The sequence below is a fragment of the Orbicella franksi genome, chromosome 12, assembly GCF_964199315.1.
Source record: "Orbicella franksi chromosome 12, jaOrbFran1.1, whole genome shotgun sequence".
Taxonomy (NCBI): domain Eukaryota; kingdom Metazoa; phylum Cnidaria; class Anthozoa; order Scleractinia; family Merulinidae; genus Orbicella; species Orbicella franksi.
Window position 1 is genome coordinate 6,570,799 of NC_138156.1, and position 70,463 is coordinate 6,641,261.

A 70,463-nucleotide genomic window follows, 5' to 3' on the forward strand; every position below is an offset into this window, starting at 1 on the left:
TAAAAGATAATTATTCAACCTTGACTTGTTTCCGAGACGTCATTTGGCGTAACGAAACGAAGGAACTAATATGAAACGGAAAACGTTTAAGTGTCATTTTCTAAAAGGTATTTTTTTTAACAAGAAGTGAATGTGACGAGGCAGTTTTAAAGCACATTCCATCACACGTATTGTGATCTCATTCCGAGTAAAATCAACCAATGTATGAAATCATTATACAATGCAGAGAATGAGAAACTAGTTAACTTGTCAGAGAGAGGAATGTCCCTTGTCCTGAGCAATACAGAACGCCCCAAACCGACTTAACTTGTACCAATATCGCATGGTTCGTGACCTCAGTGACAGGGGTGGCCGGTGGAAACCAGTGGGTGGTGTCGAAATATTCAACGAGAGTTCCGCCCTTCTATGCCCAAAGTAGTGTCAAAGCTTTCTCAGACAATCAACAGTCCGTGCTAATAACTACAGGGTGATTCGTTTCTTTCCATTATTTTTGAGCAGATTTGAAGTCCCGTATATAGGAAAATGTCGCTAAATGTTCTGTTTTTTCTGTGAGAATCTGTGAGGCGTGACCTGTGTCTTATAATCTAAAACTGCTCGATAGACTTTGTGAAGATGTTGTATTGTACGTTTAAAAGGTCACTGGGGGCAATTAAAAACGATAAAAAGTTCGATTAAGAGTTGATCTTAGAGTTGACTAGTTAGAGTCTTGTTTCTAAATTTTCAAGTTACCCCCACAATTAAACTTATTCAACCCTGCTGCGTTTTATATTATCTCTCAATCACTGCGCCATTATTTCGTAGGTCAGTCAGTACTGTTAATGTTACGTGCAGAATTTTGAGCAATTTTTTTGTCAATACAGTACGTGAGATTTTTTTATGACGGTACTCGAGTGTAGCTCGATTTCCGTCACACTTGACACCGGGAAAACAGAACTAGGGGGCAAGCAGATCTTATTAGATATCCCGCGGACGATATTATTGTTTGTAGTTGCTGTAGTGACCTTTTGTGTATGAGAGATCAGTGGCAGTCGAGAGACAAAGAGAAGAGACTTCAAGTGAATAATCCCTGAACAATATCACAAAGTTAAATCAATGTTAAGGTAAGAAAAATATTATGTAGACTAAAATATGACTAACGCTGAATATCATTTGACGTCAGTGGCATCTAAGTAAGAGCAAGGAAAACAGTTGGTTGTTAACCTCATCTGTTATGGTCGCTACTAGAGTGCACGCATTGTTTTAGCCTGTGTCACGTCACTGTTTTTCGATTGTACGTACGTTACATACTGTGCCTCAATTCTGTGTCACGTACTCTTCTTGCTTTCTTGCTTTCATTAAGAATTGACATACGCTGATCTCAGAAAAAGATTATCAGAAATGTACGTAAAAGAGCTTTCCTGCTGCTGCTCAGCAACAAAGTAGGCTTTTATGAAATACCTGCCGAAAGATCTTTTTGCATTTTCAGTTCCATTTCTTTCCTGTCCGCAGATGAAAATTGTAAACGACTAAGAAATAACTTTTGTCGAATGACTGCAAATAGTTAGGGGCGGCTGGAGGCATAAGAAACGTTAACTCTGACAGGCACAGTTCGTCCATGCTCAAAGGTCCCCAAATGCTATGGGGGGTTGCTGAATACTAAAGTTGACATCCCACGAGGATGCTTAAGTACTTTTCAGCCGGGTTGCTTTATGTTTTGCTACCTCAAAGTTATCTTTTTTGCATTCTACACAGTTAAACGGTTAGCAGTTTCACTTGTTTGGCGGCTGTTCCTTTCTCCTCCGCAGGTGCTACGGTCAAGGCAGCACGAAAGAGGCCTCTGCGAAGGAGAAAGCAGTTGCTCAGTTTTGGTGATTCAATGTACTTGATCAACAACAAGGGTCCAACAACACCTCGGTGAAAAAGTGGACATGCCGAAATTCACAACTCTTAACTATAAACTGGGCCACTGGAGAAGATCAGAGCCAGGGCAATCATTGAAATAGTTGTTGCCTTTCATCACTTGGCAAGGTTACTGCATTTTACAACAAATCAACTGGAGAAACGTGAAAAGGCGCGCGGAAAATTAGCGCGAAATCCTGAACACTGGTCGGACGTGTGATAATGTTCCTTACGCGTGCCGTAAAGATTAAAACTTTTATGTGTTACAAGTCACGTTTTTTTTTTTTTTTGCGATAGCTAAACACTTTCAAATTGAAGCCGAGAAACCTCATAGTCATCAAAGAATAGTTTGCTTGGGTATATAGAAACACCGTCACCTCTATAAGTAAAGCTCCCCTCCTAAATAATGAGTTCTCCCGACTCTCATGATCAGTGGAATCGACTTTTTCAAACTCCAGCCAATTCGGCAATTGTATCAGTGCACACTGAATGTTAACCCAAGGCAAATTGTCAGACAAAAAAGAAACAACTGTTCTTTTGAGATGCCGACGTGTTGTTACAATTCTCTGCCGTCACGTTTATGTTCCATGGTTGTTGTGGCTTTTTGAAAGGAAAAACAATGGTTAAACGTGAGTCTGTTCAACAACCTAATCACGCACACACCAACCCGTGTAGCCCCGGTCCCCTCTCAAACACGCGCCCGCTCTAAAGTAACGTATTTTAGTAATTCAGACACTGTAAGTCCCATGTTTGGTTAGTTTGCTAGCATATGAGATTATAAAATAAACGTTGAGAAAGAAGTGTAAAAAGAAAACTACGTGATCCATTAATCGGCGGTCTAAAACGTGACTGGAACTAATCCTTTACGGATATCGGATCAAGTGACTCGACGTCACGAATCGTAGCGAGGGTAATTTTCATATTTATTCGGTAGAACTGACAATTTAAATCTCAAAACTGACAGCCTGCCTTAGCGTACGCATTAGCAGCCTGGCAGCGATATTTGAAATCCCGAAGTTGCAAGGTAGATAGCTGTTCAGCCGAAAACGTTGGGCCAATGGCTATCAGCAGTTGGAAATTATTGCAGCCCGTCTTCAGGGTGAACCAGCAAACCTATCGATACTTGTCGGGTATACGGAAGAGAGAGACGATGGCCCTTTCGCGATCGAAACGTGCGAGGGGACCTGACCGCGGAAGTAGAAGGTCTAGTGCCACAGGATTTCAAAAGAACGAAATTCGTCTTTCGCCTGGAAAAGACTCGTACACAAATGAATTCATCGTCACAGGTAAGCGATAAATAAGAGAGGACTCCGAGTTCATTGGACTCAGCTCAGAGGGTACCTGTTATCTCCAATTGGAAAATTATTTCTCTCTTAGTCTTCCCTTGTTAAGAAGTTTCTCGTACTGTGCTTGACTGAAAATATAATGACAGCTTTTTCTATGTTTACGTTTTTAAAACGGTCTAGTCCAAGAAAGTGATTTTGTTAGTTTAATTAAAAATATTTTATACACTCAGCTCGATGAAGATTTTACTCCCTTGTGGCATACTGTGATTAAATCATTAAAACTGCAGATACTGATACCCTGTACGGTATTCAAAGCAAAAATTTCTCAGTCCAGCAAAGCAGAAAACATAGCATAAATTATATTGCTAAACTCTCATGTGAAAACATGACATTGGGTCTAACTACACGTGAGCAGTTTGAATGCCTACTACTTTACATAAACGGTGCAGTGACAAAGTACGAAATATCGAGAAAATAGCAAGAAATATCATTTTCGACTTGATAGAACTTGTTTAGCTATATATGAAGGCGATATACAAAAGTTGACTGTATTTGTTTGATGCGGGCATGAATTGGTGCATGTTCTCGGTTCAACAGAGACAACAATAGCGTGACTGTTATATGCATCAGAAGTTCAAGGCCCCGTCCACACGCAGTATCCCAATATTTTTCAATCCGCAACTTTTTCTTTCCGGATACGGCTTCCGTTCACACGCATCAGGCGAATTCGGCAGCGAATCCGGGTATTTTCTCTACGTGCCGGGACGGGGAAATTTTTGAAGCCGGAAAGAAAAAGTTGCGGATTCAGAAATATCCGGATACGTGTGGAGTCTTGACGGGGCTTTAAAATTTCTGTTTTTCTTTTCATTTTGAAATCGTCCGATGAGATTGTGGGAAAAAAATTTAAAGCAGTTGCAGAGATACTAGGTAACCAAAATATGCACATCCAAGGATTGTTTGACAAACACAAATGATTGAAAAAATATCATTGCACAGGCATAATTATTTGCCTACGTGCAGACGTCAATGAGCGGGCAGCGAAGTTTCATATCGGAATTTTTCTTAGCTTGTTGTGTCACAATTTGGAATGGTCCGGGTGACAATGACAGGGTGTTTCATTACATTGACTTTTTGCACCTCAAAAACACTCTCCTCTTTTCTCTCTATATCCAATGAGGTTAATATGTAGAGCAAGTTTCTTAGGAATTTTTAAGCAGCGAAAACTGTTTTGATTTCTCTTAGGCACAGAGAGAAGAAATTGTCTTAAAAAAATGATTGGCTTATTGATTGACTGATTTTGCTTTTGGTTACTGACTAAAATTACTGAAACATATTTCTATTGAGTTATACTCATCAGAATACACCATATATCCCTATTTTAGCGTCAAAAACCGTCTCCATATGTTTTATTTATTCCACTCCATCACCCCTACACCATACACCCACCCACCCCCCCCCCCACCCCTGCCTGATTGTGCTAACAATCAGTGAGCGTGACTGAGGTTTTCAAAACGGAGTATCTCTTTCGATATTGAACGTCCCTCTGTCTTGTTTACCATGACAGGTATATTAATTAGGAATATAAAGCTGGCTATAACAAACTTTGTCAGACTACAATTACACTTGCACACATTTATTCCGTAAGGGACTGGGTTACCAGTTCTTTAGTAGGACTTTATTAAAGTGACTGACTCTTAGCTTCACAGAAAGCTACTTTACAGGTCTAGTCACAACAGTCATTGTTTCACCCCCGACATGTGTAACCTGTTTTAGACTAACTTGGAAAAACAAGGATGTTTTTTTAAATCTGTTATCTAATGATTGAGAGAAAACATATAATTTATATATTTTTTATTTTGTTTACTAATCAGAGATCTTCTAATTAACAGGTTCAAGCTTATCCGCTGGAGTTTCCAATGTTGGATCATCGCCTGTTGATTTGCCTGGAACCAGAGCCCACGAGCTTCCCTTATCAGGAACCAGAAGTGGATTAGAATGCAAGACATGTTTAAATCTTATGCTTTTTGGCAAGAAGACAGCAAGTTCAAGAGCTGACCGAAAGGACTTCACTAAAACAAAAGAATCGCTCTGTGGACTCTTATTCAACTGTTATGTAGTCTGCTTGTTCGTGTTCGGTTCAAATGTTCCTTTACTAAGCTAGGGTTTACAAACCGTTTGTCCTTTATAACTAGGTTCTTAGGATCAGCGTTGTGATTCCTTGAGGAAGGTGGGGGAACTTCCCTACGGATAGGGTATAAAGGGGATAACCTAGTCCTGTATGCCCTAGATTTACAGGGTATGACATTTGAGATGTTACAGCCCGAAAACGTGCCTTTTTGGTTTAAAATAAGTTGTCTTTTAAAAAAAGATCGGCTATTGGGAAATATACCTTTAAACTTGCAAGGGAGAAGGAAAATTGTTCTTAGAAACATTTGATGACCAGGAGAAATTCAATCAAGACTCGGTTATCGAAGCAACACGATGCGTATGTTAAAGACAGCACTTTGTATATGTGTAAATAGTTAAAGCCGGTATGATCGGTTTATTAAATATAACAATATTGTAATATAGTCTCTATTTCTCGCCGTCAATAAAGAATTGAAAGACGAATAGATTGGCCTAGTTTTGAATAAACTAATTCAATCACTGACACAGTTTGTGCGGCCACGCTTCTGACGCTTCCTCCGAAGGGTAACTCTTTACTCCACCATGTAACACGCATCATAACCCACAATCCCCCACTTTGCCTTGACAAGCGACTAATACTCGAGACATCAGCTTCACAAATTCACTAGGGGTTAATTTACCTATAGCAGTTTCAAGTCGATAAATAGATCTATATTACAACGGGCGTGTAAACGAGGATGGCAAACGATGAAATGCGCCCGTGATTTTCTTTAATAACTACCTCAGGCTGGTACAAGGCGAATTGCGAACAGATTGACAAAGTTACACGAAACTATTATGCTAAGTGCGTCTCAGCTTAGCTTCAGTTTATAACTTTAAGTCTTTATTCTTTATTCGCAGCAAACAGGCTTTAACGTATACCTATAGTGCGTAGTTCAGACGCAAGCACCTAGGGACCTAGTAGTCGCTTTTGATAGATTCTGTACGTGGGAATTTTCAAGCAGACTTGGCAGATTAAGGAATTTTCAAACAGAACTCTACCACGATGAACTTAGAAAACCATCGGTGACACTACGCACTCACAAAATAAGCGAAATTTCTGCACCAAGAATATAAAATAGGATCGTTTTCAGGCTGAATTTCAAGTAATGACGACAACCAAACTTTGTATTTTAACTTGCCCGAGCAGAATGCAGAATGTAGTAAGCTCCCGCGTGTAATAACTGAGAGCAGAACTGGCAATGTTAACTGACATTGCCCGCAGGCAAAATTTCAATAAGCTACTAAAATAGGCCAATTTATCATGAGCAAATTATATGCAAGTGCACCATGTAGACGACCTTAAAATCCATTGAGGCTTAACACGTCTTCCCAATCTAAAAGCTCGGAGTTAATGTATGGTGACGGATCATTTTATTATTTCCTTTCACTGCGTTGTACATCAATTGTATTTTAGTCTTGCCCCAGTTATATTTGTAGGCTGATAGCTCGGAACTTTGAACGATTCTCAGCCATCGGTTAAACCCCATACAGCCCCCTGCCCTCTCCCCCTTGCATTGCCTCGCAGGCTTTTCTAACCAACTCTACGACCTCTACGTTTCTAGTCTTTGTAAGGTGAATGTTAAAATTTTGTTCATGATACGGCGCACTCTGGACTGATAATTACAAAATTGGAGGCGTTGATGTGCTTTTAAAGCCGGTTATGGAAACAACTAGCCATAAATAGTCTCTTAGACCGACATAACTGCATCGCCGGCAGCAATTTGGAGAGGGGCCAATGATTTACAAATATCCTAACATAATTTATTGCAACTTAATACTCACAATGCAAACGTTTGATTGTCAACATTATAGCAAGTCATTGGACTAAATCGTCAAGTTAAATAGAGCATTGTAACCGTGATACTGGGTTGTGTGCGTGAGCAAATTTGCAGCATTTTCTGGAGCATGTCGAGCCTGTAATCCTAGAAAACCACAGGTCTGCTAACAGACCAGAAAAAATCATTAAATCTGGCACTTTGTTTGATCATTTCGATCTAGGCAGGAACTTGCACGTGATTTTTAAATTATGCTAGGTTTAAAATTGGCATGCGGCTTTTCTTGGCATTGCCAAGGTCGCTTGTTAGACAAAAGCACTGGTCTTAAGGTACAGCGATATGCTAAAACGGCAGACGCTGTTTTGTCTTCTAAGTCAGTTTAGAGCGAAAACGCCTAGCATAAGTTACCAAGCAGAACCTCCCATTCACAAAACAGGGTGTAAGTTGAAAATCAACGTTGTTTAGAATCTTGATCCAAATCGTTGAGTTTTTGATATCCTGATTATCCCAGTTGTAGGCAACAGAACAAAGGCTTCGTCTTAACCTGTTTCACTGGTCAATTTAGAGTCAATGACTGACTTTTAAAATCCATACGCTGAAAGTTAGATGACTCTTTATGGCTATCAATGTTTGGGAAATGTTCCAGCCCGTCTTCAGGAGAAACCGGCATAACTTCTTGTTGGTGATACGAAAGCGGGGCATGTTGACTGTTGCAAGACGTTATCATGAGAGAACAGCCACCCAAACTACCGAGCAGTTCGGTGCTGTAGGATCTCAAATGAAGGAAACTGCTCACGACAGGGAAGACTCGAACAGGAATAAACTAGCTATAACAGGTAAACTTTGTTATTACAGACCTGTATGGCTGCAGGAACCTGCACGAGTTGTATGGACATTTCGTCCACGTGGTTCATACTTTCTCATTACCTTAGACGAATTACTCCACCAATATTCAAAGTTCAAGATGAGAGACTTATTCAGAGTATTTCAGTATATATGGGACATAACCCTAACAGAAATATTGGAAACGTTTAAATAAGAATTAACCTCTTGACTCTGATTTCGCGTTTCGTGACATTTGAAGAGGTTAGTATTGAGATAGTCGACGAACGACACGATATCTTCAGCATGTCAGAGACAGAAGAAGGCCCTCCTGAAAGTGACGAGCAAACATGTTATTTTTTCGTTTATTGATATCAGCGATCTTCCATTCAACAGGAGATAAGCACTTGCCAGGAGTAAACGAAGAGTCTTTTGAATGGACCAGAAATCGTTTGGACAACAGTAAAGTTCAACAGTGTCGATGTTTACATCTTGACGAGGACAAATCAAGCCCAAACTCTGATCGAAAGGACTTAACTAAAACAAAAGAATCACTTTGTGGAATTTTGTTTTATTGTTATGTTTTTTGTTTGTTGTTCTTCGGTTCCAATGCTCCTGCAACATAACTAGAGGGCCTATGAGGTCCTGAAACAGATAAACCGTGGAAAACTAGCCTTGCTACCCCAGGGAGAATACGGTTGTTCCCTGCAAAGATATCATGTGATTGCCCTCAATATATGCGCCGCCCCTAGGCTCATTGTAAATGTTATTTTTTAACTGTCACATACAGATTTATAGATCTTGTTTTAACAGTACAAAACCGATTTGTCAGTATAGAATATCCATTTTTAAACACCGTAAAAACTGAAAACTTCAGTTTTTAATCTTCTAGGAAAGAAAACATACAGTTATCGACCTAGTCAAAACAATTAGTTGAATTGATTGCATGTGTAGCAACTCAGAGGATGAACAGAGTGTGTGTGAAATTCAATGGCTACAAGTAGTTTTGTGAAATATAACAGCAATGTAGCCTCACTGAGTGATAAATTAAGAATACTTCGCGCCTGTTGGAGATTTTCCGTGAACAAAGAAGTGGGAAAGAGGAGCTTAGAATAAAAAGTGAAATGAGCCCATATCGCGTGTGTGCTGCGCGCAATATTTTCAGAGGTAGACAGGCAAACTCCCTGAGAGGAAGCATCTTAACATATCCTAGGTCTTGGACTGTAAATTATCTCGTAAAAATAAATCACCATTTGTAAATATACACAAATGAGAATTATAGCAGTCTATATGATCTGGGAAGCCGATATTAACAATGGGAATCCTTAGGCGAAGTAAAATAACAAATACAATACGATAGGACGTCTACATGAAATCGATAACTGGAAACCGTGAAAAATTGTTCAGTGGGTATAAAGATTTTTATTGGTCCGGATTTAAAACTGCATTTCCAGAACTGAAACTAGTTCTTTCATCAATAGCAAAGGGTTACACATTCCATAGTTTAGGTCAAATCAAACACAAGTAAAAGATTTGTGTTTAGAGTGACAATATATTAAAATACAAAAAGCTAGCGGCTGTTAGACGAGAAAGAAAAGGGAGTAATGCGTTCAGGCCTGCAGTGGAAAGCGTCCTTTGATATTTTGCCTTCCTTAACCGCTCTTAATATTTCAAATGTTACTATTGTTGGGAAAAGTCAAATTAATTCAACCAAGCAACCGCGCCATTGCAATTTGCACGTGCAAAAGTTGAGGCGTGACTTTTCTTTTGCAATCGATCGCGCAACTCATTTGTATTTTATCCTCTGTTTCTCGTGGTCGGACTGTTTGGCTTCTTGAACGAAAGAACTACGAAAGTGGCTGACAAATCAAGGTTAATCCTTGTGACTGCCCGGGAAAGTTCAAAGCAATGTACTTGAAGTCCTGATATCGACCAACAACCCACCGAGCTCATTCATTTCTCAAGAAAAGGTAACTGATACTAGAATTATTTAACTTGTTCGACGTGTTTCGAGAATAATAATGGCTGAAGTCGTACAGTAGAGGCGAGATGAATTAAACATGTAGTTCTTTAACAAAATGTTACACTCGGTTCTCCTGACTAAAGAGTGAATTTAAATTTTTTCCACAAGGAACCATTTCCAGGTCAAGATGTTATACCGCATTCAGCACCAAAGTTCGGATTTTTGAACTGATTTTGGCCAACACGAAATCTTTTGCGGCAAATGAAATTAGAGTTAACCCCTTGCTGTGTATTAAGTCTGTAAAATGATTGTCAGCTTTCAAAGACCACAGAACGTTCTGCGACATTTTTTCTGTTGTTTCTGGGCGGCTTGAGTATAGACTTGGAGACAAGAACTCAAGCTCGCTAAACAGATTACGCTTGCTCGATTATCCAGTTTCTCATAAGAATGTTTATAAAAGCGACATGACTCTTAAAATTTCAAGTATGGGAGGTCAGCACTCTTCAGCGGGTTTTTTTAAAATTTGCCGTAGCATCAAATGAATTCTATACACTGTACACATGCAATATCCACGAGGGGTCAGAACTGTGTTACAGTTGTTAAATAGGTGATATTTATTCATTTTCCTCTCTGTTTGTTTCACTTTCAGATGAGAGAAGTAACTAGATAAAGAACAGGACTGGCTAAAAGATGGCAACAGCATTGAATTACGCAATGGTAAGCCATGTTGAGAGACACCTTCAGGTTGCTTTCTGATATGCTTCAAGTGCAAAGTATGTGACAATGAATGTTAAAGATCAGCATATTTTTAGAATTTAAAAAAAAAAAAATAGCCAGATTCTTGAGCTGTAGACTTTGTCTTGTTTTAAAGAAATTCAGAGAAAGTTCTCAAGTCACATGTCATGGCAATGTTTGATATCAAAAGGAATTAATGTGATCTAGAAGGAAAGGTGTTAAAGTACAAATCAAACTCAATTTGTATTTGTTTTTGTTTTCGTTTTTCTTTTTCTTTTTTTGCAAATCAATCAGTACAAGCAATGATATTTGCTGGTATGACGTAAGAGTTACTGTCTCCAGAGGCGACGCTTAAGGACCCCAGGATCGTTGCCAGGGATATCTATATTCTTGCCTTTCGATGGATATTCTTGAGTCTGGCTAGATAGTATTTAACTCATTTTCTGCCTTGTTTGATCTTGGTTATTTCACTTCTAGATGATCAAGTACAGTGAAAGAAGTATCTTGATGAGGCGCAGGGGAGGCTAAAGAAAACAACTGCGAAGAATTACGCGAATGTAAGCTCTAGAACTCATGTACACATGCTAGCCTGCTACCTGTGATCTGGTGCACTGATGTGTTGCAAAATATCAGATTTGATCCATTTTGGGAAAAGTGACCCTAATTTCTCGCGTGAACGGAAGACTATATTTCGGAATTCGTATATAGAAATAGAGGGGATTTAGTTAATTTATCGCCATGGCCACGTTTTGATATCACAAGAACGAGAAAAGAGGTTAAAAGTGCAACTGAAACCAGTGTCTAAACTTGTAGAGATTTGAATCGTTTCAAATTAAGCAATCGTGTACAATTTTACAAGTAAAAGAAAGCAGAATTGATAGCTAAAATTCAGACACGTTAACTGTCACTAGGAGATAAACTGGTATAGCCTACTGGTTAAATCACTCATTTCTCGTTTCATGTCTCGAGTTGGTTTCTCCGACGGTTGAATTAAATTTTAATCTCGGTTCTGAACAATGTTAAACCCATTTCTTAGTTTACTTAGGCAAGAAGGATTCCTGAGTTTCAGAAAAAATTGTCTGTTTACTAGATAACGGCCAGAAATAATAAGTAACTCGGCAAATGTTCTTCGACTGATCCTCGTCGCGATATTTAATCTCGCAGATCACTCATGGTTTGGTTTCTTTTTTAAAATGTTTATTTTCTGTTGCTACAAAGACGACGATTTAGCTTGTGGATTTTTGACCTGTAGGCGAGATTTTTGTCAGCAAAGTGCTTTACTAACAAAAATATGATCGGAATGTGAACGAACATGTGTCGGAGGTCTTCCCAAAAGAGTTGTCCATTTGCTCTCATTTGAATTTTCTTCATCAAGTGATTATAAAAAAAGCTTTTACTTCTCTTGCATCAGCCAAATAAGATTTTTTTCGCTGAATTTGATAAACATGTTCAATTCTGAAATAATTTTTGAGCGTCGTCACGTTCCATCACACGTCATCCCCACGTGCAGTAGCTTAGCAGCCTCTTAGGTCTCTCTAACTAGCGAGGATATTTATAAGTTTATCTTTTCGTAAATAACATCATATGCTATGTATAAGAGAATTTTTCCCGCGAAAAGACTAAGTTTTTTCCGAACTTTTTTCAGTCACTTTTAAAAGCAAATAATTTTTTCCCGCCGAAATACTTAAGTTTTTTTCGATTTTTTTTCAGTCACTTTAAAAAGAGCAGAATTTTTCCCTACCAAAAGAACTAGTGTTTCTCTCGGTAACTTTGAAAAGCGCATTCTTTTTTCCACGGAAACCTTTTTCGCCAAAAATCTTGTCTATGCTGCTTTTTAAAATTGCAGCTTCAAATGTATTCCTACATACAAAGAAACCGGAGGATATCAAGGATATGTATTCATCAGTTTAAATCTTTCCGTAAATAACGCCTTCAGAAGGTCATCAGCTCGGGCAATTTGTTTTGATGTGCCACGCTATAATCTGCCCAAATTTTCTGACTTTCTTGTTGGACTGTGTTGTATTGTGATCAACATCTATTTTTCCCTTGGATTAGTGATCTTTGCCATGAGCTTGTGTACAAAATAAAGACGATCGATATAGGAGATGCTGTCTCCCTCTACTTCCAAATTCTCAGAACAAACATTAAAAGACTGTAAGAAAATCCGTTAAGAGAATTTATGTTTTAATCTTGGCTCTGATGCAACAGTTGGCCAAGAGGATGACAAATAATCAGTTTATTCCTATAGATATTAAGACGAAAGAAAGAACTATAGAGATTGCTGTTTTCACACAAATCACATTTCTGTGAGGAAGGACAAAATTAAATTTCAAGGTTTGGACAAAGCTATTTTGGAAGTTCGTCGCCGACCAAAATGTTTTTTTTTCTTTTTTGTAAATTTACAATTAGTATTTGACTTATAAACAAGTTTATTCTGTCCGCATTTTAACACATCTGTTTATGTTTTCCTTCAGGCTTTGTTAGTACCGCTTGCTGATGTGGATGGATCTAGCAATACCAAGAAGAAAGGATTACAAACAAGATGAAGGAAGACAAAAACTCTTGAAGAACATGGAAAAAATACCAGATAGTCAGAGATTAATTTTGGAGGTAATATTTGTAATTTGTAGTCGCCGGGGAGAATTTTATAAGATTTATGTTCAATAGGATCTAATTGCCTGGTTTTTAGAACCAAGCTCTTCTGCCCGAAATTTAAATTTCGCTGTTGCAAGCCTCAATTAAAACATTTGGAAAGAAATTTATTCAGATCTTTTGTGACTTGAGTCGACAAAAATTCAGCCGAATAGGTCGTACCAAAGTTTATGCGTTAAAAAGAACTTTAAAAAGACTGTCTCAAAAATATAGAACATTTTTGCTCAATATTAGGTTAATTACTCGTTCTATACGTGATCATAAATTTGCTTCCATGCTTTTATCGCATATTCTTTTGCTCTATTTTTCGGAGGCAGTAATTTGCTCTACAGTAACGTCGAAAACATGTCGTGAATTTCACAGTGAAATTCATGGCATGTTTTCAACGTTATCATAAAGCGAATTACTACCCCTGCAAAATAGCGTAAAAAAATATGCGATAAAAACATGGAAGCAAATTTTTCGATTGCGTGTGTTTTTATATTATTTTATGGCGGCAAAAATTCGCTCCTTGTTCAGAGTTTTCAATAATAAACAAGTTTATTTATTCACTTCTTTAAACTTAGCTCTTATTTGATTTAATAGCCAAGATGTTGTAAAATAGCAAGTTCGTTTTGGAAAGCAGCAGTATTCGTCGAATTACTTTTCACGATTTTTGCTTAGCTTTTTTCATCAAGCTTGTATTTAATTTGAAACTGATGCCCGGAAATATTACATGTAATGTTGCTGTATGATAATTTCTTGTAATCAAGAGTTGTAAATAACTTTGCTTCTTATTTAACAATTGTAATTAGTTTATTAGTACTTAAGAGACCAATAAAACAACTTTTATACAACAACTATCATCTCTTTTCTTTATTGTCTTTTATTGAGCGTAAGAATAAACAAAAAAAATTGCGCTTTTAAAAGGGCCTGGAAACTAGTCGGAATGTAGGCTATCTCTTTTACTATTTTTTGACTATGCAGGGTTGCCACGAAGAAAAAAAATTCTGCACTTTTGAACACAGACTGGTTAGAAATCAAACATAAACTCTGACTTTTGATGGGTAAAAACCGTTTGCAAACTGCACGATTTTTTCCCGCCAAAAGACTTAGTATATTTTTGATTAAAAAACCAGGCACCATTCAAAAGCGCAGACTTTTTTTCTAAGGACAATTTTCCCGCCAAAGAAGTTTTTTTTCGAAATTTTTCTCAGACCCTTTTAAAAGCGCATCTTTTTTACAGCAGAAAATTTTTCCCGCCAAAAGACTTAGTTTTTTTTTCGAAATTTTTCAGTCACTTTAAAACGCTAAGAATTTTTTTTCCCACCGAAAGATTTAGTTTTATTAACTTTTCTCTCGTTGACTTTGAAAAGCGTATGCTTTTTTCCGCGGAGATTTTTTTTCGCCAAAAATCTTCTCTAAATTTATTTCTAAACGAATACATTTATTTCAGTATCATTGAACTTCTTGATTCTTCTGGCGTCCTTTCTACCTAGCTGAAAGAAAAAGAAAAATATTTGAGTCTGAATGGCAATAATCTGAGAATAAGTTGTAGAGTGACAGTGTGAGTGGCATAAGTGGTAACCATAATCACGTATAAACATGCTTGTTATGTCCTTATTTACATTTTTAAGCTTAACACAATTTTAAAAGTTACGTAGAAATTTCAGTTGAGATGACCAAACTCTTTAAGGAATCGAAGAAGTCTTGAAAAGTCGCTAAGTAACCCCAGCTAAGTAGTGAGAGGAAAAAATAAAATTTCCTATTCACACCAAGAATAGTGCGTAATTGTGATTTTATTCATCTTTATCCCTAAGCTTAAACCTTTCAGACTTGGATTTGAAATATCAATTCCCCCAACGTATTCCCATACAATCCTGTTAATGAAAGTACTAAGAATTTGATGATACATCAAGAAAATGTTGCCTTGATCCTGGATCCAAGCATTGCTATACTTACAAAGGTTTTCAGAATTTTGTGTGAATCAAGACAATATCAGAGCACTACTAGATCCTCAGTTTATACTGATTGTTATGACAATGCCCACTTTGTGAATTTGTTTTACATCAAGACAGTATTGTCTAGCATTAACTTGCCTCTCTCTCTGTAAACTGTTGGTAGTTTTTCGTTTATATTAAGTTCTAAGAATCCGGTGACGACTTCATGACGAGTTTAAGCTAGAAAATAAAGTCTTGATGTACAACAACTATAACTATCCGATAAGTTCCCGATCATTATCCGATGAGTTCCCGATCATTATCCGACGAGTTCCTGATGACTATCTTCTAATCAGAAATAACTGGAGCGATTCTTAAATTTCATGTTGCGTCAGCTTGAAGTCTTTTCGAAACATCCTAAACAAAAAGAATTCGTTCTAGATTTATAATAACAAAAACTAACCTGTCATTGCTGAAATTGGCTCCGTCATCCATCTTTGTGTTCCAGTGTCGTCAGTACGTTTATTTTTTTGCATCTTGTTTGCCTGAAAAGCAACACAAAAACATTTCGATTAGTTACTTAATTTATTTTGGTCACATTTTAATTTTGCTCAAACAATCCACTACGTCAAAAGCTAAACCAAATGATATGTTGCATGAAAGGGTAAACTGACCTGTCACAGACGTAACTGGCTCTGTAATCCATCTTCGTGTTCTGGTGTCGCCATTTTGTTTATGTGCATCTTGTTTGCATGAAAAGCAATGAACGAATTTTGATTAACCACTAGATTAATAAATGCTGCAAAGCAGGTTGTTTATCAATACCTTCAGTTGGACTTTTGAGGAAGGAAAAAGACACAATCTTCACGACCATGAAATGAATTCAAACCCTTGTCATGAGATTCACTTCCGGTATCTGGACTTTTTGTCAAGACGTTCAAGAAATCATGCAAATAAGTTCTGGCGATTCCAGTCCAGAAGCTCGTATATCAGACCTCTAAAATTGGTGCATTGGTACCATTCTCTAATACAAGATGTCATCCAACTACCAATGGCTCCCATTTGTGTAATTAACATTCCCCGATTTCTGATGTAGGAAAATTAGTTTTAACTATACTGACATAGCGAATTCCAGGCCAAAGTGTAACCCATCATCAGATACAAGAGAGTAATAACTTTAAATCCTATATAAAAGAGTATCCAGCTTCCTGTCAATTTCATGTCCACGGTGTCAAGTTTCGTTTGTGAAACTGCACAAAATCTTGGCAAACTACACAAAACCTCCAGCATTTAAAATTCAACTTAATGGTGTCTCAAAGGATACAACACTATATCAATCGTACGCTCGAAGTTTAAGGTCCAAGGAGTAACAAAACATAAAGGTTTTAGTTACATACCACGAGCAAGAAGACTCTTGTGTCACTGTACATGACTGTGCTTGTCAACTTGCTTCCCGACCTCGCCGTTACTGTTCCACCAGAGAAGCCTTTAATTCCACTCCAGATCCCAATTTTTAAGTTCCAGTTACAAGAGTTTTCGTCTGGGACATGCAAAGCAGAGATTTTATAAACTAAAACTGTATTTCTAGAGCGAAGTTTGAACAAAGTTGCCCAACGAACTTTCACTGGCCTCCTCGTGTAAAGGTGACGATACAAAATGAATACTTAATGAATGTAGAAAATTTGCAATGCAAATCAAACATTCTCTCTCTAGGTATTCGAGTAAAGAATGGTGCAAGACATGAAGCGCTTACGAACAGACGAAGCGAAAAATAAAATAAACTCTCACCTTAATGCGAAGTGCAATTTCAATTTCAGTTGATAGCACCCATCATTGACATCATTTACTGACTGAGATTATTTTACCTAATAGAGACCATGAGGAGCTTTGCCCACGAAAAAAATCTATGCAAATTAGGTTAATAATAAGCCATGGGTGTGTTGAATCCACCCATGGCTTATTATTAACCGTAACTGAAGATCGAAGTTCGCAAGTTTTGTACGATCGAGGTGTTATTTGTCACATTTGCGGTAACACATAATGACACTAATTTAGTTACAAAGCCCATCCAGCGGCATTATTTTTCTCATGTGGTCCGCAGCTTTGTACATTGTCACGTTTCATGAAATGGCCGTAATAATATTTATTAAATGTCCTGAAATCTCAAGTTAACATATAAGAATGAGGTAAGACTCCAAACTTTCGTGTTTGCGGAACAAATACCGCTAGCAGACCAGCTTCCCTATGGAAAAAGAAAAAAAGAGGCAGATATTATGTTAAGCACGAAGATGATTCCTTTCTCAAAATACAGAAACAACTCAAAATACGGACCTCTCAAACAAGGCAAGAAATGCTAGGGTGCAAGCAGGTGAAATAAATAAAGCAGAAAAGGTTAGCATTATCATTCTGCTCGACAGATAACAACAGTTCAATCAAGAACTGACTAGCCAAGTAAGACGGAATTAGCTAAAGCGCGAGGTTAATATTCTGCCCGACAGATAACAACAGCTCAATAAGAACTGGCTACCCAAGTAAGACAGAATAAGCTAGCGCGCGAGGTTAATATTCTGCTCGACAGATAACAACAGCTCAGTGAGAACTGACTACCCAAGTAAGACAGAATAAGCTAGCGCGCGAGGTTAATATTCTGCTCGACAATAACAACAGCTCAAGAAGAAGTGACTACCCAAGCAATACAGAATGAGCTAGCGCGGCAGGTAAAAATTCTGCTCGACAGATAACAACAGCTCAATAAGAACTGACTACCCAAGTAAGACAGAATAAGCTAGCGCGCGAGGTTAATATTCTGCTCGACAGATAACAACAGCTCAATAAGAACTGACTACCCAAGTAAGACAGAATACGCTAGCGCGCGAGGTTAATATTCTGCTCGACAGATAACAACAGCTCAATAAAGAACTGACTACCCAAGCAAGACAGAACAAGTTAAGCCGAGTTAAGTATATATTTAGCGCAAAGTGAATCAGATAGTTTGCTTCATTGCGACATATGACAACCGTTCTCACAGAACTCTCTTCTCTGGTTTAGGCTAGGAACGTACGAAAATATGAAAGCTCTCTGATATCAGCATATTTAATAATTTCAGTGCAACTTACCACTGCAGTCTTTTCCTTGTTGCATGGCATTGTGGATCGGAGGATTGATGGCAATGCCGCGCGGAAATTTCCCGCCAAAAATAATTTAGTACGACATGAACAATGATCATCGAGACAAAAAAACACCAAATGCATGCCTCGTTGTCTTAACCCAAGAAAACGTCATTTATTCCAAGACCTGGCTTTAAGGATTCGGACTCGTCTATACTAGCTATATAGCTAGAAAAATATTGCAAGGTAAACTGCGAAATCTTGACATCATTCTAACATAAGAATGTGGCTCAAACAAAAACATAGAATATACTCGAAGTCATGTTCATCAATCGAAAGTGCCGTGCGCCATGTATCCCTATTTCGCTATGCCAAAATTAAGACTAATGATCTAGTAATTACTGATTTCAGTCTTGTTCGGCATTCATACATATGTTACCACAGTAGATTTCTACTGGCTGTTTTCGCCATAATTGTCATAATTATTTTGGTACAAACCGGCTTCCCTTGACGCGACGGTGTTGGCAATGTTTCCACAAAGAAAAATGTCATAAAATTATAACCATCTCTTTTAAGCCCCACAGTGAGCTATTCTGGCGGTTTAGCAAGGAGAGTACTATAACAAAGATGCGACAAACGCATCACTGGCTTCAAGCATGTTCGCAAAGGCAAAACTGCGTGACAAATAAAAGCATGTATGGGGTCCTGTTTCATGTTACATTTCCTGGCGTGCGATGATAAGTCGTGTACAAGATTAAAAGACCTCCTGGAAATAATTTTTTTAGAGGGTAAGGCTCCTCATGATGTAGTTTTATTGACCATTTATACGTCATGGCATCTCAGGTGCATGTAAATTTAGCTCGTAACAAGTGCCAAGGAAACAGGGGCAACTTACCAAAGAATTTGTTACAACTCATCAAAAACCAATTCTGAGGGTCCCAATAGGTTTGGCGGGATGCGGGATTTGGCATTTCTTTTCGCCGTGATATGCGAGATTTGAGCTAAAAACAGGGGGGGAGGGAGCGGGAATTACAGTTACCAGCGGGAGTGGGATTTCGTGTTTTTTGGGGGGTTGGGAAGCGGGATACGGGATGTCAATTCTTACTTGACCACATAAATACTGCAAGCTGGCGGAAACGAACCTGTTGTGCGTATAGCTGTGTCAGGTTTCAAGTAATGAATAGCAACGGCTCTGTACCCTGTCAGGCTCTGTCAAACGTATCCATTATCGCTAGACTACATTAGTATCATGAGATTGTATGAGGTGGCATATTGTAAAATATGGACTGGAGTGAACTGGCGTGGACTGGCGTGGACTGGCGTGGACTGGCGTTGAGTGGACTGGATTTGTAAAACATGGAGTGGATTTGTAAAAGGTGGATTTGTAAAACATGGATTTCTAAAAGGTTGATTTGTAAAGGTGGATTTGTAAAACATGGATTTGTAAAAGGTGGATTTGTAAAAGGTGGATTTGTAACAGGTGGATTTGTAAAACATGGATTTGTAAAAGGCGGATTTGTAAACGGTGGATTTGTAAAACATGGATTTCTAAAAGGTGGATTTGTAAAACATGGATTTCTAAAAGGTGGATTTGTAAAGGTGGATTTGTAAAACATGGATTTGTAAAAGGTGGATTTGTAACAGGTGGATTTGTAAAACATGGATTTGTAAAAGGTGGATTTGTAAACGGTGGATTTATAAAACATGGATTTGTAAAAGGTGGATTTGTAAACGATAGATTTGTAAAACATGGATTTGTAAAAGGTGGATTTGTAAAAAATGATAATTTAAAATTAAAGCTCGCGACGAGAACAGTACGGAATTTTTTTTTCGCGCAGATCAAATCGGAAACCGTGCAATAAAAGCTAAAGATTGTGGCACCCAGGGGACAATAAGCAACAAGAACGTAACAGTATTGAAAGAAAACTGGATGTTATCCTACAATATAATTGGCCAGACGTTTGTGCAAGCGGCTAACAAAATCAACTGTTATTTAATTCCGTAAATCTTTGCTTTTAACTATCGCTACCCCGGCTACCAAAGATTTCTGTCGGGCGTCGGGAATACTTCTTTTCGTTTGAGTATTGGCACTGTTGACAGCTTGGCGCTGCTGTCAATTACATGCATCCATAAACAAAAAGCTGGAGTAAATGTTTTGACACAATAGGGTTTTCAGATCCCGCTTTCCCGCCCATATTTTCCTGTTAATCCCGCCATCCCGCCTCTTTTTTGCCTGGAAATCCCGATCGCGCCCACTTTTCAAAGACGTTTCTCAGTTAATTATCAATTTGCTAATTAATGATTAATTTAATAATTAACATAGAAAGTTTTTAAAAATAGATATCGCATAAAAGATCACAAAAGGATTCAATGGGTAGCAGATAAGTCAGCAGGAACTAATGATTGTAACGTTTCTTTCTGCAAACCGTTTACTGTTTTGTTTTCTTTTGTCCACGTATCGGTGAAAGAGAAAGATTGTTCATTCCCATATTCAAGAGATGGCCCGTAAACACCCTTGACAGTTTCTTTCAAAGCTTTCAGCGTCTTCACTTTCCTTGAAATCTGGGCTCGGAACTTTTCTTTCCGAATGAAGGCATTCCCGCTCGCACATCCTTTTCGTAATATATGGCGACGCAATTTATAATCATTTGTCATTGGTGGATCTACGGGAGGGGCTCGCCCCCCCCCCCCCCCACCTTATTTTGGGCGAAGAAAGAAGAAATGACTGAAGGAAGAAAAGCCGGCAGGGCAAGTTAAGCAAAATCTCCTTCCCCCCCACTTTAGCTCAAGGTCTGGATCCGCCACTGAATGTCGCATACTTCATTCGGTAAATCACTATCACTGCCACTGCTATCCAAGCCAAGTGCTTTGGAAAAGGTCGAAAGACTAGGAAAACTAGAAAGGATCGAGGGTCAAGATTACAGACGCAAGCTTCGAAAATGTCGGAAATGGACAGATGTCATTGATTTCAGAGGCCAACACAAATGATCGCAATAGCACTCAAAGACGGCATACAATATAATCTCATGTTACTAATGGAGTTTAGCGATAATGAATACGTTTGACAGAACGTGACAGGGTACAGAGCCGTTGCTATAGCTGGTTTTCACGTGACGTCACTAAAATTCAAACAACAAAACTTTTGATCTTCCTGCGATTTTACTTTAATGATACATAAGAGCAGCTGAAAACTAATATTCATACAAATTTTCGCCCCGAATGGGTTCTTGGTTTTGTGATACACTACGCTTGAATTTCTAAGCTTTTGCGTGACGCGACATTTGCATGACGGCCTAGAGAGCTCTCATGATGGTTAAAAAAGTGACTTATTTCGGGGAACTTGGCTATCTGAACAGTTCATGTCTTAGAAAAAGTATTATTTTAATGTTTTAGAGTTTCTCGAGGGATAAATTCACGCTTTTGTAGCAAAACTCAGTGACAGATGTTTCTGGTGGTTTCCGGCCGCCATGTTGGTGCCCATACGGATGGGCACCAGCATGGCGTCTCCATACAAATCTCTGTAAATTTGGGTAAAAAATTTCTTCGCATATCTCGCATAAGAAAAATTTCTGTGACCAGAATTTTGGCGAGAGTCTTTGCATATTTACCTTCTTTTATTTCCCAGATTCTGGACTTTATCTATTGACCGGTTTTGTTTTTTTATTTTGATCTATTTTGAATTGCGTGACACTGAAAACCAGCAATTCATTACTTGATACCTGCCACAGCTATAAGCACGATAGTTTCGTTTCTGCCAGCTTGCGGTTTCTGCGCTGGTTATTTTATGAGGCCACGTAAGAATTGAAATCCCGTATCCCGCTCTGTTCCCCTTGCGAATCCCGCATCCCAACCCCATAGAAAGACAAAATCCCGCTCCCGCTGGTAATTGTAATTTGCGCTTCCCACCCCTGTTTTCAGCTCAAATCTCGAATGTCACGGTGAAAAAAAGCTAAAACCCTCATCCCGCCAAACCTATTGGGGACCCTCTTTGAACAATAAAATCTTGCATAATTTAAATTCTGGCGCGAAAGTTTACACGGCGCGCTCGAGATCGAGATGGCGGCTTTCAAGCTTCCATCTCTTTCTCTTAAAAAGCGAAGACGGCAGTTATCTTTGCCAGAGTTTAGGTGGAATTCTATAAGCCTAAAGAAAGATATAGGAAGTGGAACTTTTGGAACAGAATATTTGGCTAAATGCACCGACGAGGTGCAATGTGTTGTTATTAAGAAACAAAGGAGAGGCTAAAGATGCCAAACGACGTCTTTGAGAAGTAAGCCGCATAGCATGAAAGGCCACCGAAACATCTCCTGTTTCTTAAAATTTTGCCAGGAGCCACGCGCGATTATGACTGATGGAGCATTCTTGCTTTGAATTCGGTCCACTTGGTGTGTCAACGCTGGACGGCGTCTTACGTTTTGTCGACGCCGAATTTGGCTTTTCGGCATTCGCGGATTTGTTATTAGTTTGCGCAAAAGATGCACCAGAGACACAGATTGAGGAATTAAAAATACCAAGCCAAGAAGACCTTCAAAAGGCCGATATTTGGTCTTTAGGACTTCTCATGTACTCTGTTATGAATCCAAATCTCACCAACCCGTACAGGGGTGAATTTGAACAAGCTGGAATACCGTCCACGCAGAATAACGTGAAAGATTTATTGAGACGAAAGCCGTTACGTAGCCATGACATCAAATACGCGGACCTCCGTAAAAGTCAATGGCGGCAGCTTGAAGATGTTTTTTGATCATGTGCAAGATTCGATCCAAAGTCAAGGCCCACTGCAGCTGAAGCTCTCCGCCTGCTTGCCCGCTCATGCTTGTCACGCTGCTCAGCAAGCAGACCAAGTGACACCCACTAATGGTAAGATTTGTATTTTGTTTTGCATTGCATCCCTAGCTGAACAATAAAAAATAATTTGTGTTAGCCTCTGACATCAATGACATCTTTCCATTTCCTACAGTTTCGAAGCTTGCGTCTGTAATCTTGACACCCCGATCCTTTTTAGTTTTTTCTAATATTTCGACCTTTTTCAGAGCGCTTGGCTTGTTTTGGCCAAGATGGCCACACCGGAGGTAGCCTCCGAGCAGGCTCACGTTGGAGCACGAGCACAAGCATGCGCGACGTAGCTGCATGTGCGAAATCGAGCGACGAAGCCGCAAGACGAGAAAGTTTGCTTTGCTATTCGCCACTCGCGCGTGTGACTCAAAGGTTAGCCTGCTTGCAGGCTACACCGGATGGCGGTAATAGTGATTTACCGAACGAAATATGCGACATTACAAATTGCGTCGTCATATATTACGAAAAGGATGTGCGAGCGGGAATGCCTTCATTCGGAAAGAAAAGTTCTGAGCCCAGATTTCAAGGAAAGTGAAGACGCTGAAAGCTTTGAAAGAAACTGTCAAGTGTGTTTATGGGCCATCTCTTGAAATGGGAACAAACAATGTTTTTCTTTACAGTGATACGTGGACAAAGGATAAGCCTGAGAAAAACTGAGAAAACAGTAAATTAACCGTTTACAGAAGGAAAAGTTACAATCATTTGTGCTTACTTTTCTGCTACCCATCGAATCCTTTTGTGATCTTTTATGCGATATATATTTTTTTAAACGAAACGTTTCTGTGTTAATTATTAAATTAATTATTACTTTAACAAATTAATAATTCACTGAGAAACGTCTTTGAAAAGTGGGCGGGATCGGGATTTCCAAGCAAAACAGGGCGGGATAGCGGGATTAACAAGAAAAAATGGGCGGGAAAACGAGATATGAGAACCCTATTGTGAGGGTGGTAAAGGCGGGGTATAGATCACGTTTCACGGAAAATAAAGCAGTCCTTTCACAATTCACGAAAAATACAGCATTGGCATTTCACGCTTCACGGAAAATAAAAGAGAACGTTTTGGAAAATCACGGTTCACGGCGACTATGGAAATCACGATTCACGAGGAAAAAATTAGCTATTTCACATTTCACGGGAAAAAAAGGGCCGATCACGAGTCACGAAAATACCCTTCACTACCCTCTATTGTGGACCCTCAATTCTACCTGCTGATAAATCCAAATCTGTTTTGCACCTCTTAGCATAACATGCCTAAACTTCCCTTTCCCCATCACGGACCCTGATGAAAGCAGGCACCCATAAGAATTTTACACTTGCTTAGCTACGGCTTTAAACATGGGCGTGGCTGAAGGCCTGAATATTTTTCTTTGGATGGCAGTGGTAAGCAAGGAGGAGGGGGGGGGGGGGGCGGAGGGCGTACAGGTAAATAGAGGGACTATCGACTGTTAGTATTAGTAAAGTTTCGTGTTTCCAGCAGATTTCTGGCAAGAGATCAGAAGTTTACTGCCACATGAAAACATGAGTCTCAACAGACCAGTGAACACGGCTTTCCAAGACAGCTAGTCTAAGGAACCCCTCCGGAACACCTTTTTTGCAGAACACCTTCACAAGTGGTGCGAGGCAGGGGCGCGTCGGCCAGCATTTGCCCTTCGTTAGTTGAATATCAAATTAAAGTAATTTTGAGTACTGTGAAATGCTATTGTTGTGTTATGATATAATTATAGTTTTAATTTTCTTTATGGACGTAAAATTAAAATTGAATTCTTCTGCTCAGCATCACGTAAATACTTATGTCAAATATTGTTTCTGGGGTTTAATTGAAGTGTTTGTGAACGTGATACGCAGTTGCTTGGGAAAGTGCCAAAGAATAAAACAGAAAAAAAATTGAGCACGTGAATGTAATGAACCTCTTAAGCTTGGGCGGTTTGTTTTCCCATTACAGACCACGTGGTATTCTCTAGAAAATTGTTCTTTTATCCATCTAAAAATTATTCACTCATATACACATTACTATTTGAAAACCACTCTCAAATTCTCAAGAGTATCATCACGTGGTCTGCAATGGGAAAACAAACTTCCCAAGCTAAGGAGGTCTATTATCCTCTGGCAGAATTATTTGATTGTGAAAACAGAAGCTATTGACTAGGGAACAACAAAGGAAATCATTTTTGGCAATCATAACGAGACTGGCAACGATCTCGGATAGCGGCCGCGATGCGGGGTTTGGTTAAATTACAACCTGTTTTGAGGGCAGTACAAACACGTTTCTTGCTCATGGACGTGAAAAGAGAACAATGTTAAGTCTGGGCAGCGGCGCTTGTTTGCGTGTACAGGTCAGTTTCCTTTGTAGTCCCCTACACAAAATATAAATTCTTCTTACCGATTGGCGTATATTCCTCGCAATGTTAGTTATGAAATTTCACATCATGTTCATTTACACTTACTGATGAAGCTCTTTCTCTCGACACTATCCGCTGGAGGACCTTTAGTGCTTGATATTGTAGAGAGAAATTTGATATCTAGAATCGTGGGAATTTTTAATTTCATGCGTCAGGCTATCGTCAGACAACTTAAGTTTTAACTATTTTTTGATGTCATTTTTCTTTTAAAAGATAAAAAAATAAAAAAAAAAAAAACGAAAACGGCTGAAGATACTGGGTTGGGAACTGGGGAGGGAAGGGTTACGTCGAACTTTTTCGTGAACTTAAACTTCATCTCTTACGCGCGCTGATTAAACTTCCGTTTGGCTTTTTATAGTGCTCAAATTAAAAAAAAAAAAAAAGATTCGATGCCGGTCAAGGGAGATTTAAAGCAGAGTGAAGGTTACTGGAATAATTTCCAGGCTGTAAAAGACTCAAAGTGCCTGAACGAAGATGCAGATGAAGATGAAAAGTCGGAAGATTTTTGACTACATGGCCATCACAGGGAAATCAAAATCAACATGAGAGCAAAATGATTCCTCCAGGGAAGAAAAATTGCCGTGCGAGAATTCTGATCAATCGTCTCAGTTCTTATCAATTGTTTCAGTGAACAATCATGGATTTTTATAAAAACAAAAATTCAAAAATTGTCTTTTGACGCATAAACAATTTTGTTAAGAAGTGAAACCATAATATCTACCCCTGCTTGTAAACTCAGTCCCCTTAGGCATCTAAAAAACACCGTCATTACTTTTTGTTAATATTTTATTAATTTCTCTATCGTAACAAATATTAATATCGTGGTCTAGGAAAGACGGTCTACCCACTTTTGGTCTGACATGTGATAGAGAATTCACAAATTCACCACACTTATAAAATAATGTTGATAAAATCATCTTCAACGACTGAAATAGGGAACTACATCCAATTAAAAGCTCATAATAAATATATTAAAAATCTTGGTTACATCAACCTAAACGACATCTCGCTATTACAATGAAAGATTTGAAAGACAGCTATTTAATGCCTAACGAAAACATTATATTTTTAGTGTTGCGGGACCCTTCGAATATGTTATCTGAAAACAGTGAACTTGGTATGAATTTTGTGGCATTGGAAAAGAACACCACAGTGACTTCCACAAAACTTTCAAACCCCAAGGTTTACCGTTCACCAAAAGAGTTTTTCCCTTGGTAAACAGTTACGCGACTATTCCCTAAACCAAACACCTAGGGCAAAAGTTCGATCAGAAAAATTATAGCTTGCTGAAACAATTACGAGTTGTTCTCGTATAGTTTCGAAGTGATAAAGGTGCATTGTATCGTCAAAGAGATTTTTTACTCACTGTCATACACCTAAAACAAAAGAACTGTAAATAGTGCCAATGCCAAATACGATGGTCTAATAAGCCAATCACAAGCCGACGCAATCTGATAACATGCAACCAATGAAAAACGAGGGAAACTGAGTTGGTTTCGATTGACAAATAAAAGAGCAACTCGTGAAAAGCGCGGGAAAAGCCACGTTATACGATTAAAAAAACAAAAACAAAAACAAAACAAAAAACATTCTACAACTCTTCTCTGGACCCGATACCATTTCACAATTTTCAGATTTTGTTCCAGTTCCGTCGCAGTTTCCTTGGTTTTAGCTTTAGGTAGACAGCAATAGACTGTTTCATTTTCTGTTTGAATAATATTCTACATAAGACTAGGCTACGTGTTAAATATAAAACTGCTGCTATGTTCTTCAGTTGCACCCCCCAAAATTTATGCTTTTTAGACGTTGTAGAAATCTTAAATTACATGCAATACAAATGTACTTATCCGATATAACCGTAGAAATGTTTGTTGTTGTTTGTGAAAAATAAAAATTAAAAACAGCAAAAACTTGTGGCTTTGTTGACAGTTTTTCAGGGAAAAGTTCTATTCAAAATTACAATCGGAATCGAAGGCGCTAAAAATCTACCTACTGTACACTGTATTGACCTTTAAAAAAAACTTCTCCCCTTTTAGGTCCATTAAATAATTGCTTAATTTCACCTACATTGCTTGTTTCACTATTTTGCTTTCGCAAACTATCGGTTATATCCCCTGGCATTAAAACATCCCCACGGAGGAGGAGAGGGAGGAAGGTGGGGGAAGGGGTAAGGAGCTTATAATCGAGGGACCTAAAATTGACGGGCTTTATCAAGACTGTCATCGATGGGCTTACAATCACGGGACTTAATAATGATGGGCTTTAACACGAGGCTTACAAATAAGGGGCCTTATAATCCATGGGCTTATGATAAATGATGGAGGTCCTTGTATGCCAAGGGTCATAATCGAGAGTTCACGGTATCGTTACTTTATTACTTTCTGTTACTCTCTAGAGCTGATCGAAGACTTACAGCGAATCATTCCACTAGCTTTATCCAGACCCAGTAGCTCTGGCTTAGCTCTGGCTTTTCATCTGTGCTTGCATCTGAGCAATCATTTCTTGCATACGGCGAAGCTGAAGAAAAAAAAATAAGATCACATATTTCAGAACAAACTTTTTAAAGCATATAGAATTGTCCAAATGCTTGAAGTAGGTGGCGTCCAAAACATTACTACGGGCAGCGTTTCCGTCTACGCTGAAAACCCCTCCGTACCCATTTTCGATCAATATAAGCCCGCTTTAACATGTGCACGTCCGGTGTCCATATAAGCGGGAAGAAAACTCTTATTTCACAGGGTGGAAAGGAATCAGTTTTCCAGCCTGCAAGCTAAAACTAGAATGTGCTAACCCCGCATTAACTTTCACTTGCCGAACCCCCAACCCCATCCCCCCACCACCACTTCCGGCCAAAAAGAATCCCCGAATCCCCAGTAGCACGATTCAGTGATTAAAAGTTAATTTTAGAAAAATAATTTCTTCTCTAGTCGTACAGTACTGTTGTAATACGTTGAATTTTCTGAAATTTCAATTCCAAAATACAACATAAAATAAAAAAGATAGAATCTTCTATCCCTGGGCTATCAGACACGACTTTCTTTGCACGCTGATTTCAATAGAATAAAACCTGAAACTAACAGCTTAAACTAAGGTATAAGAACACTGAAGGGTTAAAAATGAAGCAAGACGAAACAAGAATGGTTAAGATGGGAGAAGATTGAGAAGGACTACCAACAACCAAATTGAAATTTGAATTTTTCAAGATGCGCACTCCCTGACGTAGCCCCTTTAAATGTAATCTGTTACTTTAGTTACAAACCTCCTCTTCTTTCTGCATCAAGGCGCGGTCTTTCTCCAGGATAGCACTCGTAATGTGATGACCTCTGCAATGAAGAAAAGGAATGATGTAATATAAGAAAAGCTCTTTCTGCAGTTCACATACTGTAATGATTTGACTTAACACCCTCTTTGCAATAAGCGCTACTTCCTTAGAAGCACACTCTTCTGAATGGTTTTTTTATTAACCAGTGTCCCATTCCACTTCGCATCCCATATTTCAATTTAAGCGCACCCTTATAGGTAGACTGCCTATTCCTAATACATTTATAGGGCCATCAGAGTATTTTGGGATAATCCATCAATTAGAAAAAAAACACTTGTCTTCTTCAGAGGAGCTCGACCGTTATTTCCATATCAGGGAGCGAATGAGCTCTCTTCTTTTCTACCATATGGGTGTTCCGTTATACACACTTATGTGCTAATGTCAAAACCAAATAAGCCGTCCCTAATAATCGCCCCTCGCTAGTAACCACACCACCACCCCCGCCTAGAGTTATCAAAATAAAATAAGCCCCCCCCCCCCCCCCTCACCCCTACCCCAGCCGCTAAATCGAATCCCTCGAGCATCAGGCACAAAAAGTCTTCAATGCTAGCTTTACCTTTTTCCATTCTTTGGCGCGTCAATCAAGTCCTGGTTAGAGACTGGACTTTCACCTGACAGTTGAGCGGCTCGGAAATTCTCGTAATGAGTCTCCTGTGTTACCTCTTTGAGATCCTGCATGTGTGTGCTGGGAATAAACGAGTAATGAGTTCACCCTTCAGAAGGTTTATAATCAGTAGACGCAAACATGTTTTCTTTTCCCTTAACTGACTGACACTCAGCTGATTGTAAGCTTGCAGTTGTCAGAGGAAATTAACCGCCGGCAGTAGCGACCGTGGAAAAGCTAAAGTTTAGAACGTTATCCCGTCGTCGGAGGAAATGTTTCTGCTCTGACTTCAGTTTGATAATCAGCTAAGTGTTTGACTTTCCCGCCAAAACAGACACCAGAAAACAGTTTCTTTTCAAGCTGAATACTTTGTTTCCTAATTGAAACTTGGCTTTCACTTTGGTTTACACTTGGCTTACACTTTTCAAGCGCTTGGCGGCAGCTTGCCTGGCGCTGATTGGCTCATTGAAATATCTGCGTTCACTGTGATTGCCTAGAAGTGATCTTCTTAGTTTGGCTCACGAACATGCCCGCCATTAGCAAAAATGTTCCTCGTACTAAATCATCTTGGAATCTTAAGTACCGGTATTCAAATAAAAATGACATAATTGAGAGAAACTTACATAAGCATGGTGCGCAACTTCACAAAGTCACAGTGCTTTGGGTTTTCAACTGTAAAGAAACAGAAATAAGCATTGTCAGCATTTTGTTTTACTTTCTCTAGGTCAAATCAAAGTATTGCAGATATATGTGGGAAGCATGCCTTACCTTCTACCACCCCCCAGGGATACAGTCGCCCTCTAACTTTCTTGCCGCATACCTCTATCAAGGTGTTACTTCCTACAACTGCAAATGGCATGCCAGCCTGAAAATAAACAAACAAACATGTTAAGTAAAAATGTAACAATTAATACCAGTGTGCACACTGGACTCTGAATTGAGCAGTCCGGGTTCAAGCCTGGCCAGCGTCATTGCATTACAAGTGTGTTTGGGCAAGACACTTTACTTTAACACAATGCGTATCTCTAATCCAGAGTATAAATGGGTAGCGGCGAATTGTTGGGGCAAGTTGACAGAATGCTGGGGGTAACCCTGCGATGGAATGGGGGATTGGAGCAACTCCATACTACAGCAACCACAGTTAAGCACTGAGAGCTCTGACCCAGTTGGGCTTAAGACGGTTTATTATAGCTGACTCAATAAGCACATCAGAGGGAAAATGATTTGGGTTCAAGTGGAATACCAGAGGAAGAATCATCTTATTAGCAAGTTCTAACACAGTAGCAAGATCTGATGGATTTCTTCCTCCAACCCATCTCCCTTTCTTCTGGTTTTTCCCACTAAAATGTCAGTGTTTCGGGTTCTCTAGTTTGGGGGTTACACCATGTAGAGGTGTTTCTCACTGAAAGTTAAGACAACTGGAAATTCCAGGCACTCAATTCTCATTAAGACAATTGGTTGTTCGTTACTGAATTTCATATGCAATTTCTGACTTTTATTTTCAATGCCACCCCAGTTCTTTTCAGTCAGATGGTCTGAAACTAAAGGAATACTGTCAAATATTTAAACACCTTCAGTTGCTTTGTTTGTTCCACATAATCTTCATCCTCGTCACTTTCACAGTCTGGCAGTTCATACGTCTTGATTCCTTGTTCCTCAATTTCATCCAAAATCTGAAGGAAAAGAGAAATAAACCTTGACACACCCATTCTTTAGATGATGTCAATTGACTGGTGCATCAGAAACTTCCTTCACATTTTTCAATCTTAAACATTCACACGTGCAGATGTGAATATTCACTTATGGTACTTGATTATTTTGTAGGTTGCAATAGTGTAGAGGTAAAATTGCAAATTGTCCAGTTGTCTTGCCAATTCACACTACTTGTGAACAGAGAGAAGCACCGTGACAATTATTTATTTAAAAAATGTCTGACTAGCACTTGAACTCATACAGGTCATTTTGGAGGTTACTGCACTAGCCATTAAAGGTTTAGGATGGGTTTAAAATCTGGGGGAAATGATATTCAGGGGTTCCATGCAGTTTGGACATAAATGGCAAGACACAATGCAACTTAATAAACATTTTATGTACTGTGTACTCTGCTCCAATGTTAGAGACCGGATGAAGGATATTGTACATTATTGTAAGAGACCCACTCTAATAGCTCACTGCTTATAATTTCTAAAAGTTGTAAGTACAATATGTTTCTCTAGGACAAAGTAGTAGGTTTAATGATTAACTCAATAGTTTGTAGATAATGATTTACACCTGGGGGAGCTTACAACCAGAGCACCTTTTAGCTGAGCCAGCAGACCAGTGGCAGGTTTCGCAAAAAGTGACGTCTGGTCGTCTGGGACAAGTAGATTTTCCCTCTGGGCAAGTACCGGTAGCTTTTCATTCTCAATTGCCCAATGGGCAAGGGATCAGGCAAGTTGTCTGTCAACTATATCATTAAAAGAGCAAACTGCGACTTGCCCAGGCCAAGCAAAATTTAAGAGCTACTTGTCCCAAGGGCAAGCTGGAATTCAAGATTTTTTCGAGCCCTGAGTGGAGCGGGGTCATGCAAGGACACATAACTAAGTAAACGATATTATTAATTACCAGCTGAGGACTTTTGAGTACTGTCTCACAAAATAAACAGGCTCTGCAAACCATTTAAAACCTGACACTGAGTTATAAAATAACTTACCCTTCTTTTCATGCTGTCCAGTTCAGTTGGTGTGAGAGTGTCAGCCTTTCCAATGACAGGAACAATGTTCACTTTATCATGAAGCTGCTTCATAAACTCAATGTCAAGAGGCTTGAGTCTAAAAAGAAAAATTCAAACAGTATTGAAAAGAGGGCAATTTAAAATTGGCATTTATTGCTAAACATTGCATGTGGGGCTTTTGGGAAATTACATTTTCAAGTGGCTCCATGGGGGTGTAATCATTTATCACTTCACTTCACTTAGCTTCTTTGTGCCTCGTGGCACATAAGGCCTCCACAATAATCATTTATCACATTGAGCGTTCTAGTGGTATGTACAAGTAAATTAAAATTCTGCTCCATTTCAGTTGATATCTAATGTGAAAGGTTTCAAATAATTAAATTAGTAACCGTAATACGTATTCAAATATAAAATTACTTACCCATGTCCTGTTGGAGCTACAAAGTAAAAACAGCAGTGTACTCTTGTGTCCACAATGTGACGTCGATTGAGCCCAGACTCGTCCTTAAGGTAACTCTCAAACTGGTCATTCACATAATCCAAAATTGGTTTGAAACTGAGAAAAAAATGCTACTCTTTTATCCTTCATTTCCAAGAGAACCCAATTAAAGTTAAAAAAATATATATGTAAACAGCTGAACCGCCACTAACAGCCAGATTTGTACATGTACAACAGCCACTTTTTGGGGGCCTGGCAGACGGTCCATACATTCACTCTTATTTTTACATCTCTACACTGGTCACCTCTCCACAATGGCAAGGGTCACTAAAATGCGCCCCAACTTCTAAAATAATCTCTCGCCAATGGCCAGTTAATCAACAATAGACAAGCAGTGTATACAAAATCACACTTTTTATTGGAAAAGGTGACCAACTTGATACATACCACACATCCTGAGGTTTCATTAGAAGCCGGCAACCGATGAAAATCGCAGCCTACTTTGTCAGAATTTACCTCTTACCACTGCCTACTTTGTCTGTATTTTCACTCAAATTATTTAAAAAATTCATCAGTTTGCCACCTACTTTAGTTAGCTCAGATGGCTATTTCAAAACTTATTGAAAACCCTGCTCATCATTGACCAGTCTTTGTTTCTGTTTAGTTTTTGGTTTATTTAATACATATTTTGATTGTGTTACATGTATTACAGTATTTACATCATGCTAAAATAAGCATTTTTAAAAAATATAAAATGTTGTACCCACAAGAAGAACAGGTGTCGTATTGTATCCCTACCTCCCCATAATGGCCACCTCTCTACAACGGCCACTTCCCTCTGTCCCCAAGGAGGCCATTGTAGAGAGATTCAACTGTACTGTGTGTCAAGAAAAAATATCAAAGACAAAAAGCCTGGGGACCCGTGAAGCCAGACTGTTGTATGAGCAGTTGTCAAAACCTTGCAAAAACTGCATAAAACAAACCTGTCTTTGTTGTCCATGCCATCTCCATATCCAGGAGTGTCTACAATAGTCAGGCGTAGCTTAACTCCTCTCTCCTCTATTTCCACTGTTGAAGTCTCTATCTTTACTGTCCGTTTTATACTATCTGTAAACAAAAAACATACAGTCAGCAACCAAACAAGAACTCAATAGGGTTGTAATGATTTTAGGATGTGCAAATCGCAGACAGTTGCATGTACCTGTACATCTAGAGAGCTAGAACACAGTGTTACATTGTAAAAGATAAAATTAATTACATGATAATGGAAAAAATACAATGTACTGTACATGCACAAAAAGAGAACAGTGTGAAAGGTAATAAAAAAAATTAAAGATATTGGAAAAATAGGAAGTTTGAAAAAACAATAATCTCAATACATAGTACATGACTGTGCAAAGCATCCATGATGTGAATGTAAATGCCATAACCATAATGATTCTTTCAGCCCATGCAGTGGTCTCATGGTTGATGCACTCGCCTCTGGAAAAAGCAGTGCGAGTTCAAGCACTGGCTGGGAATGTTTGTGTTGTGTTCTTGGACAAGACACTTTACTCTCACAGTACCTCTCATCACCCAGGTGTATATTAAAATGGGAACCAGCCAGGGACATTGTGTTGAGCTCTTGCAGGGCAAGACACTTAACATGTACTCTCAGTGGCTCTATCCACCCAATCATATACATTGTACAATTTAAATGGGTACCAGTGAGTTTAATGCTGGGCCGAGTTAAATAGCATCCCATCCAGGGAGTAGAAATACTCCTGGTCGCTTCATGCTACTGAAACCAGAGATAAGCGCCAGCCTGATGGGCCACTTGACTCATATGCAGACTTACTTCTACTACATGTATCAGAACTGTGCTCTAGAAGCACCCAGGTGCCACAGGCAACTAACTTTTGCTGTTGGGCATCTAGAAATTACCTTTCTTCATATACATGTAAGCTTAAGTCCTGGGCACCCAGGATCTCATGATTGGAAACCTTTGGGCTCCTTGCAATTTCTCTTAGACCACAGCCTTGTGTATACATACATTATATCTTACAGAAAAAATTGTTTACGAAATTTCTTATAATTACATCCTGGCAATATAAATTAGCAGATATCTTTCTCATATGACAAGGTTTTCTTAATTCTACCATAAAGAATTATCCAATAGTAGCTAAAAACTAAATTCCCCTAAGTTGAATTAAACAAAATTTATGTTTGAGAAAGAGTCATTAGATAGGAATTTAAATTTTGACTATCTATAGAACCTCACCAGCAGCTTTGGGCAATTTCCTGTCCGTGTAAAGGTCTGTCAGAAACAGGCTGTTAATAAGGGTGGACTTTCCTAGTCCAGATTCACCTTCATAAAGAAGATAAAAAAGTAAATCAACAGTTGTAAAATACGAATTTCCTTGATTAACAATTACTCATCAAATTGGCATTATGACCCTGCCCCAGCATTTAAGAGAAGTCTGATAACAGCCAGAAAAAAAAAAGTTTATTTTAGATCCGATATGCTGCTCATTTTCAACATGGTTTGGCCATGTATTTTCTGTGGGACAGTTTTTGTCTGTCCACGGTCCCCTTCTCATGACAACAACATGATATTCTGAATTTTTGCCTTGTTGTCCATTGTCACGCGTTTTGCATGTGACATTGGCCTATTCGCAAACATTTGGATTTGAGTTTCATCTGAGGTCATTATAACCATTGTGCATTTGGTGGACGATTGGTCAGGCAGCCGATTGCTTCACTTTCTGTTACACCATGCTGGCATCAGACCCAACGTTGAAGGTCGAAACAGTTGTCCACGGTTGCGATTCTTGGCTTTCAGTTTTGATTCTATCAGGTCATTGTCCTGTTAAGCTTTCTACATGTACATAGTGATCAGCCTTGCTTCATTGTTATGTTTCTACTTTTGGCTGATCAGATCTTTTACAGAACCTACGTACACCAGCAACATTTTCATTTACAGTCTCTTGCATCATTGTATTCAGACTGTTTCTATTTTAGAGATCTAAATAATTACCATGTACTAGCCCAAACTTCATAATTCCTATTATAATCCATCAAATTGTTTGCTCGCAAGGGATTGGTCTGAACAAGTCATGTGATATTCCCCACTTTTCAAAATGAGCATGTTGCAAAAAATATTTGAAGAATAATTAATACAATAACCTCCATTTGGCGCGAAAACATGCTCGGATATTTGTCCTTGGACATTATCTGTTCCTCAATTAGTTCACAGTTTTCCTCAAGCTACGTTCTCGGAAAACTGTTCGCTTCTCCGAACAGATACATGTAATGTCCGCACACAAATACCTGAGTATATTTCCATGCCAAACGGAGGTTACTGTTTATCTATGTACAACAAAAAAAAGAAACAAAAACTTTTCTCGCTCTTGTACTTACAATTTTTTATATATATCTAACTCACACACACATACTGTTAGTATTAATAAAGTACAAATATTGAGCCTGGAGGCTAAATAACTGGGAAGTCGACAAGTTAGCCTCCAGTTTCATTAAGTTACTACTGAATAAGACAAATCAAAGAGAACAGAACCAAAAAAAGTGAGTAAATAAGTAAATAAATGTAGAAACTTTAAGTAGATTTTAGGACAAGGTTTCAAAGTGTTGCTCTGACAACACACAAATATAATTTTTTAGAAAAATTAGAGACATTTAGGTTTTTAAGTCTACAGGGATATTATCCCAGAGAACAGTTACTGAAAAGGCAACTGATTGTTTTCCAGGGTTAGTTGAACTTCCCTCTTTAGGTTTATATAAATTTTGTTTGGAAGCATATCTGGTGTTATACTCATGAATACTTCTTGCGTATTGAAAATAATTTGCAAATAGAAAATAATTTATCTAGCCACCAAAAAGTCTGTCTCTTACAGTACTCCAGTCTGTAGTTTGAATTTCCTCATGACATATATTTCCCCAAGAAACTTTACAAGTTTCCCCCGAAGTCAAGTAACAGACAGAATCCTCTAGCCCTACTGGAAAATCCACTAACTTTGGGCTATTGGACAGGACTTTCTTTGCACATTTGCATATTTTTCAAAGGGATATAGGACACTCTTTGTGCAAATACCCAAGAATGCAAAATACATTTAACATTATTCAAATTAACATTTAGAAGCTGTTTAATAATCTTTGCAAATGGATTTTACTATTAAGTGTTATCCAGAACTTTGTTGTCCTCTCATCATAACTCAGGAAAAATGGTAATTAACAATTAGATTCTGAGCTTGAGATTTCTATCGCGTGATAGTCAACTATCACGCATAGAAATCAAGAGCAAAATATTCTAATTGTTTTGGCATTATCAAATCTACTAGTCGCTCAAAATTTTATCTAAATCCTCTTCAGACAGCTTGAAAATGCAAAGAAGCGGCTGTCCGTTTCGTTAACAAGAGCACACTGCTACGCTTGACTATCTACAACAGAATAGATAGTGAGTAGCGTAGCCAATCAGAGAATGGTATTTGTGATAGAATGCTAGACAGATGATTTATACTAATCCATATTATAAATACATTTCACAGCTGCTACTACAGTAACTGAAATAATCATGTGTAATAATTATTGTCATGTGTGCATGTCCAATCAATGCAAATGAGTTAATGTGCAATTATTATATGGCTAGCTCCGTGAGCGGGCAAGATGAATCAAATCCTGCGCTGTGATTGGCTACCCGAGCGGGCAAGATGGAGCTGTCTTGCCCGCTCGGGACTACCCGCCGTGTCCCGCAAAATAATTTCCTCAAAAGCCATATAATAAATCCTTTATTGACCAAGCTTGTTCGGTCAAGATGGCTGGATATTGGCCCCGTTCTTTTTTTGCGAGTTTATGGACCTCAACTCCGTCTCGGTCCATAAACACGCAAACAAAGAACTTGGCCAATATCCAGCCATCTTGACCTCACACTTGGTCAATAACCCATACATATGTCACAAAAATAACATCGAAATGTCCGGCAAAAAAAAAATATATTGCTCATGGGGCAATTTTATTCTAGCCAATGGAAAGTGATAAAAATGTAAGGTTAAGAGAGCTGAAGGTGAAGAATGTGACTCAAACTTCCTGACTGACAATGCTCAACAAACCAAAATCTTCACCAGTAAATAGCTTCCTGCACAATCAAACCAGTTTGTGTGTCTTTTAATTTGAATTAATTTATTTCATCAAATTCAAGGCAATGACAGAGTCCTCAAAACTGGTAAATGCTTCACAATCTAACCAGATGAAACAGATTGAAATGCTTACAGACAGTGCCTGGCTTTTGTTGAAAGAAAAGAAACTGAAAACTCACCCACAACCATCAAGGTAAACTCAAATCCCTTCTTCACAGATTTTCGGTGGACTTGATTTGGTAGATTAGCAAATCCCACATAGTTGGCCATGGCTGCTTCAAGTTCCTTAGGAGAGAAAATCAAAATATGACACGCCAGCAAATGGAAACCTGTAGACTGTGACACAGCTAGTGTTGATTAATTAAGTATGTGTATTGTTTCTCAAATGCCAAAAGCTGTAAAGTTCAACAGGAAATGAATGAATTGATCTTGTTAAATTGGAATTATGATCTTATAAGAGATCCATTTCAACAGCAGAGAAAAATTCATTCAACTAAAATGTAGTAGTACATAAATTTATCATAGCACAAGAGTATAATTTTAAGGCCTCATCATAAGTTAGACATACAACGTATATCAGCTTAAAGGCTGCACTTCCATACCATCTCACTCCACATGCAAAAGTCCTCTTTCAAAAGACATGCATATATACTGTTTACTCTGCTCATTGTGACACATGATACATTATGTCTTCACGTTGTTTAGTTTGATCACATGCAGGTAGCATGATGACCCAACAGTGTTCTCTTTCACAAGGTTAAAATTGTTTACAATTGAACATCAACATCCTTTTGATGACATGAGAATTAGCAAAGCAATTAACTGCTGTAATCAACAATTCTTCACTTGAGAAAGGAATTAATGAGCTTAACTCCTCACTAAATCAATTTTTCAGCTTGTACCTGAAGGAATTTTGGGGGCACATTAACCATTGACATGATATAGAATATACAGTACATCCAGCTCAAACCAATGTTGCACAAAAGAACATTTTAGTGACCCAGCTGATCAATACATACACTGTAGACATAGAGAGAAAGTGATGATATGAAATAACACAGTGGAACTTTTGGAATCTTTGGAATGTTTAAATTCAAGACAATCTTCACTAACATTTGAGTAAAGACCAGTTTTGAAACTAAACAAATTTCTGCCAGTTTTTAGCCATTCCAGTGATATAACTTTTTTCTCCATGCTAAAAAAAGACCAATATCGTATAATGGCATGGGTGGCCCGAGGGAGGAGGATTATCACTTACTACTTAATATATAAAAGAATTAATAATATATTTGAAATGTTTTTGTGATTTACTAGAGATCAAACAGAAATCTAGCAGAATTCACTTTATTCTTGTATATTCTACTTGTCATACACCATAGTTTAAGTGATTGGTATCAACTTTTTCACATCACATCTGATTTGCACAAAATACATGTTTTAATGATTTTCATTTTTTTTTGTTCACAGTTTCCATTGCCATTAGTTATATACCAATTTTCAATCCATTTCCAAATACTGGTGTAATTTTTATGTCAATCCAAAAAAGGGAAGACTGTTAAAAAGTTGTTTGCAAATGCTTGGTATGGTCAAGAAAAAATTTCCAATGTCCTAAAAACATATTATATATAAAAAAATTATTAAAAACTGGATCATTGAATAATGCAATTCAAGAGTTTTCATTGGCTTAGCCATCATGGGTTATGAGCCTTTTTACTTTTATTTTAGTTTAGTTTTCATATTTTGGGAGCGTTTTTAATAAAACAATTACTCCACTTGCACTTATTGGATATGAAATGATTATAGCCAACTCATATCCAATGCACGCTCATGGAATAATAACCTTATTTTTCTAAAATGATAACAGATGATCAAAAGGCCACAAGTAATATACTAGTTGAAAGGTATTGTTTGGGATATATCCTAAATCACCACAACAGACATACAAGGTGTCACAAATTGAATTGAGGAGTCTGCAAAGTAAAAAAATGAAAACATTCAAAAATACCTTATTCCTTGTATATATTGGGCATGCCCCTAAACAATAGCTTAATTTGCATCTCTGGGTGTGTAGATTTTTACCAGATATTCACTTGACCGTAAAATTGTAATGCACAAAAGTTTCAAAAACTTGAGGGGTGGTTAATCAAGTCTGTTCAGGAGGGGGTATGATTTCATGCTTTCAATGTGAAGATCTCTCGAAGATCCTTTTGGTGTCCAAATTTGAAATGAATTGGCCAAATATTAAGCTTATTATTACATTTTGTGCCATATGGCACTATCCTAGACCCACTAAATGTATTCCTGTCTTAAGAGTTTCTGAGGACACAACAAGTCTTCTGTTGGTTTTATAACGTCAGTAGGCAACTGAGGTATAATTGGTGTTGACATCATTGCACAGCAAAGGCATGAAATGTTCACATTGAACCTTTTGAAGTGAAAAAGGGACTTTTCTTTCACAGAGTGCTAATACCAGGAATTACAGCAAAATTTGGTCTGAAGATTGCCAAGAAATCTTATAAAAAAAAAAAAGAAAACATGCCAGGGACTTCCGTTCTTTGCAATAAAAATCTGCGGCAAAGGCATTCAACGTAACGTACTGGTAAATTTGTAATAACTAAACTTGATGTCAGTCATGTTGGTTTTCTAGGTCGCTGTTTTCTTATAATAATTCTTAGTCAAAGATATAATAGGAGTGAAACAATTTATAGGATAATCCATTTTATTTAAAGCTTAACATAGATATATTTTGTGGTGGTCGACATTAAAACTGTACACTGACAAATTTTTTTTTAGCTTGAGACATCTGCCAAGGTCTTCGCTAAACATACCAGCAATATTAAACTTTAAGATTCCTCCATATGTACAATTAGACATTTAGTATTTTCAAAAATCTCAAGAGTGAAACCCAGGACTACTTCTAGATAGCGATTTTAGCTGCTTATCAGTGCTAACAGAGAACTCAGGCTAATAGCCATGGTTTTATGGAATCATCATCTCAACTACAATTCAGCCTTAAATGGCTGTGGGTCTGAGTTTGTTTATGAAACCTGCCCAAAGGGTTTGAGGTTAGACATGCAACTCTGTCAATGTCCCTCTCTGCACTCCCACTCTCCACCCTCCCCCATTAAGTGCAAAATCATAAGCATCTTGGAACCAATAAAACTGATTAGAATTAATATAAAAAATTCAATTTAAGGTCGTCAAAGAAAATGAAAAGGCTAACCTTTCAGTTTGCTCCATAAGTAATAGTATGAAAACAACTAAGGCAAATTTACAAGCAGAACATTATTTTGTCTTCTGTTTTGCCTTCTATTTTGAATGACGAGAACGACAAGGACCATACCTTGATTGGTTTAAATTTCTGTTTTTCTGATCATGAAGCTGCATGTTTTCCATATTTATCATATTTACTGTATCTCAAAAACCGGATATAACAAGCTCAAAAAATTATACACATCACTTTCTAATGCTTTGTTTCAACCACTTAATGGCAAATATTCAAACAATTATATAGCATCCACAGTGTTTAAATAATTTATTTATGTTTTCTATAAACTTGCATGTGTTAAGAACAAAATATTATAATTTGCTTAGAATTATCCAACATCACACCCTACAAATGATAAATATTGCATCTGAAGTCACAACATCAAATTGATTTTTATTAGGAATAAATTTCATTCCTAAAAATCAACTGTGAAAATGAAATTTGCTGAGGAAAATCTAAAGTAACCTTATTTTCCAGTGAATGTACAAGCTTAACATAAACCATGAATAATACGATTATCATTAATAATTAAGACATAGACTAAATATGAGTTATTTTATGAACGAAATAGCCCCGAACAAAAATACATAAAATTTAAAACCTAAGGAACAATGCTGTCTATCGACGCCTTTTTTAAGTTTAAAACATCTTTTTTCCTCCGAGGTTTTTCCAATCTCTTACAACTTTCACAATTAGCCAGATCATCAGGGGGTCGATGTAAAGTTTGATTTGGTAATGTTACGCAAATAACACAACTTCGACGTATGATAATTGTTCAGTATCGCATATCACGATTAAACACTCAAATCAATCGAGACCTGGTATTACATATCTGTTGCCGGCAATATCTATTACAAAGCATTCAATACTCCATAAGCTTAATCCGCAAATGTTATGAAGAACCGAAAAAATGAATTCTCGAACCTCGAGCGAAGCAAGGTTAAGCTTATCTAAACTCGACTCAACTGCAGATGGTTTACGTTGTAAAATGTCACATTTCACTGCTAGCAATATCCCTACAAATTTAATGTTCTTTACTTAGGAAAAGTCGCTTATACTAATTCAATCTACTAAGTTGAGAAAAAAGTGTGCTAGCATAATTTGCCATATTTTCAATTGAAATATTTGAAGTTCAGATTTCCCGCGCGCAATGCATCACCGAATGTGTGAGTGCCCATGTATTTTCTCTTAGTGTTTTCGCGTTATCTCTCTGGCTGGGAATAGAACTAGCATTCCCAATAACAGCATTTTCTTACCTTCTAGTAGCTGGAGAGTAGAAATATTCTCCTTGTTGGTTTTGACTGGGGTGAGGCCGACCTCAAACACAATGACTTCATGCATGGACTTCCGACTCGAGTTTGACAACGAGAAGTCCCATGAACACCAGCGAACCACCTCAAGACGCCCACGCGTGGAGCACGCGTGGAAAATTCCCGTTAATATATTCACTTTTTCCAGACGTACTGCAGTTGCCGTTAATGTTCACGAGATGATAAATAACCTTTCAAAAGTGACCTTCCTCAAATAAAGCCCACAATATTTCTCCCACGCTGCGAGCTACCAAACTAGAAGAAAGTACAGTCCTGCATAAAATCGAGCGAAAGCACGCAACCGGCCCTCGTATGAACTTGACAATCAAACCTCTCACTAGAAAACTCCCGTACAAAAATAAACGCTTTATCGCTTTTGGAGCACGATACAAGACCGAGCTTGAAGGGCAAGGCTGAGTACAAAGAACGTGAAAGAAAAGAAAGAATCGATGGTCTTGATGTGTCATGATCATTATTCTCGTCTCAGGTCGTGTATCAAGCAAAAATAGACAGCTGTTCTATGGGCTACCTCTCCCTTTTCGATTCTGCGCTATAACCTCAACGAGTTCGACGTCCTCTTTGGAAGTTGCGGACCAAGTTTTTCCCCGGCCTTTGATTTATAATATGACGCTAAATTAACCACACGTAGTACCCGAGAGACATAATAATCACTCCCGTAGATTTCTGATGGCAACTAAGTCATGGTATTAGCGTCAGTTTCCGCTTAGTTTCATTTTCTCACGACAAGAAAACAATTGCTACCATCAGTTGCAGCCCACCTACAGCAGCCCCGATTTGATGGACAAATTACAGTCGAACTTCCACTAACGGCCACCTTTCTACAGGGGCCACTTGTTTTGTTCCTGGCGGACAGTCCCGGGGGGGTACTTTGGGAATTTCTGGGTGGGGATGTGCCGCTGGGACCCTGGAACCCTTAGCCTAGACCAGAGCTAGTTCAGCTGAATTTTGCTAACCTATACTAGAGTAAACTCCCCAAATCCTCCCATCTATTGACACTGTTGAGGCTGATTTGCGTCAATTTAAACTTGCCGATTTAATTTTGTTATAAATATTGACTGGTAATTCCTGGTTTCCTTACTCCAGGTAAAATCTTCAACCAACCGGTCAGTTTTGTGAAAAATGATACCCTATTCTAGACCCAGACGCTCTGATTTATATACCCTATCCTAGAGTAAACTGCTTGAAAACCATACCCTTCACAGCGACACATACCTATATAGCCCATATATGGCATGGCAATTCCCCCCCTCCCCCCCACGGGCGGACAGTCCATACATTCACCCTTATTCTAAACTTTCTACAACAGCCACCTCTCTACAACTTCATGCAGCGTCCCAATTGCCGAAAAAACCTCTCGCCAGCGGCCAGTTGATGAGCGACTGACGAACAGTGTATACAAAACCCCATTCTTTATTGGAAAAGGTCACGCTCAAAACTTGATCCATAGCACACGTCGTTTGTCTCCGTTTCTGTTTGGTTTCTGTTTTATCGATACATTTTGATTATGTAGCGTATTTACATGCTACACTTAGCATTTTTTGACTGAGATGAAATCGCTGATCTTTAACCCCACGAAAAAAAACCAATGCCATAATACACCCCTGACTCCCCATAACGGCCACCTCTCGACAACGACACTTTCTTCTGTCCCTAAGGTGACCGTTATGTAGAAGTTCGACTGTAATAATTTCACTAAAACAGATCGACCTCGCACCGTGAGACTCCAAATTGGATGGCGGCTTGTTTTGGTCCACGATTCAAAACAATTCCAAGAGTGGCATTGCGCCTGACTTCAAATTAATAAGAAGTGCAGACTGTTAGAAACCGTTGAAAGCCAAATTATTGACTGGGCTTATTTTTTCTTTAGCTCAGCCGTCCGGAGTCCTAAATTCTTGAAACTGATTGCCTAATCGCATGCGCTTCAGCAATCCGGATTTTCTCAGTACGGGCCGCTCAGAAGTTTCCATCTTTGGTAATTTTTCAAGCTTTTTGTTACAGCGTAAAACAACGTTAAATGTTAACATTCAACACTTTGGCAACTTTTCAAGCTTTTTTTGTGGCGTTTTGTGCCTGAAATGTCAAACGCACGCGAACGCGTACGCCAATCCGTTTTTTGAGTACGGCTCTCGGTCGCAATGTGTTTTACCACTGATGTGTTTGTTTGGCTGTAGGGAATAATCACCTTAATAATTTTAGATAAAATTCAGGAAAGAATTCGAAGAAAACCAGGATTGATCAGATCAGCGCTATGTACTGTGCTCAGCTTAATCAAACTCCCTAAAACCGAATAAACGGCAGTTTAAGCAGCAATCGCAACAACGCCAAAGACAACGTCGATTAAAAAACGACTTAATAATATTGAACCTACAAATCTCGCGAGAATTTAGATTCATTCAGCATGTCTATACTGTCAGAAATATGCAACGCAGCGTCTAAATTCTCGCGAGATTTGTAGGTTTGATATTAAGTCGTTTTTTAATCGACGTTGTCTTTGGCGTTGTTGCCATTGCTGCTTAAACTGCTTTTTGCTACCTGGACAGCGAGCGTCAACCTGCACTTTATTTCGACCATCTGTTTGTTGGGTTGCCTAGCTTGTGTTTGGGCTTTTGTTTGCTTCGTACTCGTTTCTCCACAGGTAACCCAAGCGTAATATAAGACTAGTTTGTATGGAGAACTGTGGCTAAAATATAAGAGTTTGTATGGATTGCAGAGAGAGACACTACAGGCCTTACATAGTGAGTTCAGCGAGAAATATTGTGAGTAAATGCTATTTTTGTGTGCAAATTTGACTCGTTTCCGAAGAGTATTTTGTCGTCAAACTGGCCAGAGTTTGTTATAACACCGTAGGACAAATCTTTCAAAATTCGTTCAAATCTCGTTTAAACTCTCCAGGATGAGAACAAATGACACATTGAATGTTCAAGAGCCTTTATTCAGTAAATTACCCATACATTAAACGAATTTAATGTCAACTCCTGATCTCCATGCAAACTCTTATATTTTAGCCACAGTTCTCCATATAAACTCTTATATTACGCTTGGGTTACCTGTTGTTTGTCTAGACATTTCTCTGCCGTTCATTCAGATTTTAGCTCGTCAAGGTTCGTACACAACTTGCACCACGCCAGGAGATTATCTCGCCTTATGACACCGCAAACCAATGGAACAACAGGACCTCCTAGCCTCAAAGACAATCGGATCTGGATTTCCCGGGAAAAGCAAGGCATTGCAACACGTTTTCTATCCCGCTGTCGCATTGAAGAGAAAGACACTAAAACGGGCAAAGTAGCCAAAGGAAAAAGAACAAATGCGCGATATAAACAATAGCAAATAACATGAAATACGAGTTCCAAGAAGGCCGTTTTCTCTTGGTAGTTTCGTCCATTTAAAAGATTATGACACCTTCCTGGTTTATTAACTTTATTTGAAAATACGTTTTTCTCTGAATAAGTCGGCTGCTTTTTGAGATTTTTAATACTTTTCTTTTGTAAACTTAAGATAAAATGACTGACTTAAATTTTGTTAAATAAAAGAAAAAACGATTTTTTTGTGTGCCCTTGAAGATCGGAAGTAACCTTAAATAGCCGAGAAAGATCTGTGTCAAGGACCAGAAATTAACCTTTAGCTCGATAGCATGCAATGTTACATGATGTAGAGTATAACAGATAAGCGTTTTGTGATTTGAGTTCAGTTGACCTTGTAAACCAGTCGAAAGAAGTACCAAACCAGTCGAGTCTTAACCAGTTGAGAAGGGAGCCTCTGAGCCAATAAACCTGCCCGTGGACCTGTGAGTACTGATAATTTGTCCTGATTTACTTTTCCCTTTGTGAGATTCGTGGGGAATCGTAATTTCTAGAGGCCTGCGTTTTACTGATCAAGACCTCCTTGTCAAGACATTTTTGTGCCTTTTTTGTGGTTTGATAGCACAGGGAAAAGGCAGAAGATGTGGTACGTTCGTTCACGCAGTGTTACGCAATCCTAATCCAGTTTGGATCGAGAATTTTAGTTACGGATTTGTTCGCCGATTTGGCCCCCCCACAGCAGGGGCAAATTACATCATGAGCGCATGCACGCAGTTTAACAAATTGAGTTGTCTGTTCAACCTCGTTCCCAGGGTCTTTACCCTGGCTAAAGACCCTGAGAACGAGGTTGTTGTCTGTTCAGTGACCTGGCCTTTGAATAGCAGCGAGGCTGGAGGTGATCTTGTTTTGATAAAGACCTGACTGCTTTTGTTGTGTAAATCAAGTTGTTCTTATGCTAACTAGTTGGCATTTCCATGAGAAAAGCAGAGAGGTCTGTATCAAAGCAAGGTCACCTTCAGCCTCGCTTGCAGTTACAGGCCAGGTAACTAAGCACACAACTGTAAAATAGCCTATTATTCGCTCTCGCCCGTTGACGCATCGCATAAATTATAAATTCATGTGCCTGTCCGCATATTGACAATGAGAATTAGTCAATGAGCGCGCGGGAATTTCTGCAGTTTTCGTAAAACACGTATTCGTCGTATAGATTCGACGTGTATATGATTTCTACCAAGCTAGATGTATTTTGACTCGCTAGCCATCGACAACAAGTAACTAAAGCCCGCGTTTTCAGGAAAGAATGTTTTGTTGCTCGGCGACGACAAATGGTCATGAGTTGTGGTAAGAAAACAAATTTTCCGTGTAGCTCGGCAAATGGCCATGATGATGCTCATATCTGTGGTCAGGAAATAAATTTTCCGATATGTAGCTCAGCAAATTCGTTGTGACCATAATTGGTTGTCCGGAAAACAAACTTTCCGTGTTGTGAAACTCGCCAAAAGTAATTCGCATAACGAATAACAAAACCTTTGGCTCTTATATTCGTGCAATTTTCTACACTAATTATTATTATAATTTCAATCCGTGCGGTATTTTTGAGAAAATGACGTCATTTACTCCAGTTCTCAACCAAGACTTGGAACAGGGAAAATTAATGGCGGCCGTAAATTCTCGAAAATAAAGGTCCAAAAACCGTGAGTTCTAACGTTCGTAATAGATTGAAATTTCGCAAGATATCTAGGGGAAGACCCATTGTGTACGAAAATGTAAAAAAATGGAGATCGAGAATTTGATCATAGTGACACTTAAACCGTAAAGGTGGATTTCCACTGTCAAGTAAAAATTTACGTAAGTATAACGTGTGCAAAAAAACGTACGTTCCTAATTTCCACCGTAGCGTAAAAACGTAACAGGAAGCGCTTCTTTTATGTGCGTTGAACGTATGTCAAGGCGCACGTAGACGGGGAATCACGACGACTTATTCAAAGTAATGGCGGCAGCTGTAGACAAGCGTTTCGTTTTTCTCTTTCACCTACGACAAAGTCGAAAGAGAAGAGAAAATACCTCAAGAGATATTGGGTAAGAATGCATGGGCCCCTGGTAAGAGAGATCTTTCATAATCGCTTCCCAGTGGGTGAATACCATACTCTGGTAATAGAAAAAGCGTGAAAATGACCACGAGTCATTTTACAAATACTTTCGGATGACACCTGAAAGGTTTGACCATCTCCTTTATCTTGTGGTCCCATGTTTTCCAAGAAATTGTTGTACCGTGAACCCATCAGTCCTGGTGAACGTCTTTTCGTCGCTCTACGTTTATTCTCTACAAACTATATCATTTAGCTATCGCCTTGGTTGCACAACTGGAACAAGGAAATTTTCGAACTTCCTCGATAACCACTGATTCTACGAGTCTCGAACCATTGGACAAAGTGCTGTCTACAATAGTTGCTTTGGTTACGGCTTGATAATAGGAAAAAAGACACAAAAGAATAACAATTAATTCGTTTTTGTGCCTGTGTCATAATATACGGCACACCCCTTAAGAATTGAGTGATCGAGCTCTCTGGTTCCTCTTCTCTTCTGTTATTTTAGTGACAAAATCGAGATTATACCGCGATGAACGATCAAGTAGAGGAAGACAAGGCGAAGGCGGCCGGAAAACTTGGCATTATGACTGGAGTAATAGCGTTAATCGAGCTGATATGTGGATTTATCTATCTCAACAAAGGTGGCCTCGACGGTTCTGGCCTGTGGTCTGGAGCTGGGGTAAATAATTATTGTTTTGCACTAATATTTTTTTCGTTGTCTACCGTTAGGTCTATAAATTAGTTTCCAGAGTTTTCTTTCTTCGTTTCATCTCAACAAGCGACTGATTATTTATGTTAGGTGGTGTTCAAGTGCACGTTTCTTTTAGTAATATCAGGATTCCGTATTTATATGCCGCTAAAGATTGCGTTTACGCTGACTTAGGATGTTGAAAATGTCACTTTGGATTCTCTTTTAATTACGAAACCAATTGCTTAAATGGTTTTCCACGACTTGAAAATAATGTTTGGTGGCCTCGTTGGACAAAGTTTTGCTTTCAAAAATTTTCAGTTTCTTTCGTGCCTTTCGCCTCAAAATGCGGGAAAAAGTGTTCAGCAACACATTCCGCCCGCGCTGCGACCGTGGGGTTGCGCACGGACGGTTTCTGAAAATTTGTGTACATAGATTTGAAACTATCTGCAGTGTCGCCGTTCTGGTGAAGATATTAAACGAGCCATTACTCATTTTTAAAGAAGACCACCTGGGAAGGAAGGTGAATAGCAACTAATGACCGAAGATGCACTCGAAAAAAAAAATCTGTACTGTTTTTCACTTGGCTTGTATTGCTGTGTAATCATAAAGGCTAATGGTTGCACCAAAGGTGCCTGCAAAAGTATCAAAAAAACAACAAAAGAAGTTCATTATAATACACTGAAATCTATCGTTTGATTGAAATTTTCTGTCTCTACCCTTGTCTCATGTAACCACAGACCGTATAGTTCCAACTGAATATACAGCCAGGACAAATTAGTCAAGAGTTATATGTAATCGTTTAACAGAACGTTATAGCTAAAGGATGGCAATGATCCATGATTAAAATAAACACGAAGTAAATGAGAAAATATTAAGTGAAATTCCTTTTATGCGGCATGAACAAATTATTCGTTGATGTAACGTGACAGTTCTTGGTAGTTACGGTTGAAAAGACTGCTTACGGGTCCAAACACGACCCCCAAATTAACAATTTATATGCGACGCATTAGACTTGAAGCAATTTCCATTTTTAATGTAGTGCTCAAAACGAAGAATTATGTTTCTAAGTCTTAATCATTCCAGTTTGATGTCAACCCAAGGATTTTTTTTTTTCACACGAAACACTGTGTCATGGGTAGTTCAGCCGCGTTTGATTCTATAACTGAATCGTTCTTCCTAGCGTCACGTTCTTTTTCTCTTTCTTTTTTTCTTTTCATTTTGGCCTTGAACAGTCTCTAAACAGGCCTGGCGTGGGTACACAGTGCTTGACATGAAATGAGATCATAATTTATAAATCAGGCATGCCTGGGATGCGCTAAGATATTTGTTTTCTTTTTCCTTCGCTTGCGCTTTGATTTTTGAGAGTACGGCTGCGTTATGCTTATATCGATCATGTCCTCTGGCCTTGACGAAAATCTTTAAACTTGGGCCGACGTGAAAACAAAATAGTGAGAACAAAACACAGAACATAACACGCACAAAAGGTAATAAGTTAAGTCGTATAAGTTCCCCGGAACCAGCTAATTATTCAGCAGACAGGTTCACTTGACTACGAGAACATTCTTTTGTTCCGCATGAGGAAAGAGTACTTTAACGTTCTGGTTGAAAGAATGGTCAGCATCCACTAATAATATTCACGTATGGGAAGAATTTGAGTCCACTTCAAGTTCAAACTGTGAAGACCACACTGACGTTGTGTAAACAGTCCGGAATATCCCGATAAATTAGGACATCTGTGATGTCACGAAACTCACGTTTCAACCAATGAGAATGCGTGTTTTGAGTGGAGTGTTGTGTTTCACAACAAACCAAGAGATTCAAGATGACTGACAAAGAGAGTCGCGAATACTTTCCAATGCCATGAATGCGGGCCTTCAGGAGGTATATATTTATCTCGAATTGAGTTCAATACTGTCCAGATTATAAAATAAAAGGAAAGTTTGTGTTCGCGTTCCATGTCACAGACAATTCTGCCCAGATAACGATTATCCTCGGACCAAAGGAAACACCACAGAACGCAATGCGAGCCACGTTTGACGAGCTGCTGTTATCATTCTTTGGAAAGAGACCGTACAATCGGTAAGCATCTTTACTCTGCATTTTCTAAGCACAGAAATGATCGATATGGGAATTGAGGCTTTCCTCTTATCTAGGGATTATCGGGCCGAAATCGACAGCACGCGCGTGTTCTTATATGCCAGCAAAGATAAATTGTAGATGTCCAAAATGTTATACGTTTTGGCTAAATCGAGGAAATGAAATCATCATTAAAACAGGATTTTCAATAACGCATACGAGTGAGAAATTCTTGTTCTTTTATACAAAATAAACTAAGCTAGAAAGAATGTATCCAAAATTTTAGTGTTTTCAGATGCAGGGATAGTGAAAAATTATGTTAATATATTCTTTGTAAATCTGAAATTTCTCCATGTTGGTATTTATTTCAAATATTTCTTATATCTATTTGTTACTGTGCTAAAAGATATCATGTCTGATTTCCACATTTAAATTATGAAAACTTACATATAATTGCTGACTTTCACAAGTTATTTACCCAAAAATATCAAAATATAATTCCTGGACAGGTTGCCAAGGGAGCATTCACAATCCATCAACATGTCCCAAGGTTTTATTATATATTTATTTAAAGTATACAAAACAAATTCAATCTTGAAAGTGAAATCCATTTTACTTTATTCACTCTTTAGGTACTCTCGACCTTGAATTTGCCTCTTAGCAGAATGCAGGACCTGAAACAAATCACAAGTGCTTAGAAGATTATTACATTGCTTACAGATGTCAATATTATTACAAATGTATTTTTCGTTTTAACATATGAATTTATTTTGAATGCAGTTACCACAGTAGTCTCACTAAATAAGAGATTGCCCTCAAGTGGTCTGATAACTCTTATGTTTTCTATTTTTTATTACATATTCTTAACCAAACTGATATGTTTCCTGTTCACAACCAATTAATGTTTTGCATTAGTTCTACAATTAGTAATGTTCAACACTCGACACTACATTCTAAACTCTCGTTCATTTTCAGTCTTTGCGTTCATAAAAATTATTTTGCAAAAACATTACTTTCTGGTACATTCAAGCTTCATGGGGAGGTGAAAAGAATCATCATCTACTAGGAACAGCTGCAGTGTGTATAGTTTTTAAAAAATGCCAAAAAAAAAAGAGTACAATGCCCCCTACAAACCTTAACTTACATGTTTGCATGGCCCTCAACGTCTGGTAAATGAGCACAAACAATCTCTCTACCCTTTGTGCCATTCCTTGGGATACTGATAACATCCATTTACAGGGAATCATTGCACTACCCCTGGCCTGTCTGTTTCGCTGCCACTTCTGTGCTGTAGGTGGTTTTCAACAGGCTGTTGGCTCTCCAGTGATAAAACTGGGGTGCACATTCGGTGAATCTACGAAAACAAAGACCTCCCAAATTTGTTTAATTTCGTCCGCCTACTTAGCGACGTCTTATTTCCTCTCTTTTCCCTTTGTTTTTTCCCCAAAAATTTGGCAAAGTGCCTCGAGCAGTCTAGTATGCTCTTCCATGTACTTAAGAGAGAGAAATTAAAAACAACTGTCATAAAAATGAAGAAACGATGCATTACTCAAGCCTTATAACAAGAGCGGTTCAGGTACACTTGTAACGCCTCAAATTCAAAGAGAGTTTACAAAATATCGACGTTGTTTACAACCGTGTAATTTGGCATGATGAAACTTTAACAACACTAGAACCAGTAAAAAATATACGCAGCTCAATAAAAAATACGTGAATACTAGAAAATAACGCGTACACTTTACTAACCTTAATATTTGGCCCCAAAATCGCTTCTACATCGTCGCTTGACACCAAAAAAACTCAATGATTAGAAGACAGTCAACGTTCTCCCACTACCAAAATGGCCGCTTATTCTCCTTCTTAACGTTTGGTCGGAAAAAGTCCTGGATAATGCTGGCCAGACTCTCTGCGAGACTGGAAACAACATATTTTCTTGGTCCGCATAAAAGGTCCGCCATTTTCCCTGCAAACAATAGCTTTATGACGTCATGACTGTCCTAATTTATCGGGATATTCCGGACCGGGTAAACTGCCCATAACCTTTTTTTTTTTTTTAATTTTTTCACGTTCGAAACTACTTTTTTTAAATGATAAGATAAGGCAACCTCGTTCCCAGTCTCTCATCTCCCTCCCTCCCTGGACGGGAAGAAGAGAGAACTTGGAAACGAGGTTACAATAAGGACTGACGGAGTGCTCAGGACGTAGACTTTTAAATCAAGTGGAGACTTTTCAACATCCCTCACTATTGGGCTTTCCGCGATTGGATAGTTTTTTTTTGTCAAATGGCCGCAAGCTTCGTTGCCGAATAGAAAACTTCCTTTTGTGCCCCACAAAAGCGTAAACGCGAATGCTGATCAGTGATACAAAACGGATAGTGATAGTTAATCCGCCGTTGCTTGGCGTATGCTCTTGGTGTTACAGCAACAACGGAGAAAAAACGCATAAATACACGTGTTTAAAGGAGTTACCTCACGGTTTGCGGGAAAGTCTTGAAAAGACTAGCCTAGATGAGTTTCAAGTCCTTGGCTTGTAATCCGCGTTAATCTTCTCCATCTTTAGCCATCCTTGTTCCTTTATGGTTTATTATTATTATCTCTTTGGTGTTTTTTCTATCTTAGTTCACTATTATTTTCAGGTTTCCTTTCATTTAAAGGTAATTTTGTACGTGACCAAAATAACTCAAATTACCATGAGTGAGCTCCTTTAAGCTGTCTCCTTCTGTCACGCTGAAACACCTTGAGCTTAAAGCGTTAATTACCACTACCTATAATGCTTTTCGACATTGTCGCCTACACTTTTACGCTTTGGTACGGACAACCTTTCTCAAAACAGCTGTATTCTGTAGTTCGCTTCTTCATCTGGTTCCAAAATTCTTCTTTCTATCGCTATTGTTCTTGATCTTGTTGTTTAGCTACATGACTTTCTTAGCTCGTTGGTATCAAGGGTGACAAATTACTCCGAAATTTCAGCGTTAATTTATAATTTCACATGCGCAGTCATAAAATTTCCATGGCAATGTTTGGCGCGAGATTTCTTGATACAATAAATAAGTCAAAAACCCACCCCATGATATTAATCAAATAGTATACTCGTGAGTTAAGTAATAATTTCGCTCGTCACTTTTTGATTACTTATACTAATAAGCTTATTATCTGTTTGTTTTTACAATAAAAAAAAGGTTGAAGGATAAAATAAAATCAAAACGCGAGAAATTCGTATGTCTGTCTACTTATTGACAAGAAAAAAAACAGCCAATGAGGTCCAATGATTGCGCGAAAATTTCTGCCGTTATTGTAAAAAACTCGATCGATTGTTAGTTTGCTCGTTAGTTTCTTGGCGTCTTCGTTGATAATTGTCTTAACTGTTCTTACTGTTTCTTAGTCTAAGTTAACTCATTCTGAGCTCATAAGTCATTTGCTTAGTTCTTTGATTGTTACCCGTTCTTTAGTCAGTTGTTTGGCTAAGTAGCTCACTGATATCCCTTCATCTTCCTTCCTGTAGCTGGCAGTTATTGCTGCCTTGGGAATCGTAACATGGCTGAAGAGAAACAAAACAGTGGTAGGTAGATACGAGTATATCCGAGAGATCGGGATAAACATTCTGAGTGGTGCGGGATGCGGGATTGAAAAAGCCTAAGTTGGACCCTCTGCAAAGACAGAACGCGAGAAGTCCGAGAATTCCTTGTTTAAAATCGGCATTCCAAGCCTAGATCCTCACAATCAGAGTGCCAACGCGTGCTCTTGATTGATTAGCAAAAAGATATCCAACCAAAAAAGCTAGTGTTATGAAGTAAAACTCTAGCTTGAATCTTACTTACTTACTTGAATGCTCGCTTACTCGAGTCGCCCAACCCTAGCGTTACTTTCAGCGGTCTTCTCGAGTCGCACACTGCTGAAAGGGCGTTTTATATCCGTAGGGAAATGCTATATAAACAATTCATGCCAGATCCATCCAGAAAGTAATAAGTGACAGCTTTCCCCACTTCTTTAAAAAATGTCTGGATGGGTTCTGTCCTGAAGATTCTTAGTAATACCAACTGTGCATTTCGCACCCCTAAGCCATATGCCGGACGATGAGTATCTCAACCCCCTGCTCCCTTGGCGTAATGTCACGTTCTGTCACGTTCTGTCACAGTAGTGTCACGCCGCTGTATGTGCGCGCCTGATCACGGGCTGCTCATCAGAAAGGGAAGCAGGGAGGGGGGCTGGGTGGGAGGTGGGGGTGGGGGTGGTGGAACAAGACCGGTCTGGAGAGCGCCTAACGTAAACTTACCATAAAGTTTTCATTTGCAGCTGGTCTTCTACTTGGTGATGTGCATTCTTTGGTTTATTGCCTCCATTATCCAAGCAATTATTGCCTCTATCGCATATGTGATCTGGAGGGTTGTCAGGGAGGTGGTGGAGACGAACTGTGATCAAATTGGGGATGTTTGTATATGTCATGACACAGATAATACCCCCATTACAGGTAAGAAAGCGGGATGTTCGTGTAGTTTAGGAATTCGAGTGGGGATGAATTAAGGGTAAGAGAGTTATAACCAGGGGAGCAGAACTCTCACATGAAAGGGACAGGAGTGCTCGTCGGAAATTTTGAAAAAACCCTCTAAGAGGTACCAAGATCCTGCTTGTGGGCGTGGCTTGAAATTTTTTTCATCCAAAGAGGTACCAATTCTAAAACATCACATTACCCTTAAAGGTACCGCAACACCTCCTGCTGTGGACCTTTTGAGGTTGAACATCTAAGAGGGACCAAAACTGCTTTTTAGCCCCTAAAAGGTACGACAAGCACATCCGTCCTTTATATATGGGGTCCCCCGGGGGTAAAAAGTCATGGTTTGCATTACCCTCTAAGTGAGGGGAACCAGGAATGGGATTCCTAGAAGGCTATTGTGGGATGGCTAGAGTCTAGTTCAATCACCACTACGGAAAAATAGATGAAACAAACGCCATGCCATTCACAGAAAACTCCATAAGTAACATTCGGTAATCATGCCACTGTCTTGAATTGAAACCAGAGGAATCAATTTGTATACAGTCGAAGGCCACCTATTAAACAGTCACCCCTTATTAGGCATTCAGTAATCAAGGTCCCGAAGAGGGCTTTTCTATTGTTTTTACCTCTATTAAGCGACCAGCCCTCTTTAAGCGGCCCCTATCTATATATTTCCCCGAGGATGGCCGTTTAATAGAGGTACTAGCTTGGGGTACAGTGTGTTACTTATTCCATAACAACACTAGTTCTAATCTTCTAACACGCCTCTTGATCATATCTTTGTAGCGAAACTTATCCTGATTTAATTTCTGGGTATATTTTACTTGCTATTACTACTACATTTTCCACACTGAAAACTCATGAATTAGTTACAAGCCATTGCTCAGTGACGTTTGCTTATTCATTATTTTATCCGTTCACAGTGCACAACTGCGATGACATTAAGACGATTGAGAGCATTTTCTTGTGCATTGTGCTCATGAGCACCTCCGCCGCCGTTTTGACGCTGTCTGGCTCCATCATTGGCTGTAAAGGAACTTGCTGCGCTCGACCAGCTGTAAGTCACGCAATTCTACTGTTACTGTGTCACGTACTGCTCGAGATTCTATTATCGACTCGCGCTTGCATACCTCATGATTGCAAACTATGAGAGTTCAGGAAAGCCCAAAAACAACATCCTTGATCAACCTGATTGTACCCTGGTGACTGTCATCCATAAAAAGTATTTCAAGATATAACCGAGTAATAATTATTATCAGACTTTTGACTTCCCGGTATAATCATAGAGACGAGCATGGCCAAGCACCAATTACATTAAAGAATAACTTGACAAGATAGTACAACTCACAGAAACAGACGCCAGTCATCTCACCTTCACAGATGCAACTACGCCAAAATTCCTATAGTTGAGAAAACATATCCAAAAAGGATGGTTATTTTCTGCCGTCAGTCTGGAATTGAGGGCCGTGCAGTCGTGACAGAACTACGAACACAGACATTTTACAAGACTTATCCGCAAGCCGTCCTGGCATGGGAGGGGGGGGGGGAGGGCGTGGAAGTCAACGAAGTTTTATAGACTTCTATACGGGGTTGCTCTTCACGGAGGAACAAACCCTTACCCCTTTATATACCATTTTTGACAGAAAATGTAACCTTTTCAGGCAGGAATCTAGGATGAATGGTAACCGATTTCCAAAACAATGAGCGCCGAAGGCCCAAACTCGCGGTAGCTCCTCTATGAAACTCCTTTAAGTCCCTCTTTCCTGGGTTTCCGAGGCATTCCGAAAAATCTGATCGATTTCCGTAGAACATAGTACTGCTTTCACATACCTACAGGATACTTTTATCAACGCTAAAAAATGACCAAAAAGAAAACCCGAAAAGGTCCATTTCCAGGCAAAAAAGTCTTTGTACCTCATAGACAATAATACATCACTACAAGATATTTCGAAAGGCCATTTTAAATACCTTAATGACAGTTTTTCCTACCCTTTTCTATCCCTCAACGACTTCAACTCGTGAAAACCCTACCCTTTAATTTTAAATGCCTAGAGACTTAAAAAGGACCCCTTACGGGGAGAGCCGCCCCGTATAGTCCATTATAAAGAGTACCTGCCCCTCCCTCCCCGGGCACACATTTCCAACCGGCTTGCATTTTCCTTAGTAATTCCCCGGAGCTTTCCGTATTTCAAGGCTTTTAATATTGTTTTCATTTTAATTTCGGCAGCAACCTGACGTGGTGGTGGTGCAACAAGCAGCGGGTTATCCTATTGAGATGCAACAGACCACAATGTCTCAACAACAGGCCTATCCTGCCCAGCCATACCCGGGACAGCAGCCCGTTATGATGGCCGAGGGTGGCGAGGCTCCACCCGGTTATGATCAAGGTGGTTTACCCCCGAAACAGTAGTAATCATCGAGTTTTTACATCACCGACAAAACGTTTTTATACAGTTCAATTACTTACGCACTACTTACACTACTTTCAATTCAATGCAATTACAGGTGCTACTTACAATAATACAATTTATAACTTACTCCACAAAACAATACGATTTGGAGTGAGGGCATTTACAGAAAAGGTAATATAAATTCTCAGGTTCATCATTACAAAAAGTACATGCATCATTGATTCTAAATCCAATTTTGCATAGTTTGCTGTTAGTGTAGAGAATAGAATTAATTACTTTGCATTGGAAGGCCTTGACATATGACTCCAGTGCAACTAAATGTGGCAACGAGAAGATTTCTCTAAATTGTTGGGTTGTGAAATTAAAATCACTCTTCAATTTGTGGATAATATTAGGAGGTTGAGTTTTGTTTTGAAACCAGCAGCGAGTGATAATCTTTTGATTTTTTGTCTTTAATATCGAATATTTTATTTTCAATTATAAGTGATGTAGATGTGATTGGTGTATCTAGGCTGATTTCTTTTAAATGTGAAGGTATAGAATGACGGAGGTCCGCCCATTGTAGAAAACTGCTTTTGTCGATTTTGTTCAAAAAATAGTTATAGGAGTCTACTGTATTTAAGTTAAATAGAACATCGTGCATGTAAATGATTCCCGACTTAGAGTAATTTTTATAATAAACCGGCTTGTTGTCTATTCGAATCTCTTTATTATTCCAAACAATATTTTTCGAATCACTTTCTGAGGCAAAAGATTCGCGGAACTCCGACCACCATAACAAAAGTTCGTGGTAAAATTGAGAAGATATCATGTAATCAGAAACTTCATAATTACAATTTAGAAAGAACAGACCTCCTACGGGCTCTAACAGATGAAGTAAATACGTCTTCCATGGTGCATTTGAATCATTAAATAGTCGTTTTAGCCAGGCCAACCTTAAAGATTTCACCATGCTTTACAAATCTATCATTTTTAGACCGCCTTTCTCATAATTGTTTATTACTGACACGCGAGTTACTTTGTCTGTACCTTTCCATAAGAACTTGAATAACAATTGATCCAGTTTATTCACAATTTCCTTTGGTGTAGGAAGTAACGAAGATATGTAGACGAACTTTGGGATCAGAAAAGATTTAATTATCGTCACTTTGCCATAAATAGACAGGCCCCTAGACGACCAAATATTAATGAGTTTTTTAATATTATCTAGCCTTTCAATAAAGTTCTTTTCCTTTAGTAATTTCTGATCGTAGGTGAAATATACACCCAGAGCTTTAATCGGGATTTTAGGCCACTTAATACCAAAATATTCTTCTTTACTTTCTCTTAAAGATCCTATCCACATACCCACAGTTTTTGAGCAATTGATCTTGAGACCAGAAATGTTTCGAAACCGGTCGAGTAGTTCAAATAAAACTTCGGCTGAGTTAGTATTTGCTAATATCGCCGTGGTGTCATCAGCATATTGTAAAAGTTTCGTCTCTTGCTCTTCTCCGATATAAATTCCTTTAATGTCCGAATTCTGTCTAATAGCGATAGCCAGTGTCTACAGCTATTACGAACAGATATGGAGACAGCGGGTCTCGCTGCCGAACTCCTCGTTCTAGCGTAAAGAAATTTGAAGTCATACCGTTGTTCAAGATATAGCTTTGTATATTTTTATAGAAGACTTAAACCTAGTGAAGGAAATCTGGACCAAAATTGAATGCCTCAAGGCATTTAAAAAGAAATTCCCATTCAACACTGTCGAATGCCTTTTGAAAATCAATGAATAGCATTAAACCGGGAATGTTTTCTTTCACAGTAAAGTCCATGACATCGTAAATAGATCGAATAGTTTCGCCTATAAAACGATCTTTTACATATCCTGTCTGATTAGGATGAATAATGTCAGGCAAGACTTCTTTTATCCACGACACAATTGTTTTGGTCATTATTTTTGTATCTATATTAACAAGGGAAATTGGACCCCAATTTTCTAAAAGTGAACGATCTTTCCATTTCTTTTCAATTAGTGTGATGATTGCTAGTTTTTGAGAACTAGACATCGCACCTTTTTCGAAACATTCATTATTGCAGTTCATAAAGCTATCGCTAATTACTGGCCAAAATGTCTTATAGAATTCAATAGGAATGCCGTCATTACCAGGAGTTTTATTATTGTCAAAGCTATCAAGCAGACAAAAACCTTCTGCTGAAATTTTGCCTTCGCAAAGTGTGGGTATATGTAAATCATTAAGGAAAGAAGAAATTTTCATTGCAATATCTGGAACAGTAGTTCTGCTTTTGTACAGGTTTTTGTAGAACCGTTCTGGCCCTTTAATATACAAAATGGATCCGTTTTAATTGCTCCGCTTATGTGAAGTTTTCGTATATGCTTTTTTGCATGATTTCTTTTCTCGAGGTTTAAAAAGTATTTTGTGCTCTTTTCTCCATGCTCATGCCAACGAGCACGCGGACGTATAATTATTCCTTTAGTTTTTTCCTCATAAAAGGTTTCTAACTTTTCCTGAGCCGCATTAAAGCGAGTTGCGGTAGAGTCACTGGGTGTAGTTTCGTATTCCCGCTTTGCCTTTTTAAGCTCATCTTGGAGATTAGATTCTGTTGCATTTCTTCCCTTGGCTTTTTTCTTTGAGTAGTTAATTGCATGTGCCCTTATCTTATGTTTGATCCAATCCCAAACGTTACGACTGTCTGAAAGTTCTTTGGGTCCCTCTGCCGTCCATACTGGAAGCATTTCAGTAACATTATTTACATATTCTTCATCCTTCAACATGGAACAGTTCATTTTCCAATACCCAGGACCTTTAAGCTCATTTTCTAGCTCTCCATTCTCTATGGAAATTGCATCATGGTCTGTTCGAATGGCTGGAATTATATCACTTGATTTCACTAAATCATTCAAATTATTATAAATCAACCAATAATCAAGACGGCAAAAAACTCTTGGAGACTTTTGACTCCAGGTAAAACTCCTTGTGTCTGGGTTTTTAATTCTCCAAATATCAACCAGATCGAGTTGATTTTGTAGGCAGTCACTGATTTTCTTTCAATAAGTATACCTCCCTTTTTATCAATCTCTAGATTTAAAGGGCAATTGAAATCGCCTCCTATGATGATATTATCTTCCGTACCTAAGTTTTCTCTTTGTAATATTGCAAGTAAATTATTGAAAAACGAGACGAGATCTTTGTCCTTGTTCGGTACATAAACATTTATTAAGACATATGTTTTGTCTTTGATATCAGCCTTAAGAATGATGATGCGTCCCACAGGGTTCAGGATCTTTTGATGGATGGTACAATCTGACCACTCTTAATCAAGATAGCAACTCCACGTGCCTTGGAGCTACCGTGACATGTTATAATCTGTGCACCCCATTTGTTCTTCCATTGAGTATCTGTTTTTATTGTTGAATGGGTTTCTTGCAAAAAAATTATGTCGGCTTTACGTTTCCTGCACCAATTAAACATTGTCCTTCTTTTTTACTCGAGCTTTCCGAAGGAAACGCCCGAGGTATAAATTCGGCTCCATTTTTTGGGGGGGGGGGGGGGGGGTTTGCGTTCAGTCACAAAACGCAGTTCAACTACAGCGCATGCTTGAAGTGTACGCTCATGCGTAGAATGAACCCTAGAGAGCATAGTTTAAAGCAACGGCCGCCTTCGTGGAAAATTCCTCGCTTGATGAAAGCGAAAGAAATTCGATGGCTATTACACTCAATGTGCATACAAAGTAACACACCGTTCGCGGTAGACCCACGGTAAAACTTGTGGAGCGTTTTGGGAACGGGTCGGTCCGCGAACTTTACGAGAGATCAATTTACGAGCGATCCTTTACGAGTGAACCTTCTATCGAGAAATATCAAGCGAAACCACCTATATCAAACGAGCTATCTCATATTATGTTTACATATAAACACAACCGTGTATTTAGACGTGATCGAGAACCCAGTAGAATACCAGGAGCTACTCTGAAACGTCTCAGAAGAAAGGGCAGGAGACTGAAGGAATTTGCAGTTATGAGCGTATTCGTCTAAGCATACCGAAGTCCTCTTGGCTACGTCGTTATGCGAAGGTTAGAAGAGTTACAAAGAATGTTTGTAAGCTTCATACGAAGAGGGTAAGATTAAATAAAGTTGCACAACATGAGAAGAAGTATTTGTTGAATTGTTCTGTGGGGGTGTATCAAAGGATAATTAAATTGAAGTATAGAGCAAGTCGGTATTTATCAATGTTTTCTTGTAATAGACCCATGTGTCTTTATAAGAGTCAGACACATGTATCAAGCTATTGTAAATTTCAACTGAGTTCAGATATAGAGAAAAACCCTGGTCCTACTCCAATGTGCATTGACCCTAGCAAAACAATAACGGCACCATATAGCCAAGCTAATGAGTTGGTATTTGGACAAAGTTCAGGACAACAATGTGTCGCAATGAGTTTATGCTCTTTGATTTACAATAACAAACAAGGAATCAATTCTGCTAATGATCTGGTGTCAATAATGAATATTGGAACTCAGTTGTATTCAAGTTTGTCTCAGTTAATCAGACAATCATTTTTAATGCAGACCGAATTACCCACACTTTTAAATGTGTTCGAGACTGACTATGAACTTCAATACAGTGAAACCTACACTGGTACTATTCATCAAGAAGCTACAATAGAGGGATATCAGTACTGTACCTACTTAGAAAGAGCCTTTCAATCACTTATAATCCGGAAATTTCAACAATTTTGTATTGACAATAGGCTGTACTGCAGTGGCTATCTATTGTAATGGCAATATGGGCTTGAAAATATTTGATTCTCATGCAAGGGATATTTATGGTAGAAGCCATCCTCAAGGTACATGTGTGCTGCTTGAAGTATTATCACTGAATAGCTTAGTACATTATTTTCCAGAGTATACATAACAATGCTATATTTGAGTTGAAAGGGGTTAAAATTGATAAAGTTCAAAATAATACCCTTTTGACAACTTTGCAGTCGAACATGATGACAATTTCACAGTACTATCCGTCATCCTACAAAAGAACAAGATCGAATGAAGAGACAAATCACCGCCAACATGAACATTTCCCTTGGCGACAATGATAATATATACCGGTATAGGTGTACTTTTGTTTTACGTGGGTTACATTCTGTAACTGCAAAAATGTTAATCAAAATATAAACAAGAACAGATCATCCAAGAAACTGAACAAAGAACATTGAACCTCATTTTATAACTTGTGAATTGTTCCTCCGTTAGACTTATTTGTCCTTGTTTCCAGTCAATACACAGGAAAACAACACAGCATTGATTCCAAATATTGAGACATTTCCATCGTTTTGTTACAGTTTTGTTATACATAATTCCCAAAATTCATGCTCTGCCAAGAGCACTCACTCTAGCTATATAATGTTGCAGTGGTTTCAGGGATTTTTCTATGAAAAACAATAATTATGAACTATTGAACAGTACTGTTACTTTAATCTACTGATTTCTGACAACTCCCCTTGGGTCAACATTTAGCAACAAACTATGACTCAACACCAATAATAGATAAAAAAAAATTGCCTTCTCCTTGCAATTTAAGGCAAATACATTACCTACTCAGGGTTTGTAAAAGCCTTGAAAGTCCTTGAAGATGCTTGAATTTAAAAATAAAACAATTCAAGGCCTTGAAAGTACTTAAATTTGAGGACTAGGGCTTGATTTTAGCAATGCTTTTCCTTAAGCAATGCAATTTTCAAGTTGAAAATTACAGTACTTTCATGGAAAAGATGAGAAATAATATTAAATAATTATAAAATTGCTTATGCAAACCATTCCAAAAGCGGCCTTCAATTTTTTAAAACTTGGCCTTCAAAGTAATTGAAAAGTCCTTGAATTTCAACCTTCGGCATTTGTAGAAACCTACTCCTGTGTGGTAATATATTATTTTGATTGTTTTCCAGTACCATAACAACATTCATTATACTCAGCAGACAAAAATAAACACAAGTAGAATTATTCATGACTAGCAATAACGAAATTGCGTCACAACAGTGACAATCGCAATATGGCAGTCCCCTAAAGATAACTCCAGATGTGCGATATTGAAAGCCCAAGTTCACGCAGCCATGCGTCTTGTTCCTAAATAAGTCGGCCGCTTTTTGAGATGTTTAATACTTTTCTTTTGTAAACTTAAGATAAAATGACTGACTTCAATTTTGTTAAATAAAAGAAAAAACGATTTTTTTTGTGTGCCCTTGAAGATGGGAAGTAACCTTATGCCGTGTTTAGACTTGAACGGTTTACCGAGGTACCAGAGTTTACTTACCTAGGTAAACATTTTCCGTGTGTAAACGCCAACTGATACTTTGGTAAATGCCGCAGAAGACAAAAGAAATTTAATCGAGGTAAAAGTTGTAATTACCCTGTGATCAGGCATGGTTACAGTTGGTAACCATTGAAGGTCAAGATAACAGATATATCCGCTTGTGGCGACGTAATATTTCACTTCCCGCGGTGAGCAGATTGCGCGATTATCGACAAAGTGTTTCTATTCCAGTTTTCACCAGGCGATCATGGCAGATAACGTGGAAAGATTGGATCGATCTTCTTACAGCGAACAACCCGTCACGTAAAAGAGAGCACTATTTTTCATTCTCAGTATTATTAACAACCTTCTCTAGACAAACTTCGATCCTATGTTGTGTAATTATTGTCGATACATTTTGCCACCAGGGAGGATGCTGCAACGTATCCATGCATACTCTGGGTATGATCAAGCGGCTGAATTTTCGCCGTAATATTATGGAATGAGGTCCTCGCCTATGAAAATGATGGCACCTCAATTTGCTCCTGTTCCACTGCGGTTGGATCCTCGTCCAAGTTCGATTTCATGACGTTGATAATGCAGCGCGCGCGAATGTTGAAAGATCAACTTGAGTTATTTGAGCCGGTATAAACACTGGACGAATGTACCAAGGTTAAGTAACTTGACCTTAGTAACTGTTTACCTTGGTAAAAGCTCAAATGTAAACACAGCATTAAATAGGCGAGAAAGGTATGTGTCAAGGACCGGAAATTGATCCGATAGCATGCAATGTTACTATTCTCGGTTTTCACCAGTCATGTGACCAAAACTAAAAATCGTAACTATTCAATAAATAAATTAAAGAATCTGGGATATGATGGATGATTGCTATATAAACAACCTCGCCAAGAATCAGGTTTCTGCTGTTTTTCATTCGCCCGTTATTCGCAGAAGTTTGGCACCCAAATTTATAGAGCTTATTTGGTATGGGTCGCACTTGGGAAATCTTTGCCAGAATTTGTTTACTTTGCGGTGGAAATCTGTCATCGCGGGCCTTTTGCTAGTGCGATCTTAAGTTTTCCGCTTTGGCAAAAACTTTGCGAATTGGCAAAACATCAAAGACGCGGTAGTGCTTGGGTGGGGCAGGCAGATTTTCGAAAAGTCGAGCCAAACAATGGGAATCACAGCGGTTACAGTCAACGCTTGTCAGCGTAACATGAAAAACGATACGCGCGGAAAGGTTCAGTTAGAAGGTTGCCGTACTACACCTTTTGCTGTTCATTTACAGAAAATAAACATTCATTTGTGTCCAAGTTTCTTTCATTATGATCATTAAACTCTCATTAACACCAATATGACCTTCATTTGCGCGTAAGGAACGTTCAAGAAAAACATTTACATACGCATTAACATTCAAAATCATCAAAAGAAAAACAGTACCTTAATTTGACATTCATTGACTGTAAATGTATTTTCATTTTGGTCGAAAAAAAATTCGTCACGAAACGACAATCATTTACACTTTACGACATTCAGTTTTCAACAAAAGACTTTCAATAACACAATTTGCATGAGAACTAACATTCAATTGCATTATTATGCAACCATATCAATGAAGGTAACAATCTTTAATGCGGCGAGACAAACATTACAGCCATAATAACATTGAAGGTCATATTGGTGTTAATGTCATAATGTCATAATGTTAATGTCATATTGGTGTTAATGAGAGTTTAATGACCATAATGAAAGAAATGTGGACACAAATGAATGTTTGTTTTCTGTAAATGAACAGCAAAAGGTGTAAATGGTGTCCCAGGATGTTTAAAATGCGGTTAAATGAATTTCTTCTAACTCGAAGTTGCTGACGAAAAAATCTTCTGGTACTGTTACGTCGTAGTAGTGAAGATCAAACTACGACTCTACCCGATATGGTGATCGAGCTATTCTTCGTCGACGTCGATTTCTTCCTTTGATCATGGCCGCTGTTGAAACGCAAACATTCGTCTGCCCATCGTTCGTACATCAAGCGAAAGACAACAAACTGCTGTAGGTTAAGCTGAACAAACAGAAGGAGAATCACCGCAATTATTATGAGCACTCCTTCAACGAGAAGCATGCTTGTTTCGGTTTGGATCGCGATCGATATCATGTCTATCGAAAGCACGTGGGTAAACAACGTGGTTTCTAGTGTCTGGTTCCTGAAAATTATCTCCCACTGGTGCGACCCTCCGTTTTCTGTCTAAAAGTTTTCCTTTCCGGTTGCGGTTTCTAATTTTTGTGGTTTTTTAGCCGGCAAAGATGAAAACTTTTCCCTAGTGCGACCGATACCTTTGTATGTGGACGCCATGTTTGTGACCTTCGGAGGGGCACAAACATGGCGGCAATAAAATAACAGAAACATCTGTCGTTGAGTTTTGCTATTGAAACGAAAATTTTTACTCTAGAGCTCCGACACCTTGAAATAAATGCTTCTTCTAGTGCAAGCACCGTTTATTTAGAAAAAACTAAAGCGATAGCTCATCTTTTGACCTACGCGACAGTCTTTTCGGGCCGCCATTTTCATGTCGCGCAGTGCAAAAGCTTGGAGTGCTCTATTACAAAAAAAAAAACTCTGTCGAGCTAAAACATTGTCAAACGTCACGTTCCTATAGGGCCTTTTATCTGATGAAACTAAAACCTCAGAAGGAAAAATAATATCTAATCTTGGAATATGAATACGTCACATGAAAACCAAGAATAACAGATAAGCGTTTTGTGATTTCAGTTCAGTTGACCTTGTAAACCAGTCGAGAGAAGTACCAAACCAGTCGAGTTTTAACCAGTTGAGAAAGGAGCCTCTGAGCCAATAAACCTGCCCGTGGACTCGTGAGTACTGATAATTTGTCCTGATTTACTTTTTCCTTTTTGAGATTCGTGGGGAATCGTAATTTCTAGAGGCTTGCGTTTCCCACAGAAAGACTGATCAAGACCTCTTATCAAGACATTTTTGTGCCTTTTTTGTGGTTTGATAGTACAGGGAAAAGGCAGGAGATGTGGTACGTGCGTTCACGTAGTGTTACGCAATCTTGACCCAGTTTGGATCGAGAAATTTAAGGATTTGTTCGTCGATTTGGCTCCCCCACACAGCCGGGACAAATTACATCATGAGCGTATGCACACAGTCACGTTTATTTCGTTGGAAGTCACGTGTTCGCCGCAAAGATTCGAAGTGTATATGACTTCTGCCAAGCTACAATCTTGGACAAAATAAATGGAACATCTGGACCACCCCTCCCCCCATTTCAATGATGCCAAAATGGCGCGCTTTTGCTCCTTCGCGCCTTCATCATTGCTTTGGGGGGGATGGGGGATAATTGTTCCATTTTATTCTGTCCAAGATTGTAGATATGTATTTTGACTCGTTAGCCTTCGACAACAAGTAACTAAAGCCTGTGTTATCAGGAAAGAATGTTTCGTAGCTCGGCGACGGCAAACGGTCGTGAGTTGTGGTAAGAAAACAGATCTTCCGTGTAGTTCGGCAAATGGCCATGATGACCCTCAGATCTGTGTTAAGAAAATAAATTTTCCGATTTGTCAGCAAATTCGTTGTGACCATAATTGGTTGTCAGAAAACAAACTTTCCGTGTTGTGTAACTCGCCAAAAGCAATTCGCATAACGAATAACAAAACCATTGGCTCTTATAGTCGTGCAGTTTTCTATTTTCATTTACTCCAGTTCTCAACCAAGACTTGGAACAGGGAAAATTAATGGCGGCCGTAAATTCTCGAAAATAAAAGTCCAAAACCGTGAGTTCTAATGTTCGTAATAGATTGAAATTTCGCAAGATATCTAGGGGAAGACCCATTGTATACGACAATGTAAAAAAATGGATATCGAGAATTGGATCATAGTGACACTTTAAGGGCCCATTAACCGATCTTTTCGAGCCGTTGCTAAGGAAAATTTATACTCATATTACCTCATCATTTTTAGTTAGTTCAGAGTCATTTCATGTGTTTTAACTTTTTCATGATTAGTAACACGAGTGATGACGTCATCAGGCCACGCCCATGGTCATGTGACTAATACTGAAAAAACGCAAGGGCTCCCAGGCAAATTAGTCTAGCGGGATTTTTTTCATTGATTTAATATTTTACTTTAAATCCTCATTACGCTATGCATAGATTTTGTTTCATTTCTAAAAGGTCAGATTTTGAGAGAATTTCAAAATATTAAAAAATTTTCTGAAAAAAGCATGATTTTGAAAAAAAGGAACGCATAGCTATCCTTCCAACGTTGGCTTTGATCGAAATCCGTCGAAAAAGGCTGGATTTAATGAAAAACCGCGTTTCCTTTAGCATTTAAAGAAACCGGAAGTGTGCCGATACATATTGGAAGTAACCCTATCAGCGCGTGCGCAATTTACACTACCAGCGCACTTCGGTAAGATCAAACAAAGCCACAAGGAGTTAGTTTTTCTCTTTCTATTGCTCTTGTTTTTCTGTCTTTTCCTTAATTTGTCTCTGCTTGTACTTTTTTTTACTTTACATTTTGTGAAACACAAAGAAAAACATGTAAAATGTAAGCGAATTTGGAAGTTATTGAGTTGTTTTTATTTTCCGCGCTCAGGCTGACGTAAGTAACCGGAAGTGAAATTTCACCTCCTAAGCAACGCGCGCGAGCGCGCATTAAATCGGTTAATGGGCCGTTAACCGTAAAGCTGGATTTCCACTGTCAAGTAAAAATTTACGTAAGTAAAACGTGCGCAAAAAAAAAAAATACGTTGCTAATTTCCACTGTAGCGTAAAAACGTAATAGGACGCGCTTTTTTTTATGTGCGTTGAACGTACGTCAAGGCGCACGTAGACGGGAAGTCACGAGGACTTATTCAAAGTAATGGCGGCAGCTGTAGATAAGCGTATCCTTCTTCTCTTTCACCTACGACAAAGCCGAAAGAGAAGAGAAAATACCTCAAGAGACTACATGGGCTCCTGGTAAGAGAGATCTTTCATAATCGCTTCCCAGTGGGTGAATACCATACTATGACCACGAGTCATTTTACAAATGCTTTCGGATGACACCTGACAGGTTAGACCATCTCCTTTCTCTTGTGGTCCCCATGCTGTCCAAGAAATCGTTGTACCGTGAACCTATCAGTCCAGGTGAACGTCTTTTTGTCGCTCGACGTTTATTCTCTACAAACTATATCATTTAGCTATCGCCTTGGTCACACAACTGGAACAAGGAAATTTTCGAACTTCCTCGATAGCCACTGGTTCTACGTCTGAATATTTTCCCATTTTCACGGCGCTTTCAAACAAAATTGCGTCCACTTGCAGGAACTCTGTCATGTGAAAAAAATCTAAGAATGCCATTTGTTGAATCGTTGCGTAAACGCAGACGGACACGAAAAAGTTCAACTGTCAACTTTTTGAAGAAGCTCGCGATCTCTACGTGCGTCTACGTGCGGTAAACGTGCGTAAATTTCTGGAAAAAAGAAAAAGGCGGCGCTGAAAATTGGGTTTCAACCGAGAATTTATATTATGTCTTTGACATAGGAGATCATCCAACTGTGGTGAAATGTTTGCCGATAGCAGCGGAAAGTTTCAGGTGAGTGTCCGGTTTCAAGTGAAAGTCCGGTTCAATCTTTCAACTGGACGGCAGAAAGGCTAAGCTCAGTGAATTTATATTTGCTGACTTGGACGATGCTGTTGAGCGGCGAAATCACTAACACGCTCGCAGTCGGGTTGGAGGCGGAAAGCTTTGCCAAACAAAACACTGGATAAATTTAAATCTTTCCAAAGCCTGTTGGCAGATTCACAAGAACATAACGGCTTGCGAAGCGCGATTCCAACGCTTCGATTTGATCTGGTACCGCTTCGATTTGCTCCGGTTCCAAAACATTCCTGAAAGACGTCACACGTATCTCGGATGTTGACAACACGTTGTAAACGCTCCTAACATAAGCCAATCATATTTTTATGCATTCTCGTCCCCAAAGGCCGCGCTCCTTTTGGTCAGCACCAAAAATCACGACGTCGTAATTCTTGGTGCTGACCAAAAGGAGCGCTGCCTCTGGGGACGAGAATGAGTTTTGTGTTGTGAGAGTAACGCATAATTCAAACTTTTGGGCTTAGGCGGTAGTCCCTCCTTTCGCGCACTCCTCGCCCCCAGGATTTCGCGCGGCCATTTTTTTCTCGCGGTTTTCTTTCGCGTCACGCACGACGGACTAAAGAGGGACTACTCGTAGTCTATATCCAGAGACCCTGTTAGGGGTAAATTCCGACAAGCGACATGGCCTTGAAACGGTGACATGAGAGCTATGAATTGGCGACGAACGACAGACTACTCCAGCGAAATAGAGAAAGCGACACCAGTTGCAAGATAGACCGACAACGAATTTCGGAACTGAGGATGCAGTGATTGTTTTAAACGTCTGAGTCGAAGTGAAGACGCATTTCCAGAGTTTTAAATGTGTTTTCTTCTCTCACGCGCGATGTCGACGGGTCGTGAAACACAGGCTTCCTTATATATGCTAAAACGTCCACGTCGAATAAATCGGGTCCGTCATTGCTGAGTATTTTTTCTCACTCTCAGCTGAGTGAGCAATGTCCTAAAACGCCTAAAAACACGCTTAAGGAAAAAGGAAAGAGATCTTTGACCGTCTGCTTCATATTTTTATTAGTAGGTCACCAGTAAAAGAACATGAAGCTGTATTATCAACAAATGGCATTATGGAAGGAAAAGAGAGACAGGGGAAAGCTGCCAAGGTTTTCTCGTCTTC

General features: G+C 38.8%; 5 protein-coding genes and 1 long non-coding RNA gene across 7 annotated transcripts in view; 4 read left to right on the top strand and 2 right to left on the bottom strand.

The window, feature by feature from the left end:
- The first annotated feature begins 2,432 nt into the window (after nt 1–2,432).
- Nucleotides 2,433–6,953, top strand: LOC145463444 (uncharacterized). The gene is made up of 2 exons (XM_081447198.1): nt 2,433–3,164; nt 5,054–6,953. The coding sequence occupies exons 1-2, from the start codon at nt 2,936–2,938 to the stop codon at nt 5,323–5,325; spliced, it is 501 nt and encodes a 166-aa protein (XP_081303324.1). The 5' UTR covers nt 2,433–2,935; the 3' UTR covers nt 5,326–6,953.
- Nucleotides 6,954–7,239: 286 nt separating this feature from the next.
- On the top strand, nt 7,240–14,122 carry LOC145463278 (uncharacterized). Its single transcript, XM_081447018.1, has 6 exons — nt 7,240–7,944; nt 8,327–9,900; nt 10,543–10,610; nt 11,106–11,185; nt 13,103–13,238; nt 13,866–14,122. The coding sequence occupies exons 1-2, from the start codon at nt 7,725–7,727 to the stop codon at nt 8,554–8,556; spliced, it is 450 nt and encodes a 149-aa protein (XP_081303144.1). The 5' UTR covers nt 7,240–7,724; the 3' UTR covers nt 8,557–9,900; nt 10,543–10,610; nt 11,106–11,185; nt 13,103–13,238; nt 13,866–14,122.
- A 353-nt stretch (nt 14,123–14,475) lies between these two features.
- Nucleotides 14,476–16,818, bottom strand: LOC145462606 (uncharacterized). The gene is made up of 4 exons (XR_014041220.1): nt 16,597–16,818; nt 15,874–15,942; nt 15,663–15,744; nt 14,476–14,758 (listed from the first exon to the last, which is right to left on the bottom strand). It is a non-coding gene; the product is annotated as an uncharacterized LOC145462606 (long non-coding RNA).
- Nucleotides 16,819–26,311: 9,493 nt separating this feature from the next.
- LOC145462661 (septin-2-like) lies at nt 26,312–44,142 on the bottom strand. The gene is made up of 12 exons (XM_081446237.1): nt 42,275–44,142; nt 37,930–38,035; nt 34,882–34,968; nt 33,605–33,728; nt 32,604–32,738; nt 32,162–32,279; nt 31,041–31,142; nt 30,238–30,334; nt 30,093–30,141; nt 29,422–29,550; nt 28,803–28,866; nt 26,312–28,060 (listed from the first exon to the last, which is right to left on the bottom strand). Exons 2-12 carry the CDS (start codon nt 38,018–38,020, stop codon nt 28,001–28,003), a joined length of 1,056 nt encoding a protein of 351 aa, XP_081302363.1. The 5' UTR covers nt 38,021–38,035; nt 42,275–44,142; the 3' UTR covers nt 26,312–28,000.
- Nucleotides 44,143–47,582: 3,440 nt separating this feature from the next.
- Nucleotides 47,583–60,445, top strand: LOC145463099 (uncharacterized). Of its 2 annotated transcripts, XR_014041289.1 has the most exons (6): nt 47,583–48,420; nt 54,010–54,066; nt 54,801–54,975; nt 55,923–56,056; nt 57,227–59,959; nt 60,009–60,445. XR_014041289.1 is itself a non-coding variant. In XM_081446810.1 (5 exons), the coding sequence occupies exons 1-5, from the start codon at nt 48,271–48,273 to the stop codon at nt 57,407–57,409; spliced, it is 699 nt and encodes a 232-aa protein (XP_081302936.1). In that variant the 5' UTR covers nt 47,583–48,270; the 3' UTR covers nt 57,410–60,445. The 2 variants fall into 2 exon arrangements, 1 of the variants encoding a protein (XP_081302936.1); XM_081446810.1 differs by having other exon boundaries at nt 57,227–60,445.
- A 4,998-nt stretch (nt 60,446–65,443) lies between these two features.
- The window catches only part of LOC145462593 (uncharacterized), a 27,307-nt gene continuing 22,287 nt past the window's right edge, over nt 65,444–70,463 (top strand). Inside the window, exon 1 of the mRNA XM_081446160.1 lies at nt 65,444–66,564. The gene's annotated coding sequence lies outside the window, so the exon portion shown is untranslated. The remainder of the gene's footprint in view (nt 66,565–70,463) is intronic.

Excerpts from the sequence above, each read along its gene's own strand:
- LOC145463278 (XM_081447018.1), top strand. The coding sequence starts at position 7,725 with ATGGCTATCAATGTTTGGGAAATGTTCCAGCCCGTCTTCAGGAGAAAC. Across the intron at positions 7,945-8,326 it reads GAATAAACTAGCTATAACAG|GAGATAAGCACTTGCCAGGA; the intron begins GTAAACTTTGTT and ends TCCATTCAACAG.
- LOC145462661 (XM_081446237.1), bottom strand. The coding sequence starts at position 38,020 with ATGGCCAACTATGTGGGATTTGCTAATCTACCAAATCAAGTCCACCGA. Across the intron at positions 30,335-31,040 it reads AACAAACAAAGCAACTGAAG|GCTGGCATGCCATTTGCAGT; the intron begins GTGTTTAAATAT and ends GTTTATTTTCAG. Across the intron at positions 28,061-28,802 it reads TGATGCAGAAAGAAGAGGAG|CTTCGCCGTATGCAAGAAAT; the intron begins GTTTGTAACTAA and ends TTTTTTCTTCAG.
- LOC145463099 (XM_081446810.1), top strand. The coding sequence starts at position 48,271 with ATGAACGATCAAGTAGAGGAAGACAAGGCGAAGGCGGCCGGAAAACTT. Across the intron at positions 48,421-54,009 it reads GCCTGTGGTCTGGAGCTGGG|CTGGCAGTTATTGCTGCCTT; the intron begins GTAAATAATTAT and ends TCCTTCCTGTAG. Across the intron at positions 54,067-54,800 it reads TGAAGAGAAACAAAACAGTG|CTGGTCTTCTACTTGGTGAT; the intron begins GTAGGTAGATAC and ends TTTCATTTGCAG.
- LOC145463444 (XM_081447198.1), top strand. The coding sequence starts at position 2,936 with ATGGCTATCAGCAGTTGGAAATTATTGCAGCCCGTCTTCAGGGTGAAC. Across the intron at positions 3,165-5,053 it reads AAATGAATTCATCGTCACAG|GTTCAAGCTTATCCGCTGGA; the intron begins GTAAGCGATAAA and ends TCTAATTAACAG.